General features: G+C 46.3%; 1 protein-coding gene across 4 annotated transcripts; it reads left to right on the forward strand.

Moving 5' to 3' along the window:
* The first annotated feature begins 20,800 nt into the window (after positions 1 to 20,800).
* Positions 20,801 to 24,881, forward strand: SOWAHC (sosondowah ankyrin repeat domain family member C). Of its 4 annotated transcripts, none has more exons than XM_040336387.1 (2): positions 20,801 to 23,338; positions 23,374 to 24,881. In XM_040336387.1, exon 1 carries the CDS (start codon positions 20,988 to 20,990, stop codon positions 22,506 to 22,508), a length of 1,521 nt encoding a protein of 506 aa, XP_040192321.1. In that variant the 5' UTR covers positions 20,801 to 20,987; the 3' UTR covers positions 22,509 to 23,338; positions 23,374 to 24,881. The 4 variants fall into 4 exon arrangements, with proteins under 4 accessions (XP_040192321.1, XP_040192322.1, XP_040192323.1 ...); XM_040336388.1 differs by having other exon boundaries at positions 23,409 to 24,881; XM_040336389.1 differs by having other exon boundaries at positions 20,801 to 23,189; positions 23,238 to 24,881.
* Positions 24,882 to 72,089: the final 47,208 nt, after the last annotated feature.

Consider the following 72,089-nt stretch of genomic DNA (forward strand, 5'->3'; position numbering starts at 1 on the left):
GAGCTTGCCCCCGTCATCCATGGGTGTTAGTCAGCCAGAACAGCTTACTGAGGAGGAACAGGAAGTGAGAAATTAAGACAAAGAAAACAAAGAAAAAAAACAGAAGGGAAATCGAAGGAAAGGGTAAGTGAACCATCAATGCACTAGCTTAAAGGAACCTATTTGGAAAATAAAAAATGAACATTTTACAACCCCTTTAATGCGTAGGATGCATTAAGGTGAAAAACATGAACCTTTACAACCCCTTTAATTGGCTTCTGTCTCAATTGGCCCCAGTATTTGAATGTTAGTTAGGGACTTTAGATTGTAAGCTCCTTGAGGGTAGGGACTGATGTGAACGTACAATATATATATATATATAAAGCGCTGCATAAATTGACAGCGTTATATAAGTACCATAAATAATAATAATAATATCCGTTACATAGAGGTCTTTCAGAACAGAACACTGACCTGTTGGTTCATGAACAGTAATGCTTGGACTTCACCTGGAACATACGCAGTAGCTGGCCAATATCCTTTAAACAGCTAGCTTTACATTCTGTAACATATAAGCTTCTAATGATAGATTAGAAACATCCCAAAACAAGTACCTATGTAGTCATCAACAAGTGGTTTATAGTTCAATTATATTTTGGAACAATGCATGATTTTTAATAATTGATCCATCCTAATTAAGTAAAAATGTGATACCTATCTCTACTGAACCACCCCTAAGGCCGGCCCTAGACGGAGTGAAAATCGCTTAATTTCCCCATAAATACAGCCGTGTTGACGGGAGAATCCCTTCCTCAGAGCCATTGTGTTCTCCCGGCGGGGAAGCCTTCTTCCCTGCCGGGAGAACACAGTGATTATTGCTAGGAACTGGCTGAGATGCAAACTGTCTATGGCCTGCCTAACAGTTCAATTTTGAAAATTGCAATACAAAGTGAACACGTGAAAGGCTAGCGCTAGTTATGGCATGCAGTTACAATGGAACATTTTTGTGACTGACCAGATGTCCCCTTTTCACTACTGATGACCCAATCTCTGCCAACCAGGCAGATGGGCAAGTTGTAAGTGTTTGATGAGTCTGCACAGAATCATACTATTAAACATGTTTTCCTGAATCACGAACGGCTTTTTTCACAGATCAGAAACACTGATATGCAGATATTCAGATCAATAAATAATATGCAAATTTGCAATTCTTGTGATAATCACTTGTTTTTTTACGTTTTCTTGTATTTCCTTCTATGTCTTTATTTGATTACATTAACCCTTCTTTCATTACACTAAAATGATGGGTGAATGAATTTGTAAAGTTACACTAGAAAAAGTGGCACAAAGATTTTCACAATACATACAGTACATATACACATGCAGGAACCGTAACATACATGTATGTCACGTGCCTGCTTTAGAAGCACACTACGTGCCCCCCTCCCTGTGGTTTTCCACCGAGCACAGTGGATTGCAGATTCCAGTATTTGGGGCCCAAATTGTGAAAACATGAATACAAATGTATTCAATTTCTTAATTTTTTTTTAAAAATTGACAACAAAATTACAACTTCAAAAAACTCGTAATGCCACTTACTAAATGCCTCAGACTGTCTACTTTCTAAAAAGGGGTCATTTGTGGGGAATTTGTACTGTCCTGGCATTTTAGGGCTTCAAGAAATGACAGAGACCATCATTATATATTTGAAAATGTATCAATTCTGATGCATCTGATAGTTTGTAGACGAGATGGATTTCACAAAAACCAAGTAATAAACACTCATCGAGATTTTTTTTTTTTTTTTACCAAACACATGTAGCATTTTGCCCTAAATTTATAAATTTGATTTTTATTGGATAGGTTCTATAATAGAAAATCTTACCTTGAATTACAAATGTGTGGTCATGCAACACTGTTCCCAAACTAAATTTTTATAAAAAATGTTTACATACAAATAGAGTTTTCATTTGGTGGTATTTTAATTACCACTGGGTTTTTTATTTTTTGCTAAACAAATAAAGATTGAACATTTTGAAAAAGATCAAAACTTTTTCATAGTTTTGTTACAAAATTTAGCAAACAGGTAATTTTATTTTTTCACTGATGGGCGCTGATGAGGCGACACTGATAGGTGACACCGATGAGGACACACTGGTGGGCACTGTTGGGACTGGCACTGATAATCACGGAGATAGGGGAGATTAACCTAAAAGGACCTTTGGGTTGCCAACATCCTAGTAAATTGAGGCACCGATAATCAGGACACTGATAATTAGTGCCCTGATTATCAGTGTACATGTCCATTTTACACAAGCCGGTTATCGGCTCTCTTTTCTTCTCCTCATGCTGTCAGCATGAGGAAAGGAGTGCCGATAACCAGCTTTTGTTTACCTTCGTGATCAGCTGTGAATGGACACAGCCAGGGATGGACTGGCCATTGGGACTACAGGGAGCTTCCCGGTGGGCCGATGGCTCAGTGGGCCGGCTTCAGTGACAGTGGACCGCCGCCCCCCTCCGCTCCTGTCTCTCCCTCCCTGCAGCGCTCACCTGGGGGGAGCAGAGAAGCAGGGGGAGGACCAGAAGAGCAGGGACGACGACAGAGGAGCATGGGGGAGGGGACAGACAGCTGACTCAACAGCTATGGCCTGGGAGTTTCTCACTTCTGCCTAATCTTGTCCCATGAGGGGGGGCACCGAACTGATTCTTTTCCCCGGGTGAAATAATGTCTAGCTTCCCCACTGGTACTGCCTATAAGAGTACAAGTACCAGCCGTTCTACTCTAATAAAGTAGAATGGCTAGTGAAGGAGGATAGGGGGCTTGGGTGGCCGGGGGGGTGCGGGAGTTGTCCGGCCGCCGTGGGAGAGACCTGTCAAAGTGGGCCAGTCTGGATGAAGTCCAGGGCCAAATTTTTGTCCCAGTCCAGCCCTGGACACAGCTAATCACATGGTAAAGAGCAGTCACCATTTGACTGGGTGGTTCAGTTTGATTTGTATTCTTCTTGCTCATCTCTGACGAAGATCTAATATAGGAGCGAAACATGTAAGGTTTAAGGTCCTTTTGGGAAGCACATATTTTTCCATTCCTTTTTTTCTTAAGGGGTCACATGACTTAATATCCATCCTCCTCAATCTTTTTTCCTTTTTTGCTGGGATGAGGTACAAAGATATGCATGCCAAGACATTGATTTTCTACTAGAAGGATTTTTGTAGCTATGTTCAATATGGGGCTCATCCATTAGTGGTGTTTTTGCGTCCACATGGATGAGTGCACCTGCATTACATATCTGAGAGAGATAGGTCTTGATGGGCCATCAGAAATATATCTTCACATTCTGAGTGAGATAGGATTTTTAGACATTATTCCTTTATCAAGTAATGTACATTTCATGGTGGGACAGGTAAACAGTGATAGCTACCATCCGCATTCTCTAAGATCATACTGGTAAGTATGCTCAATTATATATCTTACAACTGATTTTGGTATACATATGATTGTACCATATGGGGGTGATATTGAGATATTGCTATTGTTGTGTCCCATACATATTGATTGTTTGCTTTACAAGTTTACATCTGCAGTAAATAGATTTAGGTTACTTGGATGTACCCGTATTTATCGGCGTATAACACGCACCCTAACTTTAAGAGGGACGTTTCAGGAAAAAAACTTTGCACAGCCCCCTGCGTATAACACGCAGGCACAGTTTACCCTCTATTTTCAGGGTAAAAAAGTGAGTGTTATACGCCAGTAAATACAGTAAAAGTATAATATATTTATTTTAACCTCACCCTATAGGAATTTACATTTATGATTATGAAACATGCTTTTAGAATACTGAAATAAAGGTTATATTTTATCTTGGTTGCCTTTGGTACATTGGGATATGCACCCTTGTCTAGTTTGAACCTGGCAGGGAATACAAGCGGCAGTGGCCACGCACATTACATAATCACGGGCCATTGTTGCCACTTATAAGATCCTGGTCAAGGGCAAAGTGTACATGCAATGCTAGAGCGAGTGCATGTATACAGGAAGTGGCTGAAAAAGCAGATCAGCAGCACTAAGATGACAAACTGATTAAAATGGGCAAAAACAATATTTTATGCAAAAAAACTCCCTTGTTTTTGATACATGCGACTTTAGCCAACCAAATATCATCTAGTTAGGGTTTGTGCCTCTTTATAGCAATCTTATGCACAATGGGCTTGACCTTTTTACATAAGTCCAGTGTACACTTCCATAATACCCTTAAAGGAGAAGCATGGCCAAAGCTTTTTTTGGCTGTACTTCTCCTAGGTATCACAGGAGTACAGCTACTTCTGTACTCCTGTGATCCAATTCGAGGTGACAGCGAAAGCCCACTGTTGGCTGATGTCACAGTCCAACGTCCAGACGAAGCTACGTGACTAAGATTGCGAAACGCGTTGACGTCACGGTCCTAGGACGCCACATTCCGTCAGCAAGTAGTTGATGCAGGGACACACGGCGGTTGATCGGCAACACCAGCCACTCGCGGCTTACACGTGCCGCAAGGCAGAGTGGGACAACAGCCACCATTCAATATCCATCTGCCGAATATCCCCATACTACCATACAGGTGCAGTATAGTCCGTGGACTGTGACGGGCCCCCCTCAAAACATAGAGGATGAGCGAGCCCCGGTTCCACTGAAGACTTCAGAGGCGGTAAGATGGATAAGATATGATTGTAAAAGGACATGTCATCTAAAACTACACAGGCTTTGCGCAAAGTGAAACGTATGCCCTGAGAGGCCATTCACAGGCAATTCTGTTTTAAAGAGACATTTCCCTTAACAGCAGTATATCATTCTATACATGCTTCAGGCTATATGTTCCTCACAAGTCATCCCCTTATTTGATTCAGGGAGACTACATCTAGAGACATTCACTACGCATGGACTACTGCTCTGCTATCGCAGATTATTTCATATAAAGGATATTACATTACAGCAGTATCACCGGCAGTTGATTCTTGTCAATATATGCCGTCTGCATTCCAATTTTGTATACGTATTAATTACATCATCCTTACCACACCGTCATCCTCTTCATCCTTCTCCCCCGTGGGGACACATATGTTGCACTGTTCCCATTAGTTCCCTTAGGGGTCGTTACTTTATGATTACGTTTTTTTCCGTTGGGAACTGCAACAGATGTGGACCAATGGCGTCCAGACTGTTTTGTGTATTTGTTATATGTTTGTAATTGTCTTTCTTGTGATATTTGTTATTTTCACACAGTACGGTTTTACTGGTGCACTCTGTCTGTAAACTGAGACCCAGGACTTGGGCTATACTTGCACTAGTGCTTTGCTGCTATTTTATCTTATGTAGTGACCTATTTATTATATAAATAAACAATTTTTCATTATCTCCATCACAGATGAGTGTTGTCCATCTCTACCAATAGTAGCCCCTTTTATCTTTGGGGTATCTCCCCTCTTGAGATCCCCATAATGAGGAGTGACCGCTCATTTTGAGTCCCTGCTACTCTTTAGCAGAAAACGGAAAATTGTATCATACTTACCAGTAATTTTCCTTTCCTGGTGCCTATCCATGGCAGCATACTTGTGATAGAGCTCCGCCTCGACTCCTCCTTCAGGACTAGTGAATAGAATAAATTAAAGGCATAGCCCCTCCCCCAACATTCTCCATAAATAGAATACCGAGGGTGGGAGCGTATGCTGCCATGGATAGGCACCAGGAAAGGAAAATTACTGGTAAGTATGATACAATTTTCCGTTTTCCTGGTGCCTCCATGGCAGCATACTTGTGATAAATAACTAGCTGACATGGGTGGGATAATGCTTAACAATAAATGTTTAATTAGAAGAAGACATAGCAGCCTGAACTGCCCTTCTTCCAAACTCAACAGTCGTGAGAGCTCCTAGACCAATATGGTAGTGTCTGAGGAACGTATGGTGAGAAGACCAGGTGGCGGCCCTGCACACCGTCTTCAACAAAACATTAGCCCTTGCTGCCCAGGAAGCCGAGACTGCCCTTGTAGAATGAGCATTTACTCAGGATGGAGGATATTCTTTGCCCTGTAGGCCTTCTGGATTAACTTTACAACCCAAGATGCCAGAGTTCTGATGGAAGCTTCTTTTGCCCCTGTATTTACTGAACAGTACAATGAAAAGTCTCTCAGAGTTTTTGAAGGGGTCGTGGCTGCTAGGTAGGCCCTGAGCACTCTGGATACATCCAGCTCACGACAAGACTCTGAACCTGTGTCTGTAAACACTGGTAGTGCCCAGGTTCCAACAGGTGACTTGGGAGTAGCGACCTTAGGTGTGAACCCTCGAAGGGGCGAAGTTCCACCCTGTCGGGGAAGAAGGAGATGTGGCCGTCACCTATACCTAAGGTGTGAAGTTCCGAGATCCTGATGCCAGATGTAATGGCTAGCAGGAAAGCCATCTTTAGTGTCAGGTTCCATCTTGCTACTTGTTCCACTGGAGCAAAGGGATGGTCAGATAGAATTTCAAGGACCAGGGACAGATTCCATTTAGGAAATGATCGTCTGACAGGTGTCGACGAATCTTCAATACTCCTCTGAGGAAAGTGAATACCAAAGAGATCCTCCGCCCATCTCTTACTTGTTGCGGCAGAGATTGCTGCTACCTGCACTTTGAGGGAGCTCAGACCAAGCCCCAGATCAAGTCCTGTCTGAATGAAACCTAGAATATTGGACGTAGAAGGAAGGATTGGATCAAATCCATTTCCGGTAGCAAATGACAAGAACTTGTCCCAGATTTTTGATTATATGGCATTAGTTGCCGGTTTTCTGGCTTTTAGAAGGGTTGTTATGACTCCTGGGGAACACCCTAGGGACTCGAACCTTCGCCTCTCAATCTCCAGATTCAAAGATTCAACTTCTGAGGGTTTGGATGAACTAGACTGCCCTGCGACAGAAGTTGAGGGAAAGGAGGGATCCTGATTGGAGAGCTCACACTGAGGCGCATGGCTAGAGGGAACCAGGGTCTCTTCGGCCAATACGGAAGTACTGACACCACCTGGACTGACTCCCTGAGGAGCCTCAGGAGGAATTTGAATATTAATGGCCTGGGAGGAAAGGCATATGCTGTGGTGAACCTTCAGGGGCATGACAGGGCATCCACTGCCTCGGCTTTTGGATGCTGCATTCGAGAGAAGAATCTGTCCAGCTTGGTATTCTTTGGGGAGACGAACAGGTCTACCTGAGGGGGATCCCACATGCTGGCAATCTGATGGAAGACGAGGGGGTGGAGAGCCCATTCGTTGTTGTCCAGGAAGTTTCTGGGCAACGTGTCTGCTTCCGTGTTCAACCTGCCCGGCAGATACATTGCTCTGGGGTCCAGGAGGTTCTTCTCTGCCCAGAGTGTGATCAGCATCACCTCCTTGAGGAACGACCTGCTGCGAGTGCCTCCTTGCTTCTGCAGATAAGCGACAGCTGCCATGTTGTCTAGATGTAGAAGTATTCTCTGGCCTCTGATTTGGGACGCCAAAGTTAGTGCTAAGAAGGCTGCCCTCATCTCCAAGATGTTGGATACCACTCCCTGGGTAGAACATGACCATCTACCCTGTATTCTGGTTTCCCCGGAATGGGCTCCCCAGCCCTGTCCGCTTGCATCGGACATAATTGTGATCCAAGGATGGGGAACCAGGTGACGAGGTTTGGAGAGGTTTTCTGGAACTGTCCACCAGTGAAGACTCCTGTGCATTACTCCCGTCAGCAGTATCGTCTGGGATAGTCGTTGTTTCTTCCACTGCGCCAAGAAACCTGTCTGGAACTACCTCAAGTGCCAATGGGCCCAAGGAACCATGGGTATACAAGAAGACACTGTGCAAATGAGGCTCAGGCATTGTGAAGCTGTCAGATACGGGCTCCGGATGACCTTGATCATTCTCTGGGTGACAATCCTTGCCTTTGGCGGTGGTAATGACACTGTCCCCTCCTGAGTGTTGAACATTGCACCCAGGTAGATTATCTGCTGTGTGGGTGCTAGTTGACTCCTTTCGGAATTTATTAGCCACCCTAGCTCCTTTAGGGACTGTAGAAGAATTTCCCTGTGACATACCAACTGATCCGGATTGCTTGCTAGGAGGAGGATGTCGTCCAAGTAGTGGAATATCCTCAAGCCCCTCTCCCGCAGGGGAACCAAAGCGGATATTAGTATCTTGGTGAACACCCTGGGAGAGGTGCACAGACCGAAAGGCAGGGCTTGAAACTGTAGGTGGGTCCATCCCACTGCAAATCTCAGACATTTTTGAAATGCAGGTAGAATTAGAACGTGTAGGTACGCATCCTGCAGAAATCATCCAATCTTATGGCTGGACTGCCTGAATAATCCTCTGCAGGGACTCCATTTTGAAGCATTTGGGGCAGATATACCGGCTGAGCCTCTGAAGGTCTGTCACAGGCCTCCACCCACCTGTCCTCTTTGGGACCAGAAATAGGGTGGAGTAGATGCCTGGGAAGCGCTTTGCCAAGGGAACCAGAACAGCCGCCCCCTGAAGCTGGAGTGACGTTAGGAAGTTTTACAGAGCTTGAGCCTTTGGCGGAGAGGATGGAATCTCTGTTCCTTTGAAAGAATCCCGAGGTGGGAGATGAGAGAAATTCCAAAGGTGCCCCCATTGAATTGTTGACAGAACCCAGGGGTCCTGACAGCATGTGGCCCAGACTGGGACGAAGAACTTTAGCCTGGCTCCCACCGGGAGTGCCTGGGCTACTCTGGCGTCAAAAAGACTGCTTCTGCTCCTGTGGAGCCGGAAAGGTCCTTCATCTTCCTGTTCAAAAAGAATGTCTGAGTACCTTTCCAAGGTCCTTTGTTGTCTCTGGGCTGTCTTGACTGCCTAAAATCTATTGGATTTGTCTGGCGGAACCTAGAGGACCTGCCTCTGAATCTTCGCATCCTTCTGTCCTGGGGAAGCATACCGGACTTCCCTCCTGACAGCCTGGAGATAGCTTTATCCGTTTTGTCTCTGAATAGTGCTTTCCCACTGAATGGGATTTTGCACCAATTTTGTTTGGAGAATAAGTCAGCCAGCCAATCTTTCAGCCAGAAGACCCTCTTCACCATTACTGAATGCAACATGGATCTTGCAGAGCATCTGATCGTGTCAATGGCCGCCACCCTGACAAAGTCTGCTGACAATCTAAGCTCTTCCAAGGCTTTTATCATATCCTCCTTGGGGACATCCTGACGCAAAGCCGTCTCAATATTATATGTCCAAGATCTTATGGCATTTGATACCGATGTGAGGGCGATAGCTGGCTTACACGCTGCTCCCGCGGCTAAATAGCTCCTCTTCAGCTCCAGGTTGGTTCGCCTGTCTAGAGGGTCCATTGGTAAAACGCGCTCTTTTTTTTTTTTTTTTACGAGTCGCACCACCGATGCGTCTACCACTGGCATGGATTCTGTTAATGGGTATAGTTTATTGAACCAGCCCCATGAAAGTTTTCTATCAGTTTTGACCATTCGTTCTGAATGACCTGACTAATGTCGCCTCAACAAGAAGAGAACCTGCCTCCCTTTGAGGATGGGAAGTAACTTGTAGACTCTTGGGGAGGCTCTTCTGCGTCTTTTCAGGTGATTGCAGTTTTGACTGCCTGGAAGAACAGCTTTACCAAGGAGAGACTGAAGCCAGAAGGTTGACTCCTCTGAAGAGCCTACAGGTGGTGAATCTCTAGCTGGTCAGCCTGACAGTGGCAGAGGTGTACTGACTGCTGCAGGACCAGGGAGATTAGGTTCTGTATCCTGAACCTGGGACATCTGCTGAAGTGGTTGAGCGGGGACCCAAGTCACAAGCTCAGAGAAGGAGACCTTCATTGTTCACTTGAGCAGGTCTACAGCGTGCTGATTTTCTAGCTCGCAGCTGGACTCATAGTCCATAAAACAGTCCTTACAGACCACTCTGTCTGGTAGTGGTGTGGCCCCACCTGTCCAGCATTTCTTCTTTGAATAGGTCCTAGGAGAGGGGGAAGGATCTTGTCCTCTGGATCTTGATCTCTCTGATCTATGACGTGAAGAATGGGACCTGGGACCGGTGGCGTGAAGAATGAGACCTGCGGTCTGATCTGTCGTCCTCACGGTGTCTTGAAGATTTTCTGGACCTCTTGGAGTGGGCAGGGCCACGGTGTAAGGAACTCACATTAGACCAGTGAGCGCACTTTTTTTTTTTTTTAATACTCACATATAGTTGGTCACATACCTAATAGGGGTGCGAGGATCTTTGTTGCAAGAAAAATGACTAATTGCGGAGTTAGGCAGAAGGATCAGCTGCGGACATTTAGTAAGAAAGGGAAAAAAAGGAACTATGGAGTTTTTTTACACTTTTATTTTTTATTTTTTAAATAACATACATTTATTTTTATTTATTTTTTCTATCACCATTTTTTATTTTTTTGAGAATAAAAACAAAAAGGTACCTACCACAGAGCAGCATCAGTGAAACCTAGCAGGGCACAGCTGAGGAGACTCTGACAGCTAACCCTGAATCTGAACTTAACCAGGCTCAGGTGGATGGGCTAATAATCCCATGAACCACCATTGCAAAGTGACTCTGGAAGAAAAGGGCAAATCTGGCCCCTCTTCCAGAATCCAAGATGGCCGCAGTGATGTCGAGTGATATACAAAACAAAACAAAACAAAAAAACTGTAGCCCACCGCTGATTTCGGGGGAACAATCAACAACTGCAAGCCTGTCAGGATAAAAGGCACCTGCCCCATCAAACTGACCGGACTTAAAGGGAGCATCACAAAACAACAAGCACACCTCTTCTTTTTTTTTTTAAAGGAGACCTAACAGGCAAGTTAAAGGAAGGGATGGGAGAGGGGAGAGACAAAAAACAATATATGCCTAAAAATAAAATGGAAACCACCAGCCTGGAAAGATGTGAGCTGATCCTTTTGCGACTCCACTGCATTCATCATGGATGCGATAGCAGACTGCGTTCCTGTGAGGAAACTCTGTGAAAAGACCCCAACAGATCCACAGAGGGGTTCCCAGTCTTATTAGCGCTAAGAGCAGCCCAAGAAAAGGGACTGCGCCTGGGAAAGGCTAAACCCGGCGGACGCTGCCGACTGCAGAGGTATGGACATACATCTACTCTTCACCAGCACAAGAAGGTATGAGGAAAGAAAGGAGAATGTTGGGGGAGGGGCTATGCCTTTAATTTATTCTATTCACTAGTCCTGAAGGAGGAGTCGAGGCGGAGCTCTATCACAAGTATGCTGCCATGGAGGCACCAGGAAACTATATATGGGTATGTTCATTTTTTGTTATAGGCTGATGTCACAGGCCTGGTCCAGGCTCTGAAATGGTCCTGACCATATGGTGGCATGGCAGCTGGCTCAGTCTCTCAGTAAACTGCTTCCACCCCTCCACAGTAGAGCACTCCAGAGAATGTTGGAGGGGCAGAGCAGAGAGCATGTGATTGACAGTCACCAGCTCTCTGCAGCCTGAAGACCGAGAGCTGAGAGATCAGCGGTGTTTGGTTTCTCAGTTCTCTGTCTTAGAGCCAGCGGGGGACAAATGCAGCATTAGACTGATATGCATACACCTAGGTGAGTATCATTTTTTTTTCTTCTCTTTTAAACCATTCTACTAAGGCTACAGGGGCACTTTTTGTTTCTCACACTGCTAAAATTAGACTTGGTTAATCTTTATATCAAATTGCTTTCAGTGTGGGCTGCGACTCACAAGATTTTCAGTAACACAATTGAGTGATTGATTTCCCATAATTGCACAAAGCTGCAATTTTGTTGCATAGCAGAAACTATTAGCAATGAATCTATTTTTGTCACAGGAATAAATAGAAGCAGGTGACTAATCACTCAACAACTGCACATTTAGGAGATTCTTACCAATAAAGTATGCCTCTGTGAAATAAATCTCATGAGACTTTTACCATTCACTCAACAATCTCCCTCATTAGCACTACACAGAGATTTTTCAGTCTGTAAGATTAAAAATCACCCTTGTATAGAAAATCATATAAATGGAAATAATAAATACAAGGCTTCCTCTAAGTCACATTAGAAGATCCAGTGGAATGGTCTGACTGGCTTGCGCCTCTAATTGGACCCAATCGGGTCTGTATCCTTCAGCAAAAATTTGATAAAATTGAACCAGTTGTGCTGCCCTAGAGTATCTCAAAAAATGTGGGACTCCCAACCCCCCTCGCCATTTGGACCTGTATAGGGTTGAACAGGCCACCCGGCAGCCACCTTTATTCCAGATACATTTATATATTAGGGATTGTAACTGCCGGAAGAAGACAAAATGGACTGGTATCAGAAGAGATCTAAAATAATAAAGTATGCGGGGGAGGGCCATCATCTTGACGGCCGCTATTCTACCCATCCAGGAAAGATCATGATTTTGCCAGGTCTGCAGGTCACGTTTTGTAGCATCGTATAAAGGAGTGTAGTTTGCCCAAAATAGTGTAGCGATATCAGAGGTCAGTTTAACCCCAAGATACTGTAGCTCTTGTGTACTTCATTTAAAGCAGAAGGATTGTCATATTGAATTTAAGACCCCATCTGTGATATTTATATTGAGAGCTTCCGATTTGAGCTGATTGACCTTTAATCCAGAGATGGCTCCAAAGTCAGATAGCAGGGCAAATAATTTGGGTAAGGTCGTAGCAGGGTCCGATATGAATAGCAGCATGTCATCGGTAAATAAGCCACATTCATGCATCTTGCCACCGCTTTCAATGCCATGAATATTGGGGTCAGATTTAATAGCTATCACTAATGTCTCGATTGAAATTACAAAGAGGAGCGGGGATAGAGGACAACCCTACTTAGTTCCTCTCCAGATGTGCAAAGGGTTTTATGTACGATCATACCCAATAATGGTAGCCGATGAAGTTGAGTATAAGGCCCTCATTAGAGTAAGAAATTTCGGTCCACAGTTCCATTTCCTTAGGATATGAAACCGAAAAGGCCAGGATATAGAGTCAAAGGCCTTGTGAAGGTCCAATGACAAGAGCATGCCCCGTCTATCAGCCACCCCATCCCAGTTAGATCGCAAGATGGGGCTCAGATCTACCGCTCGTTTAATCTGATCTGTAGCCTGTCTCCCTGGCATAAACCCAACCCGATCAATGTGAATATACTGTGATAGAAAGTTGTTGAATCGGTTTGGGTATATTTTGGTCAGGCGTTTTAGCTCATTATTGATCGGGGACATGGGGCGGTAGTTGGCTACGTCTGTAAGGTCTTTATTCAACTTAGGTATTAGGCATACTGTACATTAGCTTTGTACAGCTGCTGGCTTTTAATAATAGGATTAGCTGTACATCCCACTGTCTGCTGTGATTTGTAGTGCTTTTTATCCTTTTTACCAATAAAGGCAACCGAAAAAGTTTTTCTGGAGTGCGGCTGTCCATAAATTTTTCTCCCCATTTTTAAAAATAGGACACCTACCTGTCCTGGAGTCCAACAATGTCGGACCTGCAGCTGATGTTTCCATTTTTGGGTGGAACTTCGATTTAAACTGGCCCTTTGTTTAGAAAGTTCCTCAAGGGTCGGCTGAAGGCAAGCAAAGGCCGTAGTTTTGGAGAACCCTGCTCTAAATGGTTGAGATGGTGAGGTGGATGGATGAAATCACGATTACCACAATAGCCAGAGAAGGTCATGTAAATCATGTAGTCATTGATAAAAATTACAAGGCTTTTGCTGAACGGAGAAGAGGCACTCTGCCCAGTTCTCTCTAATTCCAACACAGCATTACTTATTGTATGTAATATGGTCCATTACACAGCAGCTGCATCCTTCTGTAATGGAATTAGATTGCTTGGGCTAGCTTTTCCTTAACTGTTTAAAGTTAAATTAAATAATCTGCAATTATATTTAAAATTCCAAGTATCCAAGCACTGCCCTTGCAGGAATTGATGGGTAATAAGGCAGGGAGTGTCACTGCATACATAAACTACACTACTATATTTGAACTAGCCTCATTTACATAGTATGTGTTCTAGTTTATTTAGAAAATGATTACATTCAGAAAAATGGTAATAATAGGCCTTAGTAATATGAATACCTGCAGCATGTTTCAGATCAAAGGATTTCAGGCCACGTGGCGAGACATTGAGGAGGTGCCAACTGCTAAATAAAGGTGATCTTGTTTAGTGGAATAATGCCACTTCAAATATGCGAACAATGTGAACACACGTGAGAAAACAGGCACAAGCAAGGAACATACAAAAGGCAAATGTGAAGATAATGGCAGCTAGATGTCATTGGGACATAATTCTAGAATAATAAAGACACACATAGGAAATAACAGCCTTTATCATATCTATGTACGTTCTAGGGACAGTAAAGCCCTGTACACACGATCAGTCCATCCGATGAGACCGTTCTCATCAGTTAACCGATGAAGCTGACTGATGGTCTGATGTGCCTACACACCATCAGTTAAAAAACGATCGAGTCCAATGTGGTGACGTAAAACACAACGACGTGCAGAGAAAAATGAAGTTCAATGCTTCCAAGCATGTGTCGACTTGATTCTGAGCATGCGCGGGTTTTTAACCGATGCTTTTGCGTACTAACCATTGGTTTTGACCTATCGGTTAGGCGTCCATTGGTTGAATTTTAAAGCAAGTTCTAAATTTTTGGACCGAAGGATAACGGACCGATGGGGCCCACACACGGTCGGTTTGGACTGATGAAAAGGTCCTTCAGTCTGTTTCCATCAGTTTTGACCGACCGTGTGTACGCGGTCTAAGACAAAAAAGTTTAAATGGAAAGAAAACCAGAGCTATTTAAATATGCATAAAACTCTGAAAGCATGCAACGCCTTAACATGCAGTTGTCTTGAAAAAACAGTACCTTGAATGGTCAATAAACACATCTCCTATTTTGTGGTGGGATAAGGATCTCCATCTCAGAGGATCCTATTTGCATGCATATAGTCCATTAGTCCATGCAGGGCCGTTTTTTTTAGAAATCACGGGGGCCCCGTACAGCCTACCCGATGGCCCCCCCATGAAACTACCAAAATTATATTTTCACTAAAATGACATGAAAATCATTATTAGTGGGCACAAACATTCTGTCATACATAAATAAAACAAACTCTGTATGCAAGCCAAAATTCTCCCCAAAGAATAATGCACATATTCTACCAACTCCCAGTTCCAATCCCCCCTCCCAGCGCAAATCTTTGCCACCCCCAATCCTACCCCTCAGCTCAAATCCCACCTGAATCCCCCCTCCTAGCACAAATCTCTCTCACCCCAAAAAATCACGCGATCTAGCACACATCCTCTCTTTCTTCTCAAACTTTGTATCCTAGCACAAATCTTTGCCCCCCCATATCCCACCCCCCAGTTTAAATCCCACCTGAATCCCCCTTCCTATCTCCCTCCCTCAACTTAGAGGGGGAAGCACTACAAAGCCAGGTGAGGTGCGCTGTGCTGTGCTCTCGTCTCCTGTCAGAAGAGCGCTGGTCTACAGCACAGGATCGCTCTTACTGTAGATCACACTGTACACACACCGCCCCTCCAAGGGCTGCTCACCTACCGGCAGCAGGAAATGTGGATAGGGGGCAGTGTGTGTACAGTGTGATCTACAGTAAGAGCGGTCCTGTGCTGTATACAGAGCACAGCTCTTCTGACAGGAGGCAAGAGCACAGCACATCACAACTGCTCCTAGCTTTTTTCTCTCTGCCACTTCTCCTCCTAAATCCGGCCATGTGTGCCTCTCACCCAGCAGCTAAAAGCCTGTGGGAGGGAGATCAGGAGAAACCATCTTTCAGTTGCTGGAGGGAGAGACACACATGGCATCGTTCTGACATCCTTCATTCTTTGCTCCACTGATCCTCCAGCTGTCCGGACCCCTCTGTGTGCTGGGCCCCCTACAGGAGGACCGCTGGTCCCCACCTTCCAGCACCCCTGAGTGCCTGCAGTTATACCTCCAAACTTTCTGAGGTGGGAATAAGGGACACCTATTAGCCAAGGCATGTAGGCATAAGACACAACCCCTTCCGCCCCGCCCCAAGTAAAGGAGAATTGTACAAAAATGATTGGCTAAACCCACAGGTGCTTTTTTAACACTTCTATTCCTTTATATTGGCTTTTGGAATTTACAAATGTATTAATTTAGAAATTGGATGAAAGGTTTAGCTCTGGGAAACACTTTTTGATAGATAAGTGGTGAAGTTTATATACATGTAGCGCTACCCCCCGCAGGAGCCGCTGATTTGTTATTGGGATCGGCATATTGAGTTACCTTAAAGCGGTTGTAAACCCACATGAAAAAATGTTTTTTTTTCCTCCTGTAAGGGAAAAGTCATAATGAGCTAATATGCACCGCATATTAGCTCATTATGAAATACTTACCTCGGAACAAGGTGTTGTATATTAAGCATATACTGATTGGTTTGCACCCCAAACCAGCCCCTGTAAATGATAGTATAGGGCAGTATAGTGGCAGGTTAGGGTAGTATAGAGTGGTATAGTGGCAGGTTGCTGTAGTGGGGTGGTATAGGACAGGTTAAGGTGGTATAGGGCATGTTGGGGTGATATAGTGTAGTTTGGGGTGGTATAGGGCAAGTTAGGGTTGCAAAGGGCAGCTTGGGGTGGTATAGGGCAAGTTAGGGTGGTACAGGCAGGTTGGGGTGGTATAGTGCAAGTTAGGGTGGCATAGGGCAAGTTGGGATGGCATGGGAAAGGTTGGGGTGGTACAGGGCAAGTTATGGTGGCATAGGGCAGATTGGGGTGGCACAGGGCAAGTTGGGGTGGCATGGGAAAGTTTGGGGTGGTACAGGGCAGGCTGGGGTGGCACAGGGCAGGCTGGGTGGTACAGGGCAGGCTGGGGTGGTACAGGGCTGTTTGGGGTGGTACAGGGCAGGCTGGGATGGTACAGGGCAGGCTGAGGTGGTACAGGGCAGGCTGGGTGATACAGGGCAGGCTGGGGTGGTACAGGGCAGGCTGGGATGGCACAGAGCAGGATAACTGACCATTATCCAGCACCCGCAAGTCAGCTTCTGCTGTGAGTAATCACAACAGAATTGGCGCGTGCACCCTAGGCGAAGGTGCAGGATCACGTGTGTGTGTATATATATATATATATATACACATACACACGATTCTGCACAGAACAGCCACCCTGTAGCAGTTTATCTGCTATCGAGCAGTCAGGAAGTGGATAATCCTATACAAATACCAAAGGCATTGCTTCTTTGTGCAAGCTGGCTGTGTCTGATTATGTATCAAACTTGCATATATGTATACTGTACAATAGAATTTTAAAGTCCCCTTGTGCAATGTGAAGAACGGGTAAGTCCTTATAATTTGCGAAGCTTTATTTTCTTAGTTGATTTCATATCAGGTGCTTTTCTCTTTAATTCTGTTAGTCAGCTTAAACATTATTTTCTGATAACAAAACACCTGTAGTTGTTCCCACATTAATTACATCGGTCACTACCGCCTCTGGGAACTAAAGCGTGTACATTTTATTTCCTGTCAGGCAGAAAGATAAGAAAAGACGGGAAAGTAAAATATCTCTCTACAATGTTATGAGCATTTTTTGCCATTCGGCACTGTGTCGCTTTAGCTGACAATTGCGCGGTTGTGCGACGTTATACCCAAACAAACTTGACGTCCTTTTTTTCCAACAAATAGAGCTTTATTTTGGTGGTATTTGATCACCTCTGCGGTTTTTATTTGTTGCACTATAAACAAAAATGGAGCGACAATTTTGAAAAAAAAAGCAAGATTTTTTACATTTTGCTGTAATAAATATCCCCAAAAATATATATAGAAAAAAAATGTCCTCAGTTTAGGCCGATATGTATTCTTCTACTTATTTTTGGTTAAAAAAAAAAACCAAAAAAATGTATATTGATCGGTTTGCGCAAACGTTATAGCGTCTACAAAATAGGGGTTAGATTTATGGCATTTTTATTAATATTTTTTTTTTTTACTAGTAATGGCAGCAATCTGCGATTTTTATCGGGACTGTGACATTATGGCGGACACATCGGACACTTTTGACACTATTTTGTGACCATTGTCATTTATACAGCGTTCAGTGCTATAAAAATCCATTGATTACTGTGTAAATGACACTGGCGGGGAAGGGGTTAAACACTAGGGGGCGATCAAGGGGTCCTAGGAGGTGATTCTAACTGTGGGGGGGGGGTGGGCTACCACTGACATCACTGCTCCCGATGTCAGGGAGCAGTAGATCCCCATCATGTCACTAGGCAGAAGAGGGAAATGCCTTGTTTACACAAAGCATTTCCCCATTCTGCCTCTCCTCACCGCAATCACGGGCCGCTGGCAAACATTGAGTTTGTGGGACCTGTGGGCACACTCCCGAGGCACACAGCGAGTGCGCGTGCTGTCAGTGGTGCCCGCTAGGCACCAAATTCAAAGGGACGTACAGGTACGCCCATTTGCCTGCCCGTGCTATTCTGCCGACGTATATCCAAGTGCGGCGGTCGGGAAGCGGTTAATTGCCAATTGCGTGGTCATGCAAACCCTGTACCCAAATGAAATTTATATTCATTTTTTTCACACAAATGGAGCTTTATGTTGGTGGTATTTGATCATTACTGGGTTTTTAATCATATAAATGAAAAAAGATCGAAAATTTGAAACATATATTTTCTACTTTCTGTCATAAAACTAATTTTGAATATAAAAAAAAATGTAATCAAATTTCTTCATACATTTAGGCTAAAATATATTCTGCTACATGTATTTGGTAAAAAAAAAAAAAAAGTCCCAATAAGGGTAAATTAGTTGGCTTGTGGGAAGGTTAGAGCATCTACAAACTATAGCGTATATCAGGGGTCTCCAAACTGCGGCCCGAGGGCCAGATGTGGCCCTTTGCTAGCCTTTATCCGGCCCTTGGGGCTTTATTCCTCCCACTGATATGAGGCACTATTCTTCCCACTGATGCCAACAAGGGGGCACAATTTCTTTCACTGATACCAATGATGGGATACAATTACTCCTACTAATAGGGGCACTACTCCTTATCCTACTGACTGCAAACTCTGAGGCCATATTTACACTCACCAATGCTGGACCCAGGGAAATGTTTTACCCCCATTGGACACAATCCGGCCCTCCTAAGGTCTGAAGGACAATAAACTGGCCCTTGGTTTGAAAAGTTCGGAGACCCCGTGGGGGAGATTTAGATAGAGATACGACGGCGTATCTCCTGATACGCCGTTGTATCTCTGAGATCCGACGGTCGGATCTATGCGGCTGATTCATATAATCAGGTTCCGCATAGATCTCCCTTAGATCCGACAGGTGTAAGTGACTTACACCGTCGGATCTTAGGCTGCAATTCCCCGCCGGCCGCTAGGTGGCGCTTCGGTTTTTTACGCGACGAATATGCAAATGCCGATTCAGAAACGAACGCCCGCCCGTCGCTTTTTTTTTTACGTCGCTTGTGTTTGGCTATGTGAGGGGTATCCTATGTTAAGTATGGCCGTCGTTCCCGCGCCGAGTTTTGAATTCTTACGTCGTTTGCGTAAGTCGATTCAGAAAAGTGCTGGACGCAAGTTACCCTCACGCCGAAACCAATGACGTCCTAGCGACGTCATTGGGAGCAATTCACGCCGGGAAAATTTGCGGACGGCGCATGCGCAGTTAAATCGGCGCGGGCCTGCGCCTGATTTAAATACTACACTCCCCCTAGCCGCGGAATTTGAATTCCGCGGGGGGATTTACGATACTCCGCCGCAAGTTTTGAGGTAAGTGCTTTCTGAATACAGCACTAGCCTCTCAAACTTGCGCCGGCGGATCGTAAATCAGATAGATTACGCGGATCTAAAGATCCGCTAATCTATCTGAATCTACCCCCTGGAATAATGTATGCAGTCATAGATGCTATACTGTAATGGCGGTGATTAGCGACTTATAGTGTGATTGTGATAGGGTGGCAGGTAATCTGGCACTAACAGACCATTTGAGGGTTACTAACTGACACTGACGTCACTAGTGACACTAATACAGTGATCAGTGATAATACTGTGTTAGTGACGCTGGTTGGGAAGGGGTTAACATCAAGGGTTAATGAAAGGGGATATCTCTGTGTAATGTGCAGGGCTGCTGATGATGGGGGGGGGGCACCGGTCCTCTTGTAGGGGGTCCTGCGCACACAGGGAGGGGGATTAGTGATGGACAACAATTGCAGAACTCTTCTTCCAGCAGCTGAAAGCTGGTCTCTCCCCCTCTCCCTGCTCTCTCCCCCTCTCCCTGCTTTTATCTGCTGAGAAAGACAGTGATCCCTCATGAATCCTCCGCCATGTACAGTGCTGGCTCTAATGTTAGCTCTGTACCTTTGTTCTCTCCCTCGGTCTCTCTGATCCTGGAGCCCAGCCTGCATATTTTTTCCATCAAGTCCCATGAAGCGTTGCAAGGCTGAACAGCTACACAAGCAGAGGCATGATGGGACTTGTAGTTCCACCACAGCTGGAGGGCCCTTAGGTTAAGCAGCGGCACATTCCTGTTAGAGGTGGTTCCTTAGGGGTCACTTTGCTTTCTGTAACCACGCAGCAGGCAGACTTAGGGGAATAATAAGAGAAAGTGGGACATGCAATTGAATTCTGTGATAATGTTGAGAACTTACACCCCTCATACACTCAGCTGTGACCCTCCTATCCCCTCTCCGTACACCTCTGTACTGCGCTCAGTCACAAAGACGGGATTTGGCCGCATAAACAACACATCTCAGACGGAGCGACCCACAGCGGACACAGGGGTGCGCTCTGATTGGCCGCACCACTTACGGCTCAGGAGGCGGCTCCTACAACTGTCACACCCCCCCTTTTCTCCGAGCGTCTCTGAGGTGGTACAGTCCTCTGGGTACCAGGCTAGGGACAGACAGCTGGAGAGCGGCGGCGGTTGCTAGGCGACAGTGGCCCAGTTACTAATGACAACCCAGACGTCTCCGCCCCCGCCGAGCCTCCCGGGGGAGGGCGGAGCCGCACCGATGTGATTCCCCGCCACCTGTAACGCCAAACATCAGTCATGAGCGAGCTGAGCCGAGACACGGTGATCGGCTTCTTACTCGGGAAGGGGGGCCGGATACCGAACCAGCAGCTGGTGGAGCATTTCCGGCCCGTGCTGACCGAGCCGCCCCCCGGTGAGGCCCGCAATGCCGCCCGCCAGCTCTTCAAAGACATCGTGAATGAGGTGGCCAGTGTGCGGGCGGAGGACGGGGTGAAGTACGTGTGTCTGAGGAAGAGGTACCGGAGTGCGGCGGAGCAGGGAGAGACACAGCCTGCCACCGGGGAAGGAGCAGAACCGGGCACCGGAGAGGAGATCAAAGCGGAGCCCGGTACCGGAGAGGAGATCAAAGCGGAGCCCGGTACCGGAGAGGAGATCAAAGCGGAGCCCGGTACTGGAGAGGAGATCCCTGCTGAGCCCGGTATCGGAAAGGAGATCCCTGCTGAGCCCGGTACCGGAGAGGAGATCTCTGCTGGTACCGGAGAGTCGATCAAAGCGGAGGCCAGCACCGGAGAAGATGAGGGGGTGTCTCCCGATTCCAGTCCCGGAGAGGAGTCCCCCCAGTCCGATCCCCCCCGGATCTCAGTAACGGAAGAAGACGGGGAGAAGATCCCGAAGAAGACAGATCTTAGCGGTAGGACGTCCCGGAACAGCCGTAGAGGTCCCTCCCGGGAGCCGGTGTCCCCCCAGCTGAGGCGGGGTGCAGGGGGTGTCCTCCTCCGGGCGGCTCTCCGGGACTCAGACAGTTCCTCGGTGCACAGCTCATCATCGGTGTCCGGTAATGAGGAGGAGGAAAGCGGCGGCGGCTCGGTGTCTCTGGAACCCTTAGAACACGCCTGGATGCTGAGCTCATGCCGGGCCCGCTGGGATGGTCTCCGGGAGTTGCTGATGGCGGAGCCCGGCCTCATTACCCGGAGAGATTTCATCACCGGCTTCTCATGCCTGCACTGGGCCGCCAAGCACGGACAGCACGAGCTCCTGGCCGCTCTGCTCACACACGCCCGACAGCACCGCCTACCGGTCAACATCAACGGCCGGGCCTCCGGAGGGTACACCCCGCTCCACCTGGCCGCCATGCACGGGCACCTGGACGTCATCAAGCTGCTGGTCGGGGCGTACGATGCCGACGTGGATGTCCGGGACTATAGCGGGAGGAAAGCCTGGCAGTACCTGAGTCCTGACACCGCCCGGGATGTACAGGCTCTGACCGGGGCAGTACCGGGCCCTGAGGAGGACGAGGAGGAGGATGGGGCCAGCTCGGGCTCAGGGAGGTGGCGGCTCTCTAAGGTCTTACCGACCCAACTCATTGTACACAGGCTGGGCCAGCTCCCCGAGGATGAGCAGGACGGAGGGGGGCGCCACCGAGCTGATATCACCAGGAAGGGTTCTGGGGGGAGCAGGGGGAGACCCCGACTCAACAGGATCAGGTTCAGGACTCAGATCATCCATAGCAACCTGTCCCCCAGGGACCCCGAGGATGAGGATGACCGATCCCTAAAGAGCCCCATCAGGCACAGACCCAAGTCTAATGTCTTCGGATGATTTACTAAGCTGCCCCCTATTTACGGTGATGTCTGCCATGACTGTCCTCCGCACTGGGTGATGGGTGCCTATTTATTTACTAAGGTGATCCCTGTTATGACTATCCTCCACACAGGATGATGGGTGCCATTCATTACAGTGATCTCCGCCATGACTATCCTTGGCATTGGATGTTGGGTGCCCCCTATTTACAGTGATCGCTGCCATGACTATATCCTTGGCACTGGATGATGGGTGCCCCCTATTTACTGTGATCTCTACCATGGCTATCCTTGGCACTGGATGATGGGTGCCCCTTATTTACAGTGTTCTCTGCCTTGGCACTGGATGATGGGTGCCCCCTATTTACAGTGATCTCTGCCATGACTATCCCTGGCACTGGATGATGGGTGCCCCCTATTTGAAGGGATCTCTGCCATGACTATCCCGGGCACTGGATGATGGGTGCCCCCTATTTACAGTGATCTCTGCCATGACTATCCCGGGCACTGGATGATGGGTGCCCCCTATTTACAGTGATCTCTGCCATGACTATCCCTGGCACTGGATGATGGGTGCCACCTATTGATAAAGGTCTTTGTAATGACTATCCTGAGCACAGGCTTATGGTTGCCCCCTATTGATGAAGGTCTCTAATGACTATCCTGAGCACAGGCTGATGGGTGCCCCCTATTGGTGAAGGTCTCTGTAATGACTATCCTGAGCACTGGGTGTCCCCTATTGGTGAAGGTCTCTGTAATGACTATCCTGAGCACAGGGTGGTGGGTGCCCCCTATTGGTGAAGGTCTCTACAATGACTATCCTGAGCACAGGGAGATGGGTTGGTAAAGGTCTATCCTGAGCACAGGGAGATGGGTTGGTAAAGGTCTATCCTGAGCACAGGGAGATGGGTTGGTAAAGGTCTATCCTGAGCACAGGGTGGTGGGTTGGTGAAGGTCTCTACAACGACTATCCTGAGCACAGGGTGGTGGGTGCCATTATTTACAATGGTTGTGCAGTGTCTATCCTGGACACCCCAGCCCCCAAGACTTATGAGCTGTGATGACGTAGGAGTCGGTGTGGTCTCTTGTGCTTCACAGAAAATCTATTTTTTTTGCACTAACAACGATCACTTTTCCTTGTCTCAAGCAAGGGCATACAACACTAAACCAGTATTTTCATAAGACAGTCGCCTCTCACAAGATTTCAGTTCCCTGGTCAGCGCTTCTGTGTGGTCGCTGAGATCAGCATGCCCACTCCTGGCCCCTCTGGTGGTTCAGTCTCTTATGTTGGGCCGATTTACCACCACCCTTAGGATCATCTAAATTGGACACTTTCAGGTGTGTCAGATCCCTGAGTGTCTAATATTGATCGCCTGTGCCTGCTACAGCACCAGCCTGACCTTGGTGCCCTTTCACACAGGCTTTCCGATCAGGTCCGCCTGTCTGTTTTTCAGACAGACCTGATTGGACGCTCCATGCACCTCTATGGCGCAGCGGATGTCAGCGGTTGCATATCCGCTGACACCCACTGTTATACGATCCGATCCACCAAATCCTGACGGATGGAGGTCCTATTTTTCCATCCGTCTGACGGATCGGATGAAAACAGACAGGCGGTCCGTTTTCATCCGATGTCCACAATCCACATAGAGGAGAGCGGGACTGTGACAGGTCTGTCTATGCATAGTGAAGCGGAGACGGACCTGTCATCTGCCTGCTCAGCTGGAATCAGCAGAGCAATCCCCCACTGAGCAAAGCGGAGTCTGTCAAACGCACAAGCCCATGTGAAAGGGACCTTCAAGCTTGGTTCGCGATGCGGGAAACCCTGCAAATCCAGTGCAGGTTCCCTCATCGCATACAACTTTCAGGCAGTTCACACTGCCCTATGCAAACAGCTGGGAGTGTCAATACGCCCCCATTTCAGTTCACATATCACAGTACTAACTGTCAATTTGGGCAGGAATCAGATTGCATAGGTGTGAACACCCATGTGATCCAATTCTATGGTGCTGCACATGTGATCAGTTATGACACCAGCTATTTTATGGCTTGATAGATCAGTTGGGAGTACAAGCAACTGTGACAGTGATTATTCACAGCCTGCCTCTTCAATGTAAATATTTTAGAAAAACTTTAAATTGTTGGGTTTACTTCCACTTTAAATTGCAAGGTTGCGTTGGGAGTCGCAGATGCTAGTGTATTGAAAGATTGCAGGGGAGAGAGACAAGGACCTGTCAGACATGGACGTGTCAGATTGGAGTGATTCTAGTGCCACCTGTCGCTATGCCAAAGCAGTAAAGTTTTAATCACCAGAGGGACCAGTAACAACTATGGTTCTTGTCCATGCCAAAGATGGCAAGTAGTGACAGGGTCTGAAAGGTGACTTCCTATTGGTTTCAATGTGTTCACATGATTTGCAAGTCACATTTTTGTCATGAATGGCTGCATATTGTATAAATAAATCTACACACACTCACACACAGTCTTGTCCAGACTTATGCCGCGTACACACGATCATTTTTCAGCATGAAAAAAAAAACGTTTTTCAAAAACGTAATTTAAAATGATGGTGTGTGTGGGCTTCACATAATGTTTCAGGTTCTGAAAAACTAAAATTTTTTTTTTTTCGAACATGCTGCATTTTTTAACGTTTTTCGGGTTGTAAAAAATGATCGTGTGTGTGGGCTAAAACGACGAAAAAAACCCACACATGCTCAGAAGCAAGTTATGAGACGGGAGCGCTCGTTCTGGTAAAACTACCGTTGATAATGGAGTAAGCACATTCATCATGCTGTAACAGACAAAAAAGCGCGAATCGTCTTTTACTAACACGGAATCAGCTAAAGCAGCCCCAAGGGTGGCATCATCCGCATGGAACTTCCCCTTTATTGTGCCGTTGTACGTCACCGCGCTTTGCTAGATCATTTTTTAAAAACGATGGTGTGTGGGCAACGTCGTTTTAATGATGAAGTTGGGAAAACGTTGTTTTTTAGACATGGTGAAAAACAACGTTTTCTTTTATGCCGAAAAATGATCGTGTGTACGCGGCATAAGGCTCCGTTTTATGCTAGTGCAACATGTAATATAACTTTGGACACCGAAGGCGTTATTTTCTAAAACTGGAGCGTGCAAAGTCTGATGCAGCTCTGCATAGAAACCAATCGGTGTCCAGGTTTTATTCCTCGTTCACACTGAACGCGGCTTTTAAATTGTGCCTGTTCATTTGAAATTGCATGATTTCAAAGCCGCATTTTAGTCCAACTTTGGGGGCGACTTGAAAGACACCTGTGTTGGTTCATGCACAGATGTCTATTGAAGTTGCTCCCAAAGTCAGCAAATTAGTGCAGGAACTACTTTTGGAGATCTGTGTGATTGGGACAGTGCTGATGTTAACGGGGGGGCTTTTTGTCAGTCTAATGGAACAAGCTGAAGTTAGAAGCTGGCTACCATGCACAGCTGCACCAGTTTTACCCTGTTTCCCCGAAAATAAGACCTACCCCGAAAATAAGACCTAGTGTTATTTTCCAGGAGGGCTGCAATATAAACCCTACCCCAAAAATAAGCCCTAGTTTAAAATGCTTTTAAAATCCTATAATCTACTCTATTATAGTAGTTTATAATGTATAATGTGTGTGTTTCTGTAATATAATTGCGGGGAAGAGAGCTCAGGGGGGTCACAGAAGCGCAGAGCAGCGCTATAACAAAGGTATTTGGCACAGTTATATTACAGAAGTACACACACATTGTACATTATATAATACTGTAATAGGGTGGATTATAGGATTTTACAAGCATTTTAACTCGCTTCACACTGGGGGGTCCTGACGGGCAGAGAGAGAGTGGCGGAGAGAAGACATCACATTACATGGTAAGACCTACCCCGAAAATAAGCCCTACTGTGTCTTTTGTTGCCAAAATTAATATAAGACCCGGGCTTATTTTTGGGGAAACACGGTAGTAAATCTCCCCTATAAAGTTGCATGACAAGTCGCACTAGCGCGTGACGTCGGTGACATAGAGTTGATTTACTAAAACTGGAGAGTGCAAAATCTGGTGCAGCTTTCCATGGTAGCCAATCGGCTTCTAACTTCAGCTTGTCCAATTAAGCTTTGAGTGGAAAAAAACCTGGAAGCTGATTGGTTTCTATGCAGAGCTGCACCAGATTTTGCACTCTGCAGTTTTAGTATATCAACCCAATAAAGTTGCAGCCCATTTATTTCAATCTATGTGACTTTGAAAAGGTTCCTGCACTACTTTGATGTGACTTGCGTGCCAAAGAGTGTAAATTTACATCAAAGTTGCACTCAAAATCATGCAACTTTGGAGTCACACTGGTGTGAACCGAGCCTAGAGCTGGCCATACACGTCAAGATTTATCTTGTTGAGCGCCGCAGGCTGAACAAGAAAAATCGCTCAATTCCCTCATTCATTTCTAAACATTGTGGAAGGACAAATCTTTAGTGCCACCTACGTATTCTGATAGCCAAGATCTGCGTCTGTCAGAATACACAAACGATGGCTGCATTTGATTGGATGCACGTATTCAGCTGAAAATTGTCCACCCAGCTCCTTTTGATAAAAATTGGTTAAACGGTCGACTTTCACAAATAAAGGATCCGGGTGGCTGCACTTTCTTATTCTTCAGAGGAACTCCTTTATTCGATCAAAAGCAGTCCGTAAAAACAGCAGAACTATACATAAGTACACACAGGGAGTGAGAGTTACTTCTTGCTGCTTTTATAGACTGCCTTTTTCTTTTTTTAACCTTTCCCGACATTCTGCCCAATGTGGTTGGGGCTTAAAGTGGAGTTCCACCCAAACATGGACCTTCCACTTTTTGGCATGCTCCCCCCCCCCCCCCCCTCCGGTGACACATTTGGCACCTTTCAGGGGGGAGGAGGGAGCAGATACTTGTGTAATACAGGTATTTGCTCCCACTTCCCAGCATAGGTGGAAGAAGACAGCAGGGACCAGTAAGGACACACAGCACGACTCACTGATTGTCTTACCGAGGATGGCGGCGGCTTCAGCCAAGAATCGAGCAACAGATCGGCTTCCACTGCCAACATCGCGGGCGCCAAGGACATGTAAGTGTCCATATATTAAAAGTCAGCAGCTGCAGTATTTGTAGCTGCTGGCTTTTAATAAAAAAAAATGTAGGCGGTCCTCCGCTTTAAGGGGGTGCAGCCATCCAGATCCTTTATTTGTGCATGTACAGTGGTGAGCTTGGCTGGGCACCCCTTCTATGTTTGAAAATAAATTGCCAGTTTACTTTGACCAGTGGGAGTGTGTGTGTGGTGCCAACAGGGCCATCCACAAAATGAATTTCGTCCAATACAGTCTGCTTAATGTCAAGCCGTGTATGGCAGCCTTAGGCTCCATTCACACCTGGGCATTGTGGGATTGCAGAAAAATGCTTACGATCTCAAAACACACTAGCAGGTTTAGGTACCATTATTTTCAATGGCACCCAAAACACGGTGCGATTTTGCTGTGATTATTATGCGGTAAACCGTGTTGCGTGAAGATTTACACAATGTGATATGCCTGGATTGCGGTGCAACAAGCGACAGGACACCACATTTTAGGTTCCATTGAAAATAATGGCACCTGAACCTACCTTTTGCGATTGTAGTGCATTTTGAGATCGCGGGCCATCCCAAAATGCCCAGGTGTGAATAGAGTCTTAAAGTGGAACCAAAGGCAAAAATACAAACGCTGCAAACAGGCAGACTTTTTATTGCAGAAGAGAAATCAAAAATGTCTTGTGCAATAAAATACACCTACCTGCAGGGAAAACCACATCCAATTCATAATAGTGTAAACCCAGCCTGAATGATCTACATTGACATAGTCAGCACTAATGGGATGCGATTGATCCTGACCATAGATAGGGCTTTAATTGACTAACTTTTTATAGACTGATTGTTACACATTTTTGTAGAACGTTTAACCAAATGAAAGCTGCTAAATAATTGATTTCTATGAGTTTGTAAAGTGACAATGTTAGAGCTCACCAGTATATAGCACTACAAGGACATGTGCTAGAACTAGCTGTACATAGCATGTTGGGACAATTCCTGGATAACCAACCAGCACTTGATGTGAATTGAAAACCTGACACCATTTTTGTCTACTTATGTTTTACTGTTCAGATGCAAAACACTATTTTTGTATTTCATGTGCCAAATGACCTGTTGTAACTGTGATCGCACGTCACACAATTAGCACTTTCTAAAAACGCTTAAGATATCGTATAAAATTCTATCACATCCTACCAATGTCGTTTGTCTTCTTGTATGAAAGTTAGTGAGATTTTAGATGCTTGAGGGCAAGTCCAGCTCCACAAATTCTATACCCTATTAGCCAGATTCACAAAGAGTTACGCCGGCGTATCAGTAGATACGCCGACGTAACTCGGAATCTAAGCCGTCGTAAGTTTAAGTGTATGCGCAAACTGAGATACACTTAAACCTAGCTAAGAAACGACGGCCTGCGCCGTCGTATCTTAGGGTGCAATTTTTCCGCTGGCCGCTAGGTGGCGCTTCCGTTGAGTTCGGCGTAGAATATGTAAATGATTAGATACGCCGATTCACGAACGTACGTGCGCCCGTCGCAGTAAAGATACGCCGTTTACGTAAGGCGTTTTCCGGCGTAAAGTTATTCCAACAAATAGCTGGCCTAGTCAATGTTAAGTGTGGCCGTCGTTCCCGCGTCGAAATTTGAAAATTTTACGTCGTTTGCGTAAGTCGTCCGTGAATGGGGCTGGACGTAATTTACGTTCACGTCGAAACCAATACGTCCTTGCGGCGTACTTTGGAGCAATGCACACTGGGATATGTACACGGACGGCGCATGCCGTCAATCACGTCGGGTCACCAATCATTTCCATAAAACACGCCCCCCATCCTCATTTGAATTAGACGCGCTTACGCCGGCGTAAGTTAGGAGGCAAGTGCTTTGTGAATACAGTACTTGCCTCTCTGACTTAAAGCGGATCTCCACCCTAAAGTGGAGTCCCGCTGATCGGAACCCTCCCCCCCTCCGGTGTCACATTTGACACCTTTCAGGGGGGAGGGGGGTGCAGATACCTGTCTACAGACAGGTATCTGCACCCACTTCCGGCCCTACGATACGGGCAAAGGACGGGTTTTTTCCTTCCTTCCCGTCCGTCCCCCCGTTGTATGCTGGGAACACTCGGCTCCCAGCACACAGCGGGAGCCAATCGGCGGGCGCAGCGCGACTCGCGCATGCGCCGTAGGGAACCGGGCAGTGAAGCCGGAGCGCTTCACTTCCTGGTTCCCTCACCGAGGATGGAGGGGGGAGCAGCAGGGTGACGAGCGATCGGCTCGTCATCTGCTGCGATCGGCGCTGGACTCCAGGACAGGTAAGTGTCCTTATATTAAAAGTCAGCAGCTGCAGTATTTGTAGCTGCTGGCTTTTAATATATTTTTCCCGTGGCACATCCGCTTTAAGGCGGCGTAGCGTAAATACGATAAGCTATGCCGCCTTAAAGATGCGGCGCCCTACCTGAATCTGGCTATATATCTGTGGTCTCCAAACTGCGGCCCTGGGGCCGGATGTGGCCACTTTGCTTGCCTTTATCTCCCCCTCGTGCACTACAACTCCAATGATGGGACACCATTCCTCTCACTAACAGCATCAGTGGGACACTATTCCTCCCAGTGATACCAAAAAGGGGCACTATTTCTCCCATTACAACCAATGATGAGGAATTGCTGTCTTCCGCTGACCACAGTCACCACACAAAGCCTGAGAACAGTAAACTGTCCCTTTGCTTAGAAAGTTTGGAGACTCTCTGCCTAATAAAATAAGAGCTGAGGGCATCTTTTATCATCCAGCTTTTTAGAACTGTTGGAGCCATGCACATTTAGGCTACTTTCACTCTGGAGCGCTGGGTGCGCTCGCGGTAAAACGCCGCTATTTTTAGCGGCGTTTTACCGTTTTGTTTGCCGCGATTTTTGGCCGCTAGCGTTGCAGTTTAAAACCCCGCTAGTGGACGAAAAAGGCTTAAAACCACCTGCAAAAATGCCTCTTTGTGGGCGCTATAGGAGCCGTATTTTTACCGCTCCTACAGCACCTCAAAGATGCGGCTGGCATTACTTTTTTTAGCGTCCCGCTATCGCAGGGCTCCAGTGTGAAAGCCCTCAGGCTTTCACACTGGATAGAAAGGAGCGCCTCTTTGCAGGCGCTATTTTTAGCGCAATAGCGCCAGCAAAGCGCCTCAGTGTGAAAGCAGTCTAATAGTACTACAGATAGAGTTCAGTTTAGGCAAAGGCACATCTGGTTTACATAAAGCCACAGAAAATATCTTTGGGGGAGATAATCTACAGTGAGGTCCCCAGGTAATTGGTTTGACATCCAAGCATGAGAGGTCTTATCAAAAGCACCACCTCCCTGTAGTAATAGTAGAACACAAGAAAATTGGAGTTTTAAGGTGTAAAACAAATTAATTTAATAAACAAGGACAGTTTCATCAATTTTATTAGTACAAAACATGGTTAAAAAAAGTTCAATTAAAACTAACACATAAAGGTTAGGCGGTCATAGTACAAAAGGTGGTAGACTACATGTTTTGAAACTCCTACTCCAGGAGGCTGCGGCCTGTCACCCTGTCACACACCTACAGGAGATTAGGGCCTTTCATGTGATAAAGATCATATGCCCTTTTGTTGACTTGAGGTCATCAATTTGATCTATAAGAGGGAAATAGTTAATCTCAGATGAAGGAAATATTTATCTGGATGACCTAGTTTCGATCAGGCCACACATCACTGAAGTAGATACATAAAGTGGCGCTACCATTGATCCTTATTCCCTTGATCCTCTATTTAAACAGAAAAAGAAAGATTAATTGCGCTAAACCAACAAAAGAAGGGGACGAACATATGTTAAGCAAACATATTGGACATGTGCAAAAGTGCATGTGTTAAAAAATTCCTAGATTAACACTCTGAATTAAACACCAATTAAGAGTCCCATTAGGTCAAGGGGCCAAAGCCACCTGGCCCTACTAGACAATAAAGTACTAGCCCAGTGGGTATTGCCACGAAAAGCCTGACAACAATATTGAAAAAATTAAATCAAACGATAGACCACAGATAAGTGAATAAAGTCCATAAACTTCAATTTAAAAGTAAATGTGATGAATCCAAGTGAGATTGAAGACACCCGTGAAAGCTTCAAGAAGTCCTGATTATAGCACCAACGTGAATCCACCACCGATCACACAGCTGCTTACCAGAAGCCAGGGTCCTGCCGGACCACTATCAACATGTCTTTCCACCGTGGGTATCACATCTGCAGGAAGTTCTCCGCTTGCATTAAGACCATGCCGTGTTAAATGATGAAAAAACACAAAACAGGCTCCACATAGCATAAATCCGGGTAAATTTATTAAAATATAGTAAAAACAAATGTACAACTCACATTTAAGTTGATAAAAACAAGCAGTTGGCCTGTAACGCCGGCCGGACGTATCAGGGACAAGAGCCACTCGTTGGAGAAAATGAAGGGGATGGCGTCCACACGTCACTCACTCCACCCGACGCGTTTCGTGAGAAATCACTTCTTCTCGGGGTACGAGTGGCGTGGGACGCCACCCCTCTTTATAGAAACACCCATTGCTAACAAACAATCGAGCCATAATTACCACGCCTCGCTCCGGGATCGCCGCGCACGCCGGAAGTGTAACTCATTAACATCCGGGTTACTGGACGCTCCGAGACTGCCCATAGGCTACCCAACAGTTCCGCCCAGAGGGGCTGACACCCATGACGTCCGCGTCACTCACCGAGGCAAGGCCTGACAGGACCACCCTCAAAGGGGGCGGGGCTGTATGTGTCATGGCTCGAGTGCTTGAAGCTCACACCAAACATTTAATAGCGATAAATGTCAACCTGTACCCATGCCTACATCTCATGTGTCATGGGGCATCAACAAGTTGTTCGCTCCATGAGGAATTTTTTATTTATAAGGGAATTTAAAAATGAATCAAACCACCTACGATCGTAACCAAGCCTCACTATGGGTCACTCGCACATGCGCCCAACCAACAATAGTGGTTGCGCTCCACAGGGCGTAATGCTAGCCATTTTCGAGGCAAACCCTCCCATATCATAAAGGGATGAATGGGAAAGTCGTGACAGTTTCACACAGTGATCTCGCCATGTTGTTCAATGGCCCAAACCCAAAAATGAACTTGGAGTTAAGGGACATTGTATAAATTAAATAAACTCAATCAAAACATTAAAAATTAATTTAAGTGCATTTGTGAAACATAAATAAATTAACTAGTGATAATAAATCAATTCTAATTGTATGGGCGACCTCAACAGTCAAAATCCCATATATTATTAAGTTACAATTTGTGATCAATATGTGGACCATAAGTGAATCTCCATTAGACCCCTGTTACGGGGAATATTCAATCAAAAAAATTGAAATTAGTGCATGATCAAAAAAAAAAAAAAAAAGGGGGTTAATCCCAATCCATACAATCAACATAAATTAATAAATCTGAGACTAAAAAGAGGGGGGGGGGGGGGGGGAGATTAGCCCTGATACTAGTAAAAGTTATCACCAGACAGTATATCCATAACTAATTTTTCTCATCAGAACAGGAAGTTCAATCACCTGCTAGGGAAGTCTCAAGAGTTAACAACCATGAACTAAGCATTATTTATGAATGCATTGATGTCAGTGTCCACGTTGAGGCCATGGGGAAGATATGTCCTCAATCTATGGATCCAAGCCATTTCGGTTTTCGAGATTTCTCTAATAAGGGAACTCCCCCTCCAGTTCGGTTTGTATTTATCGATACCCACAAACAAAGTCCCCTCGGGATTTCTATGATGAACCAAATCATAGTGTCTCGAAACCGAGTGGTTTGGAAAGCCATTTCTTATCTTAGCTATATGTTCGTTTAGTCTGGTTTTCAATTCCCTCTTGGTCCTCCCTACGTACTGAAGCCCGCAAGGGCATTGGAGTAAGTAAACCACCCCTTTGCTAGAGCAGGTAATGAATGGTTTTACTTGATGGGTCTTCGGCAACCATCGACGACGTCCTCCTCCCACTTGGCCATGAAGAGGTTCGCCAGGCTGGGGGCATATTTGGCCCCCATGGCCACTCCTCGGTCCTGGCGAAAGAAACAGTTGTCGAACCAAAAATAGTTATGACTTGCTGCAAACTGCAGCAAAGTCATAATGAACTCAATCTGCTCTGAAACCAAGGTTGAGTCCTTGGTTAGATAAAATCTCACAGCCTCGAGACCCAGGTTGTGGGGGATTATGGTGTATAGGGATGTCACGTCAGCCGTGACCATCCACACACCTTCCCTGGGGGTTATTCCTGATAGCAGGTTAATAACCTGCTTCGTGTCTCCAATGAAGGAGGGTACATTACGCACCAGAGGCTGTAAATAAAAATCAATGTACTTGCCCACCCGGGACGTGATGGAATCAATCCCACTAACAATGGGGCGTCCCGGGGGGCAAGTTTGATTCTTATGGATTTTCGGGAGATAGTATATCACCGGTGTACGGGGGGCCATTGGTACTAGGAATAAACTCTCCTTTTTGTTTAAAATCCCTTTCTGAAGACCTTGATCTACAATGTTCTCCAAATCCCGTTTGTATTTGATTACTGGGTCACGGCTTAAAGGGGTATATGTGTCAACGTCGTCCACGATGCGGTGCATCTCTGCAACATAATCGCATCGATCTAGGACGACAATGCCACCCCCCTTATCAGCCGGTCTGATGACTAGCGATTTATTAGAACATAGCGAATCGAGTCCGATCTCAAGATCTTTGTTCAATTTGGCCCTCCTGATCTTCATGTTATCCAAATCTTTGAGAACAACGTCCCTGAACACCCTTATACTGGCAGGTAGGGTACCGGGATTGAACAATGAAGCGTTGGATAGATTGGAGTGTCTATAGTTTGGGGCATGCTGGAGACCTTCATTGATTGGGTTCATCAAGAAGTGTCTCTTAATACTCAATTTTCTGGAAAACTTGTGAACATCCATAAAGGTTTGAAATTTGCTCAGATTTCTCGGAGGTGCAAACTTCAAACCCTTATCTAGCAGCCTCTTTTCAGAATCTGTTAGTGTTTGTTGACTCAAGTTGTAAATTCCAATGCCTACACTCTTCTTCTCTTTGGATGCTTTGGCTCTCCTCCCCCCTCTGGTCCCTCTCTTGGTTCTGTAGGCCATGCTGGGCCGTGATGGCTCCTGGGAAAACCCCAATTGTAGGGTGAGCGGGATGGTGGAGGCCCCTGTATGTTTTCAGGTCTAAAGTTCCCATAACCCCTATCTCCTGGTCCAAAGCCAGGTGGGGGAAAGAATCTTTCCCAGCTATTGTATGGAACATCTCTGGGACCGAACCCATAGGGTCCCATTGTGTCTGATAAGGGAAAAAAACGGTTTTGAGTTGGGATATTGAAATCATAACTGCTCTCTCTTCTATTTTGAGGATTAAACTCCATTTGTGTGGAGTTTCTACGTTGAAAGGAGGTAGCTTGATCTCGACCTACTGGAGAGTCACTCCTGTAGTGTTGAAATTGAGGCTCCAATTTATGATTTTTTGATTTGTGTCGGCCTCTAATAGGGGTATTAGATTGAGCCGTATCCTTTTTAGAGTTTCTTAATTTGACTCTGGGTTTCTGCTGAGCCTGGGAAGATGTTGAGGTACCTAGTTGATCCGACCTTTGGTTTGAAACTAATGTGCGCTGTACAGGCACAGGAAGGGTAACAGAGGCTTGTGGAGTAGTGTCCAAACCCTCTCTATCTTCAACTTCTGAGGCGATCTTTTTTTGCCATTTGAATACCAGCCTTGACTTATAGTCATCTAAGTCGCGGTTGTATTTCTTTTTCTTTTTTATTTTCTGGTCTTTCTCCTCTTTTTCAAGGTTTTTCTGTAAGCTGGTAGAGTATTCTTGATATTCCTCTCCTTTTTTGAAAGGAATCAGCAACTCTTTAACCAGCTTGATCTCAGAGTCTAATCTGATCAGTTTGTCTTTCTTCCTCTCCGCTAGAAAGCGCAAGAAGGAAGTGCCAGCATCGTTAAAATATTTGGCCCAACCGATCAGATCAGACTCATCTGTCTGGGGACTGACCTCCCACCGTAGGCTCCTTGGAACCATCCCACTCTTGACATAAGTTTCTAAAAAAACTACGTCCCACTGGGTATGTATTTCTGCTGTCATGAGGTTTTTCAATCTCATGAAGAGCCCACTTACTTCAGAAGTGGTGGGTATTGGGGTGGAATCAAACACCCCTACTGTATTGACTACCCTGTTTGAACGGAAGTCAAATATATCCATGATGACCCTATGGGGAGAGTCACCACTCAAAGCTGCAATTGAAGGTATACAGGAAATGCAAAGGAATTGTTTTGGGAACAACTGCGCTAAGGTAGAAAGTTTGGGATTGACAAGCAGCAATTAAATTGTGTGTAAACAATGTAAATATTAGAAAAAGAAAGATTAATTGCGCTAAACCAACAAAAGAAGGGGACGAACATATGTTAAGCAAACATATTGGACATGTGCAAAAGTGCATGTGTTAAAAAATTCCTAGATTAACACTCTGAATTAAACACCAATTAAGAGTCCCATTAGGTCAAGGGGCCAAAGCCACCTGGCCCTACTAGACAATAAAGTACTAGCCCAGTGGGTATTGCCACGAAAAGCCTGACAACAATATTGAAAAAATTAAATCAAACGATAGACCACAGATAAGTGAATAAAGTCCATAAACTTCAATTTAAAAGTAAATGTGATGAATCCAAGTGAGATTGAAGACACCCGTGAAAGCTTCAAGAAGTCCTGATTATAGCACCAACGTGAATCCACCACCGATCACACAGCTGCTTACCAGAAGCCAGGGTCCTGCCGGACCACTATCAACATGTCTTTCCACCGTGGGTATCACATCTGCAGGAAGTTCTCCGCTTGCATTAAGACCATGCCGTGTTAAATGATGAAAAAACACAAAACAGGCTCCACATAGCATAAATCCGGGTAAATTTATTAAAATATAGTAAAAACAAATGTACAACTCACATTTAAGTTGATAAAAACAAGCAGTTGGCCTGTAACGCCGGCCGGACGTATCAGGGACAAGAGCCACTCGTTGGAGAAAATGAAGGGGATGGCGTCCACACGTCACTCACTCCACCCGACGCGTTTCGTGAGAAATCACTTCTTCTCGGGGTACGAGTGGCGTGGGACGCCACCCCTCTTTATAGAAACACCCATTGCTAACAAACAATCGAGCCATAATTACCACGCCTCGCTCCGGGATCGCCGCGCACGCCGGAAGTGTAACTCATTAACATCCGGGTTACTGGACGCTCCGAGACTGCCCATAGGCTACCCAACAGTTCCGCCCAGAGGGGCTGACACCCATGACGTCCGCGTCACTCACCGAGGCAAGGCCTGACAGGACCACCCTCAAAGGGGGCGGGGCTGTATGTGTCATGGCTCGAGTGCTTGAAGCTCACACCAAACATTTAATAGCGATAAATGTCAACCTGTACCCATGCCTACATCTCATGTGTCATGGGGCATCAACAAGTTGTTCGCTCCATGAGGAATTTTTTATTTATAAGGGAATTTAAAAATGAATCAAACCACCTACGATCGTAACCAAGCCTCACTATGGGTCACTCGCACATGCGCCCAACCAACAATAGTGGTTGCGCTCCACAGGGCGTAATGCTAGCCATTTTCGAGGCAAACCCTCCCATATCATAAAGGGATGAATGGGAAAGTCGTGACAGTTTCACACAGTGATCTCGCCATGTTGTTCAATGGCCCAAACCCAAAAATGAACTTGGAGTTAAGGGACATTGTATAAATTAAATAAACTCAATCAAAACATTAAAAATTAATTTAAGTGCATTTGTGAAACATAAATAAATTAACTAGTGATAATAAATCAATTCTAATTGTATGGGCGACCTCAACAGTCAAAATCCCATATATTATTAAGTTACAATTTGTGATCAATATGTGGACCATAAGTGAATCTCCATTAGACCCCTGTTACGGGGAATATTCAATCAAAAAAATTGAAATTAGTGCATGATCAAAAAAAAAAAGGGGGTTAATCCCAATCCATACAATCAACATAAATTAATAAATCTGAGACTAAAAAGAGGGGGGGGGGGGGAGATTAGCCCTGATACTAGTAAAAGTTATCACCAGACAGTATATCCATAACTAATTTTTCTCATCAGAACAGGAAGTTCAATCACCTGCTAGGGAAGTCTCAAGAGTTAACAACCATGAACTAAGCATTATTTATGAATGCATTGATGTCAGTGTCCACGTTGAGGCCATGGGGAAGATATGTCCTCAATCTATGGATCCAAGCCATTTCGGTTTTCGAGATTTCTCTAATAAGGGAACTCCCCCTCCAGTTCGGTTTGTATTTATCGATACCCACAAACAAAGTCCCCTCGGGATTTCTATGATGAACCAAATCATAGTGTCTCGAAACCGAGTGGTTTGGAAAGCCATTTCTTATCTTAGCTATATGTTCGTTTAGTCTGGTTTTCAATTCCCTCTTGGTCCTCCCTACGTACTGAAGCCCGCAAGGGCATTGGAGTAAGTAAACCACCCCTTTGCTAGAGCAGGTAATGAATGGTTTTACTTCATGTGTTCGACCAGTACTAGTGGAGGAGAAATGGGTAATCTTTCGATCTCGACATTTATTTAGAGAACATACCTGGCAATTTTTGCATCTGTGATAACCCGTGAGATTCTGCCAAAAGATTCTTGTTTCGCTAGGGGGATCCTGAACACTTGGGGCCACACTGGCTCCCAAGGAGGAGGCGCCGCGAAACACTACAGAGGGTCTTGCTGGTAACACGGGTGCAAGTACAAGATCACTTTGCAGTATATGCCAGTGTTTTCTGATTAAACGTTTAATATTTTGGTGTTGAACCGAGAAAGTGGTTATGAATGGCAAAGAGGAGACGTTGTTTTCCTGTTTAGTCTGCACCTTTAACAGGGATTCTCTCTCCATGTCACGGGCGGATCGTACCGCCTGGTCCAATATCAACGGATCATACCCCTTCTCGAGAAATTTATTTGATAGAACGGTTGCCTGGGTATCAAAAACATCAACTTCTGTACAGTTGCGTCTGATTCTGGTATATTGTCCCTGAGGAACTGCCTTTAGCCATGGGCCATAGTGGCAACTGTCGACAGGACAGGTCCCCCTAGCGAAACAAGAATCTTTTGGCAGAATCTCACGGGTTATCACAGATGCAAAAATTGCCAGGTATGTTCTCTAAATAAATGTCGAGATCGAAAGATTACCCATTTCTCCTCCACTAGTACTGGTCGAACACATGAAGTAAAACCATTCATTACCTGCTCTAGCAAAGGGGTGGTTTACTTACTCCAATGCCCTTGCGGGCTTCAGTACGTAGGGAGGACCAAGAGGGAATTGAAAACCAGACTAAACGAACATATAGCTAAGATAAGAAATGGCTTTCCAAACCACTCGGTTTCGAGACACTATGATTTGGTTCATCATAGAAATCCCGAGGGGACTTTGTTTGTGGGTATCGATAAATACAAACCGAACTGGAGGGGGAGTTCCCTTATTAGAGAAATCTCGAAAACCGAAATGGCTTGGATCCATAGATTGAGGACATATCTTCCCCATGGCCTCAACGTGGACACTGACATCAATGCATTCATAAATAATGCTTAGTTCATGGTTGTTAACTCTTGAGACTTCCCTAGCAGGTGATTGAACTTCCTGTTCTGATGAGAAAAATTAGTTATGGATATACTGTCTGGTGATAACTTTTACTAGTATCAGGGCTAATCTCCCCCCCCCCCCCCCTCTTTTTAGTCTCAGATTTATTAATTTATGTTGATTGTATGGATTGGGATTAACCCCCTTTTTTTTTTTTTTTTTGATCATGCACTAATTTCAATTTTTTTGATTGAATATTCCCCGTAACAGGGGTCTAATGGAGATTCACTTATGGTCCACATATTGATCACAAATTGTAACTTAATAATATATGGGATTTTGACTGTTGAGGTCGCCCATACAATTAGAATTGATTTATTATCACTAGTTAATTTATTTATGTTTCACAAATGCACTTAAATTAATTTTTAATGTTTTGATTGAGTTTATTTAATTTATACAATGTCCCTTAACTCCAAGTTCATTTTTGGGTTTGGGCCATTGAACAACATGGCGAGATCACTGTGTGAAACTGTCACGACTTTCCCATTCATCCCTTTATGATATGGGAGGGTTTGCCTCGAAAATGGCTAGCATTACGCCCTGTGGAGCGCAACCACTATTGTTGGTTGGGCGCATGTGCGAGTGACCCATAGTGAGGCTTGGTTACGATCGTAGGTGGTTTGATTCATTTTTAAATTCCCTTATAAATAAAAAATTCCTCATGGAGCGAACAACTTGTTGATGCCCCATGACACATGAGATGTAGGCATGGGTACAGGTTGACATTTATCGCTATTAAATGTTTGGTGTGAGCTTCAAGCACTCGAGCCATGACACATACAGCCCCGCCCCCTTTGAGGGTGGTCCTGTCAGGCCTTGCCTCGGTGAGTGACGCGGACGTCATGGGTGTCAGCCCCTCTGGGCGGAACTGTTGGGTAGCCTATGGGCAGTCTCGGAGCGTCCAGTAACCCGGATGTTAATGAGTTACACTTCCGGCGTGCGCGGCGATCCCGGAGCGAGGCGTGGTAATTATGGCTCGATTGTTTGTTAGCAATGGGTGTTTCTATAAAGAGGGGTGGCGTCCCACGCCACTCGTACCCCGAGAAGAAGTGATTTCTCACGAAACGCGTCGGGTGGAGTGAGTGACGTGTGGACGCCATCCCCTTCATTTTCTCCAACGAGTGGCTCTTGTCCCTGATACGTCCGGCCGGCGTTACAGGCCAACTGCTTGTTTTTATCAACTTAAATGTGAGTTGTACATTTGTTTTTACTATATTTTAATAAATTTACCCGGATTTATGCTATGTGGAGCCTGTTTTGTGTTTTTTCATCATTTAACACGGCATGGTCTTAATGCAAGCGGAGAACTTCCTGCAGATGTGATACCCACGGTGGAAAGACATGTTGATAGTGGTCCGGCAGGACCCTGGCTTCTGGTAAGCAGCTGTGTGATCGGTGGTGGATTCACGTTGGTGCTATAATCAGGACTTCTTGAAGCTTTCACGGGTGTCTTCAATCTCACTTGGATTCATCACATTTACTTTTAAATTGAAGTTTATGGACTTTATTCACTTATCTGTGGTCTATCGTTTGATTTAATTTTTTCAATATTGTTGTCAGGCTTTTCGTGGCAATACCCACTGGGCTAGTACTTTATTGTCTAGTAGGGCCAGGTGGCTTTGGCCCCTTGACCTAATGGGACTCTTAATTGGTGTTTAATTCAGAGTGTTAATCTAGGAATTTTTTAACACATGCACTTTTGCACATGTCCAATATGTTTGCTTAACATATGTTCGTCCCCTTCTTTTGTTGGTTTAGCGCAATTAATCTTTCTTTTTCTAATATTTACATTGTTTACACACAATTTAATTGCTGCTTGTCAATCCCAAACTTTCTACCTTAGCGCAGTTGTTCCCAAAACAATTCCTTTCTATTTAAACAGGGTTTTGTTTTGAAGGGATTGCACACTGATACTACGCTGATTTGTTGGGAAGACCTTGATGGTCCTCTGGAGTTTGTCTCTGTTTCGGGTGATATTGCACAGAGTCTTACAAAAGCTCCAGAAGAAGCCATGATTATGGCAAAATATGTAGGCCCAGATTCACAGAGAGCGGCGTATCTCTGTGCGGGCGTAGCGCATCTAATATGCGCTACGCCAACGTAACATAGAGAGGCAAGTACAGTATTCACAAAGCACTTGCTCCCTAAGTTATGGCGTCGTTTCGTAAATGGACCGGCGTAAGCCCGCCTAATTCAAATTAGGAAGGTAGTGGGCGTGTTGTATTAAAATTAGCCGTGACCCCATGTAAATGAATTCCCGAACGAACAGTGCATGCGCACGCATGCTCAGAATCACGTTGAATTTACGCCCTAAGATACGACGGCTCAATGGCAACAACATGAACGTAACCTACGCCCAGCCCCATTCACGTACGACTTATGTAAACGACGTAAAATCCAACAGCAGTTCCGACGTCCTTACCCTAACATGACTTAGACCAGCTATTTGGTGGTTTATCTTTACGCCGGACGTACGCCTTAAGTAAATGGCGTAGCTTACTGCAACGGGCGCAAGTGTGTTTGTGAATCGGCGTACCTAGGTCATTTACATATTCAACGCGTAAATCAATGGAAGCGCCCCTAGCGGCCAGCATAAATATGCGCCCAAGATACGACGGCGTAGGAGACTTACGTCGGTCGGATGGAGCCAGAATTCAGGCGTATCTCATTACAAGAATAAGGCGCATAGATACGGCGGCGCATCCATGGACTTACGCGGCGTATATAAAGATACGTCGGCGTAAGTCTTTGTGAATCCGGGCCGTAGAGTCTACCCACTTTAGTACTATGACCGCCTAACCTTTATGTGTTGGTTTTAAATTAACTTTTTTAACCATGTTTTGTATTAATAACATTTATGAAACTGTCCTTGTTTCTTAAAGCAGAGTTGCGCCTATTTTTTTTTTTTAAGTCAGCAGCTACAAATACTGCAGCTGCTGACTTTTAAAATAAGGACACTTACCTGTCCAGGGCACCTGCAATGTCGGCACCCAAAGCCGATCTGTCCCTCGGCTTTTGGGTGGAGGGGCCGCCATCTTCAGTAAGGGAATTGGGAAGTGAAGCCTTCACTTCCTGGTTCCCTATTGCGCATGCGCAACTCAAGCTGCGCGATCCCACTGGTTCCTGCTGTCTTCTGGGACATGTGTGTCTCCCAGAAGACAGCAGGGGGGGAAGGCTCCAGAAGTGGTGTAGATACCCGCCGGTGACTCGGGTATCTATGCCCGGAATTGGAAGCAAAATACATGTATTAGACAGGTATCTGCTCCCCCCTCCTCCCTAAAATATGCCAAATGTGACACGGGAGGGGGGAGGGGATTCCAAAAAGCATAAGTTCCATTTTTGGGTGGAACTCCGCTTTAAATTAATTTGTTTTGCACCTTAAAGCAGAGTTCTGCCAAAATTCTTTTTTTTTTTAAGTCAGCAGCTACAAATACTGCAGCTGCTGACTTTTAAAATATGGACACTTACCTGTCCAGGGCACCCGAAGCCGATCTGTCCCTTGGGTGGAGGCGCTGCCATCTTTCGTAAGGGAATCGGGAAGTGAAGCCTTGCGGCTTCACTTCCTGGTTCCCTACTGCACATGCGCAAGCTCACTGATCCCTGCTTTCTTCTGGGACTTGTGTGTCTCCCAGAAGACAGTGGGGGGGACGGAGGAGGGGCCAGACATAGCGAAGATAACCTCAGATACTGCGGCTATCTATGCCCGGAAGTGGGAGAAAATACCAGGATTACACAGGTATCTGCTCCCCCCTTAAAAGGTGCCAAATGTGACACCGGAGGGGGGGGGGGGAATCCAAAAAGCGGAAGTTCCGTTTTAGGGTGGAACTCCGCTTTAAAACTCCCATTTTCGCTTATTTTTTTGGTCTACAGAGGTCCCCGGGTGTTATAAGAAATGATTGGAGTCATTGAACCCTTTATTATGAACCTATTGTTTTTGAAGAACTCCAGGAAGGGTCTTAGTGCACTTCTGGGAGAGGTAAGTGTAATGTGCAAGTGCACTTATCTCCTTGGGGTCTTTTATTTCATATACTACTGGAAAATGTTAGCTCTGCGTCCTTTTCCTTACTATTGGCATCATAGGCGTGCGCACAGGGTGTGCCTGGGCACACCCTAATCACCCTGTGTGGTGCAGATTTCCCCTGAAATATACTGCATTAAACCTGCACTAACGCACAGAAAAATACAGCATTAAACGGCACATAACACACTGAAATATAAAACATTAAACATGCACTAACGCACGGAAATATGCTGCATTAAACGTGCAGTAACACACTTGAATATACTGCGTTAAACATGCAGTAATGCACAGAAATATACTGCGTTAAGCGCGCAGTAACGCACAGAAATAGACCCCTGATATTTCACCAAAGCTCCCTAATGGGGCTCCTAAAATAAAGTAAATATATAATAAAAATGAAAAACAACTGACACTGTCCACTGCCTTACTGACACCATCAGTATACTGTATATACACATGAAAATATGTTTGCGCTTTGGGGTGCACACCCTAATGCAATAGGCTGCGCACACCTATGATTGGCATGCTTTTGGTTCTTGTGCCTAACAGCTCACTGCACATTACGGTAGGGAGAATTTTTTTTTTTTTTTTAAATGGTAATTTTTGTGATTTTGCAGATTATATAACAAAGTAAAACAGCGTTATGAGTGCTTGTTAGAGTTTATAGTCTAAAAGTGTTAAAAAAATAAAAATCTATTAGGATTGGATTTAGCACTAAACAAAGTAGCATGTAGCTCATTATAGGATTACAAATGATTACACAATCGCACAACTGGAATTTTGTTCTGTGTGGCCTGGCTCTTCTATCACGAGACTGATCTTGGTGTGACTCCTTATGCATGCAATCAAACTCTCCCGTATCTCCTATACTTTTGTCCACAATAGTAAACAAATCATCCACACTTGTTAAATTGTATCTAAATCTAAAAGACAATAATGTAACATATTGCAGATTACTAGTCCCTAGGCTGGCAATACATGAGCCAGTGGATTGAATGAAAGAAAATGACTCCATGTGGATGGGGTAATCTCTTTGTTTTCTGAAAGTGGGGAGACTTCACAATACACCGATCAGCACTGCAAACTATAGCCGGCAGCGCTGATCAAGAGAGAATTTTTCAACAGGCTGATTGTACACAATAATAGATCGACTTGTGTACGATCACGCTGCCTATACATGGATTGAAACTTGTCTGGTCCCGGCTGAGCCAGCTGCATTTCGATCCATGTATGGCCAACTTTAGATGTGGTGGCTGCAATCGTTTTCATTGTAGAGACTAAAGCTGGCCATACACTAGTAGATTTTTCTAATGAACATTCATGCAAAACTTCTTATCAGCACATTCAATGACTTGACAAATGTTGTTTGAAAGTATTTAATTTTTTTTTTTTGCTTTTACCATTCACTGGCTTTTACTCCTGCGATCCTGGGAGTGAGCGTCCAACAGTTTTCACACCCTAGCAACAAGGCAGGACCAAGAGCCTTTGGGGGGACCCAATCGGCTTACTGGTATAACAATATTATTGAACATTTTACAAAGCTGCACACTTTTTTTTTGTATTAACCACTTGCTGACCACCCACAGTACTTTAACTTTTTTTTTTATAGCTGTTTTTCCTATGCTGTGATTGGCCCACAGCTCTCACATCGTACCTGAGCCAATCACCAAGAAGGCCTGGCTCGCAGTCTCCTCTCTAATTCATCCCAAAGGTGTTCTATCGGGTTGAGGTCAGGAGTCAGGACTCTGCAGGCCAGTCAAGTTCCTCCACCTCAAACACGCACATCCATGTCTTTATGGACCTTGCTTTCTGCACTGGTCCAAAATCATTTGGTGGAGAGGGGGGATTATGGTGTGGGGTTGTTTTTCAGGGGTTGGGCTTAGTTCTAGCGAAAGGAATTATTTAGGCTACTTTCACACTGAGGCACTTTACAGGTGCTATAGCGCATGTAAAGCGTCTTCCCTATAACTCCAGTGTGAAAGCCAGAGTGCTTTTACACAGGAGTGGTGTTTTTGCGGGACGTTAAGAAAAGTCCTGCAAGCAGCATCTTTGCAACGCTTTGAAGAGCGGTGTATAGAGCGCTCCTAAAACAGGAGAGCAGCGCCATCTAAGTCCAGGGACACCGGTGGTTCCGAGCACTTCCAGATACTCAGGATGGTTCACAGCAAGTGGGGAAAGAGCTCCTAAAGCTCCCCTGGCCATTGAAATCAATGGGCAGCAACGCTTTGTGGGCACTTTTAACCCTTTTTCGGTCACTAGTGGGGGTTAAAAGCGCCCCGCTAGCAGCCGAAAAGCACCGCTTTACTGTTGACGCCCCATTGTGAAAGTACCCTTAGATGTCACCATACCAAGACATTTTGGACAATTTCATGCTCCCAACTTTGTGGGAACAGTTTGGGGACGGCTCCTTCCTGTTCTAACATGACTGCGCACCAGTGCACAAAGCAAGGTCCATAAAGACATTAATTAGCGAGGTTGGGGTGGAGGAATTAACTGGCTTGGAAAGAGTCCTGACCACAACCTGATAGAACACCTTTAGGATGAATTAGAGTGGAGACTGAGAGCCAGGCCTTCTCGTTCACATCAGTGCCTGATCTCACAAATGCGCTTCTGGAAGAATGGTCAAACATTCCCATAGACACACTCCTAAACCTTGTGGACAGCCTTCCCAGAAGAGTTGAAGCTGTTATAGCTGCAAAGGGTGTGCCAACTCAATATTGAACCCTACGGACTAAGACTGGGATGCCATTAAATTTCATGTGCGTGTAAAGTAAGGATGAGCTCCGGCGTGTTCGCATAGAACACATGCAGAGCCCGCCAGGAAGTCGGCACCCGCGCTGCGCTAATCACAGCCAGGCAGACATTGTCCGATGCTCGGCTGCAGAGATCGGGAAATGTCTGCCTGGCTGTGATTAGCACAGCGCGGGTGCCGACTTCCTGGCGGGCTCTGCACATGTTCTATGCGAACACGCCGGAGATCATCCTTAGTGTAAAGGCAGGTGTCCCAATACTTTTGGTAATATAGTGTAGATTTCTATGCAGTAATCGGCGTAGTTTTTTAAGCTTCTATTCAGTTGATAAAACACTTGACTAAGCACAAAAATATTACAAAAAAAGACAATAATGTGTATTTGGTTTTAATTCTGATTCTAGGTTGTAGAATGTGTGAATAAAATGTGCGGGAACGTCTTGCAACTTCTTTCAACATACTTCTGGAATGTCACAAATTGATATCCATACTACTAGCTAACGGTAACCATTTAACACAATTATATACGGCCCTATTGTGATGTTAATTCTACCTCTTTAGCCAGACATTTAAATGTCATGTTAGGAAAAGCACATCATTGATCTAGCCTCTATCCTAGCCAACAATAAGACGTTGCCTGTTTTTGTAAAATCCCGACGATGCTGTGAATGAGCGGAGGCTTTTCCCACATTTTATTCCTGAGGGGAGCACTTGATGAATGAGATCTTTGTGCTCTGGGTGTTTTATAAACCTGAATGCCAGCGGCCTAAGTGATCCGGTTAACCACTTCATGACCAGAAACTCGTGGAAGCCGATACAAAAAAAATGTGGTTTAGCTCTGCCAAGTAATGAAAAGGTTAGCCCCTCGGTTTACATAATGATGGTGCGGAATAATTTACCTGATCGCCCCAGATAGTTTGGGCTTTTACAATGTTGCTATGTGAACAGAGACCATTAGTATGTCCCTTAGGAATTCAAGAAACAATGATCCTACTATTAAGAAGTATTCACGTTTTCCAGAGAGTGAGCTGTGTACACTTACTGGTCATACCGATTGTTCCCTTCTGTTTGAAGTTGGAATGACCCAAGCTGGCACTAACATTTAATTATGTTGGCATACATCTCGTATCTGTGCTTTCTGCTTACAAGGCAAGAAAATAATAGATGTGCTTTGTAACTATCATATGCTTACAATAGCTTTTATTCAAGTCCTTAAAGTGGAGTTCCACCCAAAAGGGGAAGTTCCGCTTTAAGCATGCCTCCCCTCCTCCTCTGCCACATTTGGCGTGTCCTTTCTTTGGGGGGCGTGGGTACCTAGTTTTAACAGGTACCTGCTTCCACTTCCGCTCGGATCGCCTAAGCCAGTGATGGCGAATCAATGGCACGCAGAGCCCTCTCTGTGGGCACGCAAGCTATACTCGAAAGAGCTGGACATAGAAGAGCACACTGACCGGCCACCCCCAGTGCGCATGCTCGCCGCTGGACCGGCTCGTCCAGTGGTGCCGCCGCGCTCCAAGAGTGTTTCAGCCCTCTCTCCTGGCTCCCGATTTCTGGCAGGCATCAGCTTCCTTCTTCCCTTCGGTTACCCTTGGGCTCTCCAAACACCTTCCAAATTTGTTCATATTTGTTTGGTGTGTATTTCACTTTAAGGCCTCGTACACACGACGGGACATGTCCGATGAAAACGGTCCGCGGACCGTTTTCATCGGACATGTCCGCTGGCGGATTTTGGTCTGATGGCTGTACACACCATCAGACCAAATTTCCCGCGGACAGTGAATGCAGTGACGTGGCCGCAACGATGTCGCGGCGACGTGCGCGACCCTGGAAGGTCGAGTGGACATGTCTGGTGAGTCGTAAAGACGACCGAACATGTCCGACGGACAGGCTTCCAGCGGACATGTTTTTTAGCATGCTAAGAAACATTTGTCCGCTGGAAACCTGTCCGATCCGCCGGGAAAATTGTCCGGACGGCCGTACAGACGACCGAACATGTCCGCGGAAACTGGTCCGCGGACCAGTTTCAGCAGACATGTTCGGTCGTGTGTACGAGGCCTGAGTTGCAGCTATTTTTATTTTTTTTTTTGTTTTATTACCAGCGCAGTTTTTTTCTTGAACATTTTGTCAACCTTCCAGGAGACCCAGAGACTCCGGGCCCTTACAGCAGGCGCTGGCTTCATCTATCTCCCAGGTCCCGTTGGAGTCCTTCGTTCATCCCACAGGAGATCCAGGAATTTTTAGCCAGCCCTTCGCCTGAGCTGGCGGGTTTGTGTGTTTCTACACGTGAGTTTCCTTCATGCTCCCATTATTTATCACATTGCTTTTCCACCTGTCTATGCACCTGGCTCACCATGCAAACTGTCTTTTGCCTGTGGAAAGTTTTAATTAATAAATGCTTTTTCTTTCAATGGATTTGCCCTGGTCTCGATCTGGTACAGCGCCCCCTTATTCGCATGTTTTTTATTTTCTTCCAGACACAGCAGAGTGGTGTCACCAGCGGCACAGTGCAACTTGTTTAGCGTTGGCACTTTGAAATAAATAAGTTGGTTTTATGTTGTGGTCTGGGCACTCGGGTTTAAAAAGCTTTGCAATCACTGGCTTAGGGGATCGGAGGGGAAGTTCTCCTCTCCCCCTCCCTCCCTGCAGTCTTTTGGCACACGTCACAGGTCCCAGAAGACTGCTCGACTATTCAGCAGGCGCAGCACGACTTGCGCAGTGTGCACCCATCTGTGAAGCTAAAAGCTGTCACAGCCTGGTGCCAACAGTTAAAATGCAGGTGAGAGGAGAGCACATCACTGGATCCTGGGACAGGTGAGTGTCTGTTTATTAAATGTCAGTAGCTACACTTTTTGTAGCTGCTGACTTTGAATAAACTAAAAAACGACTTAAGCTCCTCTTTAAGCTGGACACACACAGACCAAAATTTGCCCAGTTCAGCAGGACCAGACAAATTTTGACTTCCATATAGCCCTCCCTGTAGCCCTCAGGAACTGATTGTTAGATTGGCTTCTGAAATGGAGTTACTGGGAAAATGTTATTTAATCAGCAACTGCAATGCTGATCAGTTAATTCTGACAGTGGGGAGTCCTCGCTGTCAGATTACAAAGTCCCGACGGGGGTGGGGTTGTTGAATTCCTGCTTCCACCTCGCTTGTGTGGAATCTGTTCTTTTTTTTTTTTTTTGCTGAGCCCATTGTCTGAACAAAAGAAAACGATCTGTGCGTGCCCAGCTTTAGGCTTTGTATACACAATAAGAATATTGGACAAATGATCGTCCATTTTTTTTCTTTTCTTGCTTGCTTTTCATATCGAAAACCAATAAGGTTACTAAAGTTATGCAAATTCTTGTAGGACAATACAACTTCGGAAGTGATGTAATGTATTGGAATGTATTCTTTCAGCATGTGTGGTCTTGGTTATACAATTTCTTTCATACAAATTACACAAAAATCGTTCATTCTGGTATCGTAAAATTGTGGTGCATGCCCCTTCAGATATTTTAGCATGAACATTCATGATCGGCTCTCAGAAGCTGTGTACTAACGATCGGATTATCAGATGATCACTCTGAAAGCAGTATTTTTTGTCCGATTTTCTTCACTGAGTGAGTGAATAACTTGTAGAGCGCTACAAATGTGAACTGAATCGCCTCAAGGTGCTTGGTATCTATTGTCTTCCTTTATCCTTCAGAGGAGGTGGGTCTTGAGTTTTTTTCTGAAGGCCCAATGATTTTCTTCCTTTCGAGTGTTAGCTGGTAGCGCGTTCCACAGCCGGGGTCCTTGGACTGCGAATCTTCGTTCTCCTTTAGACTTGTAATGGGACTTGGGGATTTGAAGTAGATTTTTGTTGGTTGATCGAAGAACGTGATTGGTGTTGTTGTATTTTATTTTCTCGCATAAATATTGAGCGATTCCTTGTGTATGTTTGTGAGTGAGGCAGAGGGTCTTGAATGTGACCCGATCCTTTACGGCTAGCCAATGAAAGGTCCTCAGGGATGGGGTGATTGATTCCCAGTTTTTTTTTACTGTTATCAGTCTGGCTGCCGTGTTCTGGGCGACTTGTAGATGAGAAATCTAGTATTTGGGGAGTCTGAGGTAGAGGGAGTTTGCAAAGAACAGGGTCATCTGACCCCTTCTGTAATTCAATAATTATGGTTCAAATTACGCCTTTCTCTGATGCTAGAGAACATATCGTAAGGTGCTGAATTGTCCTAGCATTTCCCTCTTCACCTGTCAGCGTCTGTATGCCTGAGTGGAGAAGCCACCCCTTGCAGGTTTTTCTTCAACAATGGACATGTACCAAACTATTCATATCTCACTGGCACATAGTACAAAATCTTCTCAGTTGCCAGACAATGCCAGAAGGTCCAGTTCTCCATAGGGCTCTGGTGAAGCTCAAGTTAGCGGATTTTGAGAGGTGAAAGTTCACGGATTTGCTCTTCGAGAGTGGTAGATACCCTCATGATCGCACGGAAGAGCAGCATGAACTAAGTCTACAACAAAGTCTGGCTAAAACCCTGAGAATATGCTACGACAGACGTTTTCTACAGGAAAGCCTGAGTTTGTCATGTCATTCAAAAAGCTCTCGATATGGGCCTGAGCGCAAGCATGCCCAAAGGGCATGTCTCTGCCATCTCAGCCTTTACTCGGACTCAGTGGGCATCTGATTAATTCTTAAATTCTTTAAAGCTGTAGTAAAGCTAAGGCCTCCTAGAGCCCTCACTTTTCTACATGGGTCCTCACAATAGTACTCATCTACCTGGCTTCTCCAAATATCCAAAATGGATATATTGCTATGGGAATTGTCATCAAAGAAGGCTTTCCTGGTAGCAGTAGCCTCAACCAAGAGAATTTCTGAGTTGGCGGCTCTAGGGTATAAATAACCATTCACATACTTCCTGGAAGACAGTTATTCACTGGAGTCAATTTGCAAGGCAGCAACATGGTCATCCACACAAACCTTTATTTCTCATCACCTAGATCTGTCACTTTTGCCAACTGTTAATTTTGGCAAAACGGTTATCTCTTCAGCCAGAGGCCATAATTTACAATGTAAAGGGAGAAACTACACCAATAATACAATTCAATACAAGAGGGTTAGAGCAGTGGTCTCAAAGTACCGGCCCGTGGGCCATTTGCGGCCCGCGGACCAGTTATAAATGGCCCTCAGGCAGGGTGGAAGTGAGGGGAGCAAAAAAAAAAAAAAAAAAAAAAAAAATTTTTTTTTATTTTTATTTTTGAGCTGGTGCCATCTGGTGGTGAGCCGTTGGTATTACAAGTTATTACCACCAGATGTGAGCTGGCGCCATCTGGTGGTGGCCATTGGTATTACAAGTTAAGCATTACAAGTTAAACAGCAATTCTAATGTCATTTTACACTATTTTCACTGCCATATTCTTCCCTCTAATTAGAACCCCCAAACATTATATATATTTTTTATCCTAACACCCTAGAGAATAAAATAGCGATCATTGCAATACTTTCTGTTACGCCGTATTTGCGCAGCGGTCTTACAAGCGCACTTTTTTTGGGAAAAAATTACACTTTTTTTAATTAAAAAATAAGACAACAGTAAAGTTATCCCCATTTTTTTTAATATTATGAAAGATAATGTTACGCCGAGTAAATTCATACCCAACATGTCACGCTTCAAAATTGTGTCCGCTTGTGGAATGCCGACAAACTTTTTTACCCTTTAAAATCTTCATAGGCGACGTTTAAAAAAATCTACATGTTGCATGTTTTAAGTTACAGAGGAGCTAGAATTATTGCTCTCACTCTACCAATCGCGGCGATACCTCACATGTGTGGTTTGAACACCGTTTACATATGCGGGCGCTGCTCACGTATGTGTTCGCTTCTGCACGCAAGCTCGTCGGGACGGGGTGCGTTTTCTGGCTCCTAACTTTTTTAGCTGGCTCCTAGATTCCAAGCAAATTTGTCAAACCCTGACTTACACCAGTGCTGGTGGTAATAATGCGCTCGCTGACACCAGTGTTGGGGGTTAATAATGTGTTCGCTGACACCAGTACTGTTGTTTTTGAAGTTTGAAAGTTTGCATGCGGCCCCCCATGGCATATGAAAACTTGTCTTGTGGCCCTCAGGCAATTTGAGTTTGAGACCCCTGGGTTAGAGGATCCCTGCTCCCATGAGCTTACAATCTATGATCTTTAGTTTACAATAAAGAGAATGTAGCAAGAAAAGTAAAACTACTGGTGGTGTTGTGCTAGCTGGGAATTCTAATTAGGAGATGTTGTCATTAAGTACTGAGATGTAGGGTGAGTTGGTAAATCTCTCTACCAGGATCTATCCCAACTGTATTAGCAGAACACTGTAGTTGGCACACACCATAGTCAACAGAGTAGGGCGTTTTTCACCTGCCTAGGTTTTCTACTTTATATCAAACTCTTTATATATACTCTGCAGGTACACTGGGAACACTTTTTTTGGGATAAAATTTAAAAGTATGGTGAATATTCCAAATCACTCCCACAACAGGCCTCAGAGGGGCCAGCCATTGATCATCACTCTAATGGGTATCCTCCTACACACTTTACACCGGAGTCAGTGACTTTCTGCATTCTTTCAGAGTTTTCTGAAGTTCCTTCTGCTCTCAGTGAACAGATAAAAGTGGAACTTTAAAACAACAAAGTACAAGCAGGCAGGCTATTTATCTTGATACATGTTTACAGTCTTCTTTACAATGTAGTCTCTTGGTACAGAGCCTGTGTGACCGGGTGGATGAACTCCCCGCACATGTATGGGATAAAGCTGGACCGCAGCGTGGAGGGGGGTATGTGTTGACTAGGGTGACCACGTGTCCCGGTTTGCCCGGGATCGTCCCGTAATATACATTTTTGTCCCGTGTCCCGGGAGCCTTCAAACCGGGACAACAGAGAGTCCCGGAATCAACTGCCTACCAGTCTGCCACACTCACTGCCGCTGCTGACACAGTGCCGCTGTAATTAAATCATTCCTAAATCACTGGTTGCTAGGGACCCGCTTGGCGTGTAGCAACCAGTGACGTCACCGTGTCCCGCTCTCTCTGCGGCTCCGACTCCACCCCCATCTCCTCCTCCTCCAGCGGCCAGCCGCAGCAGAGAGAGCAGCAGCGTCACCTACCGCGGCCAGGGCCGTCTTACCGAGTGGGCACAGGCTGTAATCCGCCCCTCACAGGCATCGGCACTTTTTTTATGCAGCGGGAGCGTGCCAGGCCAGCAGACAGCAGGAATTCGGAGAAGGTGGCCAGAGAGGGGGGGAGTTGGATGTAAAAGCTCCCTGACCACCGAAGAGATGAGGTCTGCCTCCCCCCCCCCCCCCTCCCAGAACTTGAATCGTGCGCCGCGCGGCCCGGGCCTGAGGAGTGGAGAACAGGCTGGCTGGGAAGTGGGAACCCGGAAGAAAGACCACCCCCGGATCTAGAGGGAGACTCGGCGCTGCCACACTGCTGGCCATCAGGTACCGTACCAGGCATCCTGTCCATACATGCCAGCACACTGAGAGGGGGCAGGGTGAGCAGAGGAGGGACAGCGCTATGTGGTCTGTCTCAGCCCCCTATTCTGCCTATCAGACCCCCATCCTCTGCCTCTCAGACCCCCATCCTCTGCCTCCAAGACCCCCATCCTCTGCCTCCAAGACCCCCATCCTCTGCCTCCAAGACCCCCATCCTCTGCCTCCAAGACCCCCATCCTCTGCCTCTCAGACCCCCATCCTCTGCCTCTAAGACCCCCATCCTCTGCCTCTCAGACCCCCATCCTCTGCCTCTCAGACCCTCATCCTCTGCCTCTAAGACCCCCATCCTCTGCCTCCAAGACCCCCATCCTCTGCCTCCAAGACCCCCATCCTCTGCCTGTCAGACCCCCATCCTCTGCCTCCAAGACCCCCATCCTCTGCCTGTCAGACCCCCATCCTCTGCCTGTCAGACCCCCATCCTCTGCCTGTCAGACCCCCATCCTCTGCCTCCAAGACCCCCATCCTCTGCCTCCAAGACCCCCATCCTCTGCCTCCAAGACCCCCATCCTCTGCCTCCAAGACCCCCATCCTCTGCCTCCAAGACCCCCATCCTCTGCCTCTCAGACCCCCATCCTCTGCCTGTCAGACCCCCATCCTCTGCCTCTCAGACCCCCATCCTCTGCCTCTCAGACCCCCATCCTCTGCCTCTCAGACCCCCATCCTCTGCCTCTAAGACCCCCATCCTCTGCCTGTCAGACCCCCATCCTCTGCCTCCAAGACCCCCATCCTCTGCCTGTCAGACCCCCATCCTCTGCCTCCAAGACCCCCATCCTCTGCCTGTCAGACCCCCATCCTCTGCCTGTCAGACCCCCATCCTCTGCCTGTCAGACCCCCATCCTCTGCCTGTCAGACCCCCATCCTCTGCCTCCAAAACCCCCATCCTCTGCCTCCAAAACCCCCATCCTCTGCCTCCAAGACCCCCATCCTCTGCCTCCAAGACCCCCATCCTCTGCCTCTCAGACCCCCATCCTCTGCCTGTCAGACCCCCATCCTCTGCCTCCAAGACCCCCATCCTCTGCCTCTCAGACCCCCATCCTCTGCCTCTCAGACCCCCATCCTCTGCCTCTAAGACCCCCATCCTCTGCCTCTAAGACCCCCATCCTCTGCCTCCAAGACCCCCATCCTCTGCCTCTCAGACCCCCATCCTCTGCCTGTCAGACCCCCATCCTCTGCCTGTCAGACCCCCATCCTCTGCCTCCAAGACCCCCATCCTCTGCCTCCAAGACCCCCATCCTCTGCCTCCAAGACCCCCATCCTCTGCCTCCAAGACCCCCATCCTCTGCCTCCAAGACCCCCATCCTCTGCCTCCAAGACCCCCATCCTCTGCCTCCAAGACCCCCATCCTCTGCCTCCAAGACCCCCATCCTCTGCCTCTCAGACCCCCATCCTCTGCCTGTCAGACCCCCATCCTCTGCCTCCAAGACCCCCATCCTCTGCCTCTCAGACCCCCATCCTCTGCCTCTCAGACCCCCATCCTCTGCCTCTCAGACCCCCATCCTCTGCCTCCAAGACCCCCATCCTCTGCCTCCAAGACCCCCATCCTCTGCCTCCAAGACCCCCATCCTCTGCCTCCAAGACCCCCATCCTCTGCCTCCAAGACCCCCATCCTCTGCCTCCAAGACCCCCATCCTCTGCCTCCAAGACCCCCATCCTCTGCCTCCAAGACCCCCATCCTCTGCCTCCAAGACCCCCATCCTCTGCCTCTCAGACCCCCATCCTCTGCCTCCAAGACCCCCATCCTCTGCCTCCAAGACCCCCATCCTCTGCCTGTCAGACCCCCATCCTCTGCCTCCAAGACCCCCATCCTCTGCCTGTCAGACCCCCATCCTCTGCCTGTCAGACCCCCATCCTCTGCCTGTCAGACCCCCATCCTCTGCCTGTCAGACCCCCATCCTCTGCCTGTCAGACCCCCATCCTCTGCCTGTCAGACCCCCATCCTCTGCCTCCAAGACCCCCATCCTCTGCCTCCAAGACCCCCATCCTCTGCCTCTCAGACCCCCATCCTCTGCCTCCAAGACCCCCATCCTCTGCCTGTCAGACCCCCATCCTCTGCCTGTCAGACCCCCATCCTCTGCCTGTCAGACCCCCATCCTCTGCCTCCAAGACCCCCATCCTCTGCCTCCAAGACCCCCATCCTCTGCCTGTCAGACCCCCATCCTCTGCCTCCAAGACCCCCATCCTCTGCCTCCAAGACCCCCATCCTCTGCCTCAAAGACCCCCATCCTCTGCCTCCAAGACCCCCATCCTCTGCCTCCAAGACCCCCATCCTCTGCCTCCAAGACCCCCATCCTCTGCCTCTCAGACCCCCATCCTCTGCCTCTCAGACCCCCATCCTCTGCCTCTAAGACCCCCATCCTCTGCCTGTCAGACCCCCATCCTCTGCCTCCAAGACCCCCATCCTCTGCCTCCAAGACCCCCATCCTCTGCCTCCAAGACCCCCATCCTCTGCCTCCAAGACCCCCATCCTCTGCCTCCAAGACCCCCATCCTCTGCCTCCAAGACCCCCATCCTCTGCCTCTCAGACCCCCATCCTCTGCCTCCAAGACCCCCATCCTCTGCCTCCAAGACCCCCATCCTCTGCCTCCAAGACCCCCATCCTCTGCCTCCAAGACCCCCATCCTCTGCCTCCAAGACCCCCATCCTCTGCCTCCAAGACCCCCATCCTCTGCCTCCAAGACCCCCATCCTCTGCCTCCCAGACCCCCATCCTCTGCCTCCAAGACCCCCATCCTCTGCCTCCAAGACCCCCATCCTCTGCCTCTCAGACCCCCATCCTCTGCCTCTCAGACCCCCATCCTCTGCCTCTCAGACCCCCATCCTCTGCCTCTCAGACCCCCATCCTCTGCCTCTCAGACCCCCATCCTCTGCCTCTCAGACCCCCATCCTCTGCCTCTCAGACCCCCATCCTCTGCCTCCAAGACCCCCATCCTCTGCCTCCAAGACCCCCATCCTCTGCCTCCAAGACCCCCATCCTCTGCCTCCAAGACCCCCATCCTCTGCCTCCAAGACCCCCATCCTCTGCCTCTCAGACCCCCATCCTCTGCCTCTCAGACCCCCATCCTCTGCCTCTCAGACCCCCATCCTCTGCCTCTCAGACCCCCATCCTCTGCCTCTCAGACCCCCATCCTCTGCCTCCAAGACCCCCATCCTCTGCCTCCAAGACCCCCATCCTCTGCCTCCAAGACCCCCATCCTCTGCCTCCAAGACCCCCATCCTCTGCCTCCAAGACCCCCATCCTCTGCCTCCAAGACCCCCATCCTCTGCCTCCAAGACCCCCATCCTCTGCCTCCAAGACCCCCATCCTCTGCCTCCAAGACCCCCATCCTCTGCCTCCAAGACCCCCATCCTCTGCCTCTCAGACCCCCATCCTCTGCCTCCAAGACCCCCATCCTCTGCCTCCAAGACCCCCATCCTCTGCCTCCAAGACCCCCATCCTCTGCCTGTCAGACCCCCATCCTCTGCCTGTCAGACCCCCATCCTCTGCCTGTCAGACCCCCATCCTCTGCCTCCAAGACCCCCATCCTCTGCCTCCAAGACCCCCATCCTCTGCCTCCAAGACCCCCATCCTCTGCCTCCAAGACCCCCATCCTCTGCCTCCAAGACCCCCATCCTCTGCCTCCAAGACCCCCATCCTCTGCCTCCAAGACCCCCATCCTCTGCCTCTCAGACCCCCATCCTCTGCCTCTCAGACCCCCATCCTCTGCCTCTCAGACCCCCATCCTCTGCCTCTCAGACCCCCATCCTCTGCCTCTCAGACCCCCATCCTCTGCCTCTCAGACCCCCATCCTCTGCCTGTCAGACCCCCATCCTCTGCCTCCCAGACCCCCATCCTCTGCCTCCCAGACCCCCATCCTCTGCCTCCAAGACCCCCATCCTCTGCCTCCAAGACCCCCATCCTCTGCCTCCAAGACCCCCATCCTCTGCCTCCAAGACCCCCATCCTCTGCCTCCAAGACCCCCATCCTCTGCCTCCAAGACCCCCACCCTCTGCCTGTCAGACCCCCATCCTCTGCCTCTCTGACCCCTCTCCTCTGCCTCTCTGACCCCTCTCTCAGACCCCCCTCCTCTGCCTCTCAGACCCCCCACCACCACCAGTGACCATACGAGGAGTCAGTCAGACAGCCACTCCATCTCCATTATATGACTCCATATCAAAAGGTGAGCAAATAGGGGCAATTGACACTGGGTGGCAGCATCTGATGGGGCACAGTAGCGACAATTTATGGGCACACTGGCATTTGATGGGGCACAGTAGCGACAATTTATGGGCACACTGGCATTTGATGGGGCAAAATAGCGACAATTTATGGGCACACTGGCCCGCTGATTTCATGATACGCCCTTGCCCCCAAAACTGGCAAAAAAAATGTAAAAAAAACGTCTTTTTTGGGGGGGGGGGGGGGGGGGGGTGTCCCTGAATGGCAGTTTGGAAATGTGGTCACCCTAGTGTTGACCCTTGTATTTTATTGCATCTAATAAACCTGTAAAATGTCTGCACTTAGGCTACTTTCACACTGAGGCGTTTTTCAGGGAGTTAAAATAGCGCCTGTAAAGCATCTGAAAAACACCCCCCCTGCAGCCCCAGTGTAGGAGCCTGAGTGCTTTCACACTGGAGTGGTGTGCTTGCAGGAGGTTAGAAAAAGTCCTGCAAGCAGCATCTTTCGGGCAGTGTGGGAGCGGTGAATACACCGCTCCTCCACCGCCCCTGCTATTGGAATCAATGGGCACCACTGCCCTATTAACCCTTTATTCGGCTGCTAGTGGGGGTTAAAAGTGCCATGCTAGCGGCGAAAAGCACCGCTATTACAGCTGTAAATTGCCGCTAAAATTAGCAGCGCTTTACCACTAACGTCCCCCGCCCCAGTGTGAAAGTAGCCTTAGAGGCTCTTTTTCTTTTCTCTCCTGCCAATCAAGACAGCTGTAGACCCATTACTCGGAAGAAGCCCGGGAGAAGATGTTGGCATGGGAACCTTGCGTATGTAGGAGCAGAGATGAGCAGCTTTTGTTCCACTTTTAGCAGTGTTGCTTGCCCTGACAGCTGCTGTTATCTTGCCAAAATGCTGATCTTGAAGCAAGGCTTGCATTACATGGAGACTCAGAGAAATTGTCTAGACCAGGAGTAGGCAACCTCAGCACTCCAGCTGTGGTGAAACTGTAAATCCCATCATGCCATTGCCTCTGGGATTCATATCTGGGGCTGTCAGAATCTTTCAGTGCCTCGTTGCGCCCGACCGCACCTAAAGTAATGCACGCGCTACTTTAAAAAACGCACAGCATTCGGATCACATAGTACTAATGTACCATGCGATCTGTGCAGACAAACAAATTGTGTTTGCAACCTGCATTTGGGGTGTCATTAAGTTAACAATGAAACCTGCTGCAGATCGCAACTGTGGTGCGATGCGGGAAATGCACACAGGGTGCAGGTTTCCTGCACCACATTCCTGCACCTGTACTGTATTTGACTGCTCTCTATCTCAGCTGCCACTGTAGACAAACTTATCCTTGTTTACCATCTACAATTAATATATAATCTGACACTGACAGCGATTGACCCCTGATACAACCTCAGGGCTAACTCCATTCTGCCGTTTGATTCAAATAAGGTGAGAGCATGCAAATCAGAGAGAGATTTCACATCCTCACCTTTCTCGGCTCAGTCCCAACAGAGAGGCCAAACCCATTTACTGGTCTTTTTATAAACAATATGACATCACACACACAAGCACATTTGATAGGTTCACATTATACATCTTACTCCCACTCACTCTCCCCTCACCCACCCCCTGTGTGGTTTGTCCTTGGCATGAAGCCCTCATTGGTCAGTCCATATAAGGGTCTTTTCCTGTTCCATGTTCTTCTTGCCCTTGTGGCATAAAAGTTCTCTCAGTAAAGCAGACAAGGAGGGGGGTTTTGAAGTGAAGCCATTTAGGAATGCAGTAGGGGGGGGGGGGAAGGGCCGGAGGACACATTTGAAAGATGAGAAGCAGAAGGAGAAAATGGAAGCTGAACTCTCCTTTATCCTTTTGTACATCCATCCAAGTTGAAATATACTTAAAAAAACATATCTGACAAATCTTATCAAGGAAAATCATTTTCTAATACACTCACATACATATGTATTATACCATATATCAAGAAATAAAGGAATATAAAACAATATATAAGAATATAAGAAAATCAACATTTGGCAACATTTAAGTGATTCTCATAATAAAAAGAATAGAATAAAATATTCATTTTATTTTCACGTCCATCACAACACTATTATGAGTATGATTACATGTTGCAACTCATCTTTATAAACTGTGACAACTATGTAATAAAACGTGGCCACTTAACCAGCAACTATCTGACTTTCAATGTACCGTTCTTTCTTTACATGTACTCATGTAGGTTTGTTAAAATAGCTTGTATAGTGGCAATGCTTAGTTATTGTTTCCTAAAAGAAAGGTGCACTAAGTGCAAATTATTGTTGCCCTCAGCTTAGAATGCTGATGGTAGACATGACTGCCAATGATATACTCCTACATTTTATATCATGAAGCACGCCTTTCCTTAAGGTTACATATGAATCATTCATTCTCGGCATACCACATCATGTGAAGTATCATTGTACGTCATCTATGTTCAGTGCGTGTTATTGACGCTTTTAGAATATAACTACAGTCAGCTAATTGCAATGAGGCCACAGACAAACAGGTTGAGCTAGTATTAACTTGTCGACTATTACAAATACATTTTGAGTTGATTGTAACACAGAATTTTTTTTTAGTAACCTGTCATTAAAGATGTTTGATTAGGGTTTCGTAGGCTTCGTGTACACGGGGCGTTTAAAAACCTCTCCTGAACACTGGAGCTTGACAGCTAGTGACCGATAGTTACAAACATCCGTTGTGCCGTGTTTACATGCCCCGTTTGTGTGCGTTTAGCCACATTTGCATCTAGAAGTGTTTTTTACATTGTGAATGGCCAGAAATGTATCTCCATTGAAAATGCCTATAAATGAAACGCGAGTTACATTGTTTGCGCCGTCGGTGGTAACGCCACGTTATTTTTAGCATCGCTTTACTGTTGTTTTTGCAGCGCTCTTCGGCCACTAGTGGAGTGCTTTTAACCACCGCTAGCGGTCGAAAAAGGGTTAAAACTTTTGGTTAGGCAGCACTGACCATTGATTTCAATGGGCAGGAGCGCTGTAGGAGCGGTGTTTACACCGCTCCTACAGCGCCTCAAAGATGCGTCTGGCAGCACTTTTCTGAGCATCCTGCCAGCGCACCGCTCCAGTGTAAAAGCCCTCAGGCTTACACACTGGAGTGAGAGAAGAGGCTCTTTCAGGGTGCTTAGCTGGCGCTATTTTTAGTGCTATAGCGCCTGCAAAGCTCCTCAGTGTAAAAGTAGCCTTAAACGAATGCCACTAAACTCAACTGCCTCTAAACTACTATAAACTACAGGGGCGGCAATCTACGGCCCTTGAACTGCACCCAGCCTGCTGCTAAATGTCCAGTCCATCAGTGCACATGATGAATTCACATTCCGGCCCGCAGACATTTTAACCCCGGTCGGCTTTCTTGGGACAACAACCGATGCGGCTAAGAAGCCACTTGTTGTTATCCCAAGCAGCAAGAGGGGACGTCCTTCCCCAACCCCCCCCCCCCCCCACTGCCTTCCGTGGTTTTCCCAGGCTCTCCCGTCCCACCAGGCGGCCCGAGCGATCAGCGTTCCACATTGTCTCCTGGGAAACATGACACTGTGCTCCCAGGAGACATTGCGGCAAGCTCCCAGATGAGATTGCGGTGCCGGGGAAAGGAGTAGGAACGTCTACTCCCGCGGGAGGGAAAGCCCAGAAGTGGCAGCTAAAAGAGTAAATTTACGGTATTTACATTATAGAAATAAAAATCGATTGATTGGTTATTTAACTTGTTGATAGTGTTCTGCATGTGCCAGGATATAGTTGTTTTTTTGGGTGGAACTCAACTTCAAGCACGTGTTAAACAGTAAATGTTTCTATTTACTACAGTAGGGAAAAAAAAGAGAGCAAGAATGTTTAAAAGTGAGTCCGATGCCATAATTTTCTTGTAATAACTTAAAGTGGAGTTCCACCCATAAATATAACATTACATCAGTAGTTTTAAAAAAAATGTCATTAGTCCTTTACAAATTTTTTTTTTTTTTTTAGATGCCTTCAAAGTGTTGTTGCTAGGCAGAATAGTTAATCTTCCCACTTCCTGCACTTAGGTGCTTAATGCTTCCTAACCTACACCGCACAGACTCCTGGGAATGTAGTGGGTGTAACTTTCCAGGAGTCTGTGCATTCCCCAGTCTCAAAGAATCATGTGACTTGGACAGCACAGGTGCTGAAACCTGATCTGACACTGCTTGTGCAGCACTGAGCATGTGCTAGATTTGCAAGGCTGAAATCCAGGAAGTCATACAGTCTGGCTTCATGATGCCCACACTTAAGATGGCCCCAGTCAATTTCTATTTTATAAAGTGTCTAAATGCTGTAACAACCTAACAAAACGAACCTTAGTTTACAGACTAACTTTACTAGAATACATTAAGCTTGTGTATTACAGGGGTATTTATATTTAGAAAGTGAAATTGTGGCCGGAACTCCGCTTTAAAGTGGTACTCCACTCCCCTCCATGTGTTGTGTTTTTTTTCCTCTTACCTGTATTCCTGGGTTCACTTTAAAACACATACTTGCCAGCACAGTGAATTCTGCATTGCCCTGCTGCAATACTCAGTTTGAATTACATATACCAGGTCCCGAGATACCACCTTGGTTCTTTTCAACTGGCTGCTCCATCCTTCCAGCTGGGCTTGTAGGTCTGTCTGTGCCACACCGATTTAATTTCCAGGCTGTGGGAGATCAGTCTCTATAGGGTGAGTCTGTCTGTCTTTGGGCTCTTGTAGCACCTCCAGGTATGGGGCCAGTTTGTAGACTCTACAATGACTGGTTAACAGTTTATTGGAGTTTTCATTTAATTCAACTTTATTTATTTTTTTAATCGTTCATTATGTCTTTTCTGTGATATTTTGTCAGGTCAAATGTGTGTGTATATGTACCACCAAGCACCCTGCAAATTCGGGTGTTCTACGAATTCCCGAATGGGTGCTGTCCGGGGCCAAACTGATGCTTGGCTCGGACAGTTCACCCATCTCTAGTGCTAAGTTTAAAAAGCTAAGTGTTTATTGCTACTTAAAGGGGTTGTAAAGGTAAATGTTTTTTCACCTTAATGCATCCTAAGGTGAAAAAACATCCGACGGTACCGCCCCCCCCCCCCGAACCCCCGTTTTACTTACCTGACCCCTCGAAAGTCCCGCACCTGTCCACCTGATCCTCTTCAATTCCCTGTCTGGCCGTTGATTGGCTAGGCTGGACGGATTGATAGCAGCGCAGCCATTGGCTGGCGCTGCTGTCAATCACAGCGGATGACGCGGTGCGCCGGGGGCGGGGCCGAGTGATACAGTCAGCGGCTATGCCTGCCGCTGTAATCACAGGAGCGTGCTGGCAAAAGCTTTCCACCATGGGAGCTCGCTCGCATGAAGGTGGAAAGCTTTTGCGAGGAGGAGCCGAGACAGCCACCGAGGGACCCCAGAAGACAGGGTTAGGGGACACTCTGTGCAAAACGAGCTGCACAGTGGAGGTAAGTATAACATGTTTGTTATTTAAAAAAAAAAGTTTGCGTTTAGTGACCCTTTAATGCAGCTGTTGTTATAGGCAGGAGCCTGTGGCTGGACCACTCTTCCCGGGAGAAGCCAAGGCAGCCAAGATCGAAAAATATTGATTTTTGGCTGCAAAAGGTCTCTCCTCAGGATACATTATTCATGGGAATGCTTGTATTGATGTGTGCCCTTATCTTCACCTGTGACCTCGAACTGTCTACACTACAGTGACTAAAACGAGGAAGTCACAAGCGACAGAAAATACGTTTATTTTTGCAGGATAGTTTAATTTAATTACTGTGTTAGAGCAGGAAAGCCCAGGGAAATACACTGAACATGCTAGGTGCATTACATGTCCCAACTTCCACAGGAATGCTAAGGTATTCCCCAGGAGCAACTTCCACGTATGACCAGATAAAGAGAAGTTTGGGCTGGCCTGCTCAGGGTGTTGCCCTTGTAAGCACACTGAGTGAGTCGTAGTAAAATACTGATATACACATAAAAGCGGTCTGTCTGCCCAAAGCCAACAATACCAGAGAGCTAAACTGCCTAGTAAATTTTCTATATCTCCAGTGCAGTCCATTGGCTGAGGCAAATAAGTCTTTACACTTGCCATAACTTGCCTTTCAGTTGTGTTTTTAACCACTTGGGATCCGCCTGCCGTCAATTGACGGCTACAGTGCGGATCCCAATCTCCAAACTGCCGTCAATTGACGTCCGCCCCTTAGGGCGGTCCCCGCGCGCGCTCCAGAGCGCGCTGCGGGGAAAATCTGTGTTGGCCGTGTCCCTCGGACACAGCCAATTACAGATCGCCGCGAACGGCCAATCAGAGTGGCCGTTCGCGAGGCGATCTGTGCGGCCAATGAGAGAGGATCTCATATGTAAACATATGAGATCATCTCTCATTGCCGTTTTACACAGAGACAGCGGTGCTGTCTCTGGAGAGGAGACCGATCTGTGTCTCTTGTACATAGAGACACAGATCGGTCACCCCCCCAGTCACCCCCCTCCACCTACAGTTAGAACACTAAGCAGGGATACATTTAACCCCTTCCTCACCCCCTAGTGTTAACCCCTTCAATGCCAGTCACATTTATACTGTAATTAGTGCATATTTATAGCACTGATCGCAGTATAAATGTGAATGGCGCCAAAAATGTGTCCGATGTGTCCGCCATAACGTCGCAGTCCCATTAAAAATCGCAGATTTGTAAGCGCTATAACTTTTGCGCAAACCAGTCGCTTATTGCGATTTTTTTTTTTTTTTTTACCAAAAATATGTAGAAGAATACGTATCGGCCTAAACTGAGAAAAAAAAATGTTTTTTTTTTTTTTTAAATTGGGATATTTATTATAGCAAGAAGTAAAAAATATTGTATTTTTTTCAAAATTGTCTCACTTTTTTGTTTATAGCGCAAAAAATAAAAACCGCACAGGCGATCAAATACCACCAAAAGAAAGCTCTACTTGTGGGGAAAAAAGGACGTCAATTTTGCTTGGGAGCCACGTCGCACGACCGCGCAATTGTTAGTTAAAGCGATGCAGTGCCGAAAGCTGAAATTTCACCTGGGCAGGAGGGGGGTATATGTGCCCAGTAAGCAAGTGGTTAATGTTTTTAATAACGGGGGGGCTACAAGAATCAAAACACCCAGGTGGGCAGGAATAATGAAAGCCAGTGAGCCTTCCAGGCTGCCCCTTAAAATGAAATATCACTGGAGCAAACCTTAAAGTGGTTGTAAACCCTTTTTGTTGAATTTTACCTATAGGTAAGCCTAGAATAAGGCTTACCTATAGGTAGTGGAAATATCTCCTAAACTTGCGCTGTTTAGGAGATATTTCACTTGTAGTGCACCAGTAATGTAAACAGCGCATGCGCTGAAAAGAAACAAAACTCTGCGCCGTTTCTTCCCTGGCGGCTCCTGTGTGCATGCGTTGGAGTGACGTCATCGCGGCTCTGGCCAATCACAGCACCGGAGCCGTGATACCCTGAAGTAACCGCCGGGAGAGATGTCTGCGGCTGGAGGGGGAGACGAGGGTGGCTTCGGGGGCTTTGATTTAAGGTAAGTAATTCATCATGAGGTAGTATGCTAGAACAGCTTTTAGGAGCATTAGCATTTTATTAGTTTTTACAGTTTGTGGCGGAGAAAGGCGTGAGAGGTGAAGAGCAGTACGTATAGTAAGGGAGCGGTCTGTACAGACAGGCGCCCTCACTTGCCGACGCTCACTGTCATTGTCAGCTTGATTGTCGGCTATTTTTCTTCTATAGTTAATAGCTAACGGAAAGGAGCTGTCATTCCATCACGCCACGTAATTAACCGAAGGGGCGGGGTCATCGAGTGATGTCACTGGGCGACCCCGCCCCTTTGTTTAACATAGCTCCTTCCCAAAGCTATGAAGTATAGAAGAAAAATAACCTACAATTACATTTAAAATCTGAAAGTGACAGCATAAGCAAGTGAGGGAGCCTGTCTGTACAGACTGCCCCCTCACTGTGTATACTGCTCGTCCTGCCAGTTTCCTTGCACACACTGCTCCCCCCCCCCCAAAGAGGACCTGTCACTTATCTGCTTTCACATAGGTCCCCTATGTGATAGCAATAAAATCATAGGTAAAAAAAAACAAACGCATGAATAGTAAACAAATATATTTTTTGCCTCCCCCCACATAAGCTGCATGATTAATCTTTAAAAAAAATATTGAATCAACCCCCCTCACTATCTGGACTGACATTTCCCGATTCTAGTGCACAGCCAGAGCTGTCAAAGAAAAAAAAAGACATTCCTCAGCGCAGAGAGATAGAAAAGAGACTTTAGGGCAGATCCACGTAGCGCGGCGCATTCCTCCGTCCGGCGTAGCGTACGCCGCCGTAACGTATCTCTGATACGCTACGCCACCGTAACTTACAGTTTTTTTTTGTATCCTAAAAAGAATTTACGGCGGCGTAGCGTAACTTAGGCAGCGTAAGGGCGCGCAATTCAAATGGATGTGATGGGGGCGTGTTTTATGTAAATACGTCTTGACCCGACGTAAATTACGTTTTTTTTTTCAACTGCGCATGCGCCGTCCGTGGGGGTATCCCAGTGCGCATGCTCGAAATGAAACCGGAACAAGCCAATGCTCACGACGGTGACGTCATTCTACGCAAAGCCCTATTCGCGAACGACTTACGCAAACGACGTAACATTTTCAAAATTTGACGCGGGAACGACGGCCATACTTAACATAGGATACGCCTCATATAGCAGGGGTAACTATACGCCGAAAAAAGCCTTACGGAAACGATGTAAAAAAATGCGCCGGCCAGACGTACGTTCGTGGATTGCCGTATCTAGCTAATTTGCATACTCAACGCGGAATTCGACGGAAACGCCACCTAGCGGCCAGCGTAAATATGCACCTACAATCCGACGGGGTACTAAGACGTACGCCTGTCGGATCGAGCCCAGATTCAGTCGTATCTTGTTTTGTGGATACAAAACACAGATACGACGGGGCATTTTAAAAATTACGCAGCGTATCCATAGATACGCCGGTGTAATTCGTTTGTGGATCTGGCCCACAATGTATATCTCGCTTCTTTTAGATCAAAGGGATCAACTTTGGTCTGTAAAACTCCTTTCACACTGACAGCACCCGCCGTTAGTGCTAAAGCACCGCTTGTTTTAGCATCGTTTTAATGGCGCTTTAACACTGTTTTAGCGGTGCTTTTCGGCCACTAGGGGGGCAGTTTTAACCCCCAATTTTTTTTTAAAAACTCCAGTTTTGCTGTGCTTTCAAAACGCTTTTAAGGTGATTTGGAAGGGCTGCCCATTCATTGCGATGGGCAGGGCATTTTGGGAGCACTAAATACAGCGCTCCCAACCCACCGCAAAGATGATGCTTACAGGACTTTTGGTAACATCGCGCAATTGCACCGCCCGAGTGTGAAAAGTCACATTGCAGTGAATGGGAGGTGGCTTTCAGGCGCTTAGCAGAGGCTATTTCTAGCGCTAAAGTGCCTGAAAAGGGGTCCTAATTATCTCAGTCTAAACCTTTTTCTGACACCTGCTGCTTACAAGTTAAAATCAGTATTTTTTGCTAGAAAAATATTTAGAACCCCCAAACATATATATATATATATATATATATATATATATATATATATATATATATATATATATATATATATATATATATATATATATATATATTTAGCAGAGACCCTAGAGAATAAAATGGCAATTGTTGCAATATTTTATGTCACATTTGCGCAGCGGTGTTTCAAACACAATTTTTTAGGAAAAAATTACACTTCCATGAATTTAAAAAAACTAAACAGTAAAGTTAGCCCAATTTTTCAGAATCGTGCAGCTCTAATGTAAACCAATAATTTTACTTGAATGGTTAAGTGGATGAAAAAACTGATTTAAAAATACTGATGAAAAACTGATGTTAACTGATCCGTTTTTTCTTTGAAAAAAACGCGACTGAACTGATGAAACGTACTGAAGGCATGTGTGAAAGAGACCTTATTTCCACATTGCTGTTTCATATGTTTAGACCAAGACAACATATTGCTTTGCATAACTTTTTAAAACCACAACAAACACAAAAAACCTGTAATCTAGTAGTACATCTGTTTAAGGTGTGGCTAAACAGACGGTTTAAACCTATAAACAGTAATTTTATGCTTTTGACAGTTGTAAACCTTTGGGTTCAGTTGTGAATAAAAAGATTGTCAGAAGACACCAGACATAATGCTAGCAAAGATTTCCATCTTTGATTTAGGTTGGTTTATTAAAGGCAATTAGCGTGTTTACTTTGTAAGGAAAGTTGCACTTTTTGAATCTAAAATGGAGGGTCAAGTAATACAAAAGGTAATAATTTCCAGATGCGCTGATGGAAAAAGTAAAAGTACGGTTTATTAAGAGGAGGTTGGATGGGCGTTCCTTAAGAGGACCGCTTTAAAGCAGGCAGAGTCAGATATAGCTGGACAAATTGGGGTAGGGAGTTCCAGAGAATGGGTAAAGGCTCTGGAGAAGTCCTGGAGGTGAGTATGGAAGGAGGTGACAAGGGGGGTAGAGAGCCGGAGAACTTGGTAGGAGTGAAGACGATGGTTTGGGTGATACTGTGAGATGAAGTTGGTGGTGTAAGTGGGGGGGGGGGGGGGGGCAGAGTTTTTGATGGTATTAGTATTCAGAATTTTGTTCATTGGGCAAGCAGAAGCCATAGCATTGGACACTGAACAGTTCATAAGCTTGAGCAGTGGCGGCTGGTGTTTTTTTTGGGGGGGGCGGCAAACAACCACCCCCAGGTCGATCGGTCAGTCATCCAGCCCTGCACTTACCCCATCTATGTCGCAGGCGGGCAGCGCTCCTACTGGTGGCAGCTTCCATTGTGTATCCTGCTCCTCTGCATTACGGCAGCTTCCACCATGTGTCTCCTCTCTCCTCCTCCTAGGCATCCAGTAGGATCGCCTGTCCTTTCAGCCAATCGGGTGACGGGTCTAAAGTCCTGCTTCCTGATCTGCCAGGAGGGGGATGTATATTTGCTATTGTCACACAACTGGTGGGCTCAGGACGCAGTGCTCTGTGCCCAGAGCCCACCCTTTTTTGAAGCCTATGAGAGCCTCTGGCTTCAATCACATGATTAAAAAAACAAACATTGCAATCCATGATTTTGGAGTTCTGCATGTAGATTAATGGGCCGGATGCATGGATTGGGGGGGCACCCGTGTGCCCCTAATGGACAGGTCGCCACTGAATTTGAGTCTGGCAGCAGCATGCATGATGGACTGAAGTTAGGATAGTCTATGTAAAGGTATTCCAAAGAGGAAGTGGTGTGAATAGGTACAATGGAAAAGACACATGGTGGAAAGGAGAAGTGCTGCTCACCCCGATAAATAGAAAATGGGAAGGTCCCCCGGTGGGGTTTATAGGCAGAAAATAGAGAAAATTAACAAGGTGTATGATGAAAGGTTTTATTATATAAAATGTAAGAAGTCATAAACAGTTGAGATACGAGCTTTGGTATACAATATTGTACAATATACATACACAGTAATGCAAGCATAGAGATTGTCATACAACTGGACATGTACAAGTTTGAGAAAAATTCTGACACGTTTCGGCCTCTTGAGGGGGTCTTCTTCAGAGGTTTTTGATGCTGCTGTAACAAAATGCATGAATAAACCAAATTCTTCCTTGGGGTCGCCGCCTGTGTTGGGAGGTGTATTTGGGATCCTCTGTGGATTACTTTTTAAAGAAAACTCTGGTTTAAGTTATTCAGGCTCACACGCAGTAATTTGGTAACTATGCAATTTATATTTAATTATATATCTTTTTCTTCCTCAGTAATTTGTAGAAGTAAAGTTTGTTTATCCATGCATTTTGTTACAGCAACATTAAAAACCTCTGAAGAAGACCCCCTCAAGGGGTCGAAACGAGTCTGGATTTTTCTCAAACTTGCACATGGCCTATGTCCAGTTGTATGACAATCTCTATGCTTGCATTACTGTGTGTGTATATTGTACAAGATTGTATACCAGAGCTCGTATCTCAACTGTTTATGACTTCTTAAATTTTATATAATAAAACCTTTTATCATACACCTTGTTCATTTTCTCTAATTTGCTGCCTAAAAACCCCACCGTGGGAACCTTCTTATTTTCGTGGTGTGAATAGGTTAGGTGAGATAGAAGGCCTGTTTCACGCAGGCTTCAGCTTGTATAAGAGTAGTGTGAACAGCAAGCTTTGACAATACAACTGCAGACCATTCAGCAAACTTTGTGGAAGCTTTTAACTGCTTGCCGACCAGTGCACGACTATATACGTCGACAGCATGGCACGGACAGGCAGAAGGACGTATATATACATCCCCTTGTGGACGCGCATGCCCCGCCGCCAGCTCTGTGAGCCTGACTGCGGGTCCTGTGGACTCGATCGCCGCAGGGATACCCGTGATCGTCTCACGGTGAGGAAGAACAGGGACATGCTGATGTAAACAAGCTTTTCCCCGCTCTGCCTAGTGACAATGACAGTGATCACTGCTTCCTGTAATCGGAAGCGGTGATCACTGTCTTGTCACACAGAGCCCATCCCCCCTACAGTAAGAATCACTTACTAGGGCACACTTAACCCCTTCAGCGCCACTTAGTGGTTAACACCTTTACTGCCAGTGTCATTTTCACAGTAATCAGTGCATTTTTATAGCACTGACCGCTGTAAAAATGACAATGGTCCCAAAAATGTGTCAAAAGTGTCCGATGTGTCCGCCATAATGTTACAGTCATGATAAAAATCGCTGATCGCCGCCATTAGTAGTAAAAAAAACAATATTAATAAAAATGCCATAAAACTATCCCCTATTTTGTAGACGCTATAACTTTTGCGCAAACCGATCAATAAACGCTTATTGCGTTTTTTTTTTTTTTACCAAAAATATGTAGAAGAATACATATCGGCCTAAACTGAGGGAAAAAAAAGTTTTTTTTATATATATTTTTTGGGGGTATTTATTATAGCAAAAAGTAAAAAATATTGCATTTTATTTTTTTCAATTGTCGCTCTATTTTTGTTTATAGCGCAAAAAATAAAAACTGCAGAGGTGATCAAATACCACCAAAAGAAAGCTCTATTTGTATGAAAAAAAGACATCAATTTTGTTTGGGAGCCACGTTGCACGACCGCGCAATTGTCAGTTAAAGCGATACAGTGCCGAATTGTAAAAAGTGGCCCGGTCTTTAACCAGACAAATGTTCTGGGGCTTAAGTGGTTAAAAGTTAAGTTCACCTTTTGAAACATGTTACAGATGCATCGCCCGCCCCCCCCCCCCGATCCCCCATTCTGACCAGCTAGCAAGGGATCTCCCCCCCCCCCCGCCCCCAGCTGTCACAATCTGCAACAAGCGTGTGAATCTGTGAATGGGAAAACTACAAGGTCGGTTTGTAGTTCTCAGTGAGCTACCAATAGGCTGTTGAGCGCTGTGGTAGATTATTAAAGAGGAAGTAAACCCTACTTTCTCACTCTTCTTCTTCTTATTATTATTATTATTATCTTATCTTAATACTTTGTACAAGTGGAGCAGACACAGACCTGTCATCTGCTGAGTAGGTGGATCTGCTTGGCAGAGTCTACCCATGTGAAAGGGCCCTAAGGGGGGTGGATTGTAATGTAAAGGGGAATTGTGATGTAAGAGGTGCTCTGGGAATCCTGATATAAGGGGGTCTCTACTCACCAAAGCCTTCACTTACATCAGAGTCCCCCTTTATATTACAGTCCCCAGAGCTCTCTCTTTACAATAGTGTGCTCAGAGGCTGGCGAGATAGGAGAGGAAGGGAGGGACGATTTTCTTACCATAAATGGAGGCTTGGGCTCTGGAGTTCCGCCACTGTGGTCAGCAAAAAGGCCTACTAGCCTGTGCTATAAATACACATAGGCTAGCAGAACATGCTTGGGCTTGTAGTGCACCATACCAGGGAAATTCCAGTGCCCTGTGTTGGTAGAGAAGCTCTGGAGGTGACAACTGACAACACACTATCCCCTCAATGACTGACCCACCTGTGTGCTGCTTTGTTTTCAATCACTGAGATGTTTGATTAGGAAGGAAGACGATTGGCTGTCCTGGAGAGCTGTGGATCCCCCGGGGAGGGTTGCAGCATCCATGGCACATGTTGGCCTTTCCTCCACTATCTACCTGCAGGCTGTTGGATTTTCCCTTAGGGAGGCACTGAGCATCCAGGCATTGGAATATGGCTGCGGGACATACAGGAGGAGATCCTGCTCTCTCTAATTCTTTCCTCTCCTGTCCGTGTGAGGAGGGGGGTGGGCTGTCAGTGCGTGGTCTGGGCAGTGTGACAGAGTGTAATAAA

The sequence above is a fragment of the Rana temporaria genome, chromosome 2 (genome assembly GCF_905171775.1).
Source record: "Rana temporaria chromosome 2, aRanTem1.1, whole genome shotgun sequence".
Lineage (NCBI taxonomy): Eukaryota > Metazoa > Chordata > Amphibia > Anura > Ranidae > Rana > Rana temporaria.

Bases quoted from the DNA above. Each gene is read 5' to 3' on its own strand.
- SOWAHC (XM_040336387.1), top strand. From the start codon at position 20,988: ATGAGCGAGCTGAGCCGAGACACGGTGATCGGCTTCTTACTCGGGAAG.